General features: G+C 36.5%; 1 pseudogene; it reads right to left on the bottom strand.

Moving 5' to 3' along the window:
• Positions 1-12,790: 12,790 nt before the first annotated feature.
• On the bottom strand, positions 12,791-70,698 carry LOC148206261 (uncharacterized; annotated as a pseudogene).
• Between the last annotated feature and the right edge of the window lie 1,391 nt (positions 70,699-72,089).

The raw sequence follows: 72,089 nt of genomic DNA, 5'->3' as shown, positions 1-72,089 counted from the left end.
ACCCTAAAACGCAGCTTGGGGTATACAAATACCCTAATGGGCTCGGGTCCCGCTAAGGGGAACTTAAGCCCCTCTGCGATAGTACCGCTCAGCGGTAATTGCCGCTCAGCGGCACTTTCGTGAAGTGCTCCCCTCCTTCTTTTCTTGACCTACGTGCCTTCCTAGCATACCCCTCATAGGTTCCCTACAATTCAATGTTAAAAATGCTTATGCAAATCCTAACTAAAAATAAACAAACAAAAACAATAAATCAACTGGGTTGCCTCCCAGGTAGCGCTTGTTTAACGTCCCGAGCCTGACCCAAAATCCACCAACACCCATCAGTAGGCGTTTCAAACTTACCAGCACCCATCAGTAGGTGCAAAATCTTCTCACCAACACCCATCAGTAGGTGTTACAAACTTAGTATCCTTCAGTAGATACTTAATCACCTAGCATCCTTCAGTAGATGCTAGATCAAACAAAATAATATCCAGAATAATATTCACAAATTATAAATTACAAAACCAAATCAAAAGTTTGTAAATCCACTGGGTTGCCTCCCAGCAAGCGCTTCTTTAACGTCACTAGCTTGACCCTGTTAAAGCTCACGTTCCATCTTCTTTATAGTTGACGTAGTCCTTCCACCAACCTTTCAACTGCTTCCTTTGGACTGTTTTGGACTCTCTAGAATACGGAGATTCTATCTCTATCATCTCCTTCTCTTTAAAGCCTTTAATAACCCACAACTTGTTCTTGAGTCTTACAGGTGTGCCAAGTTGGAGTCTTAATTTTTTCCAGTCTCTAGGAACTTCTTCTCCTTTCCCAATCTCTTCTACCTTGGGTGCCTGAAAATACAAACAATGGTTATCAGAAACCTTAAGATTTTTATTTTTACCTCTAGTTATGGGTGCATCTCGAAATGCAGCTTTATAACTGGCTTCTTCCTCCTTTGCTTGTATCTCATCTTTGAACACATCCACCACCACTTTCTCCTCTCTGTCTTGGAGAACCACTATACCTTCATTCACATCAATGATAGCCCTAGCCGTTTTCATAAACGGCCTTCCAAGTATGAAAGGTATTCTCTCAGTTTCCATCTTCATCACCACAAAGTCTGCCAAGAACTGAAGTTTGCCAACACAAACTACAATGTCTTCTGCAATCCCACATGGCTCCTTTGAAGATCCATCAGCCATTACAAGATTAACCTTTACAGGTTTTATTTCAACATGGCCAATTTGCTCCAATAGAGAATAAGGCATCAAGTTAACACTTGAGCCTAAATCAAGGAGAGCTTTCTTTACCTTTTTCTTCCCTATAATGCAAGGAATAGAAAAACTGCCTGGATCTGCTGCTTTTGGTGGGAATGATTCTTTCTTAACAGTTATACACTTTTCTTCCTCATCCTCTTTACGTCTTCTTTTTGTAGAGGTTCCTTCATCTGATTTGGTGTAAACTGCTATTTTCTGTAGAATTTGTTCCCAAGGAGCTTCATTATCAACCATTTTGAATAAATCTGTGAAATTCATTGGTTTCTCCTGATTTGTTAGAAAAGGAAAAGTGTCCTTTCTTTCTTCTTCTCTTCTCTCTTCTGTTTCATCTTCTTCCAACTCAATGATCTCTTCATTTACACTCTTGACCACTTTGCACTCTTCTCTGGGGTTAACCTCAGTATTAGCCCCAAAGTTTCTGTTGGGTCTTTCTTCCAATTGCTTGGTGATCTGACCCATCTGAATCTCCAGATTCTTTATAGCAGCTTCAGTGCTCTTTTGAGAAGATTCAGTTTTCTGGATGAATTGCTGAAGAGTTTCTTCCAACTTTGTTGATCTGTCATTAAGCATAGATAATTGTTGCCACAAAGTTGGTTGCTGCTGCTGCTTATTAAACTGATTAGCCTGCCCAGCTTGTCCTTGGCCAATGCTTGGATGTGGTTTCCAACCCTGATTATAATTCCCTTGACGGTATGGAAACTGATTAGCCATGAAGTTAACATCCTCCAAGGCCTCTACTGGAAAAGCACACTGGCCATTGATGTGATCACCTCCACATAGTTCGCACAACTGGGTTTGTACCTGTGCAGCAGATTTTAACTCTTTAGGTAGTGAAGCAAGAGTTTTGGTCAGAGTTTCCAGCTGTTGAGTTAGAATCTTATTCTGTGCTAGCAGAGCATCATGGGTTTGTAATTGAAGAACCCCTTTCTGTTGCATAGGGGCGCCTCTTTCATTGTGAAGCTCATTATCACTTGTAGCCATATTTTCAATAATTTCAGTTGCTTCCTCTGGAGTTTTCCATTTGATATTGCCTCCAGCTGAGGCATCCAGCATCATCTTGGTTTGTGAACCAAGCCCTCCAAGGAAAGTTAGGACTACTTCTTGATCTTCAAAACCATGCGTGGGAGTTTTACGTAACAAGCTTTTATACCTATCCCATGCATGTCCAAGTGATTCTTCCATGCCCTGCTTGAATGAAGATATCTCTTGCTTTCCCTTAGTCACTTTAGATTGTGGGAAGTATTTATTCAAAAACTTTGCAACCACTGCTTCCCATTCTGTGAAACTTTCTTCTGGAAAAGAGTTCAACCAAAGCTTAGCATTGCCTCCCAATGAGAAAGGAAACAAGCTAAGTTTGATAGCTTCGTCTGGCACCCCATTGATCTTGACCGTATTGCAGATCTCATTAAATGTTGTAAGGTGCTCATATGGGCTTTCATGTGATAACCCAGTAAATTGATTACTCTTTACCAGTTGAATTAATGCTGGTTTGACCTCCATGTTGGCTGCATTGACTCTAGGTCGAGCTATGCTATTGAAGTGCTGAGGTCCAGCAAAATTAGTGTAATCTGCAAGAGTTCTTCTAGCATTATTATTGTTCTCCATACTCCCTGTGCTGTGAACAGAACCTTGTGGTGATGATTGTAGGAGAGTTTCAGGAGAAGGGAAAAGTTCTCTGGATGTTCTGATTCTTCTCCTCCTTCTACTCTCGTCTAGTCCTTCAAGTAGTGGTTCTGTTGTTTTCTTACTTCTAGTTCGAATTGCCTTCTGCATGCACAAGAAAACAAAACCCTAGAAAAGATTTGTTAGCACAAAAAGATATAGAAGAAAATAAAGATTGAAAAGATATAAGAAGATAAAAGATTTAGAAGATAGAATCAAATAAAATATAATAAAACCTAATCTAAAAAAAAAAAATAAAATCTAATCTAAAAGATAAAATAAAATAAAATCTAACCTAACCTAAAAGATAGAATAAAAATAAAATAAAATCTAATCTAAAAAGATAAAAATAAAATCTAACCTAAAAGATAAAAATAAAATCTAATAAAATCTAACCTAAAAATAAAAAACAGAAAACAGAAAAACAGAAAACAGAAAAATAAAATAAAAAATAAAAATTCGAAAACAAAATAAAATCTAATCTAAAAAGATAAAAATAAAATCTAACCTAAAAGATAAAAATAAAATCTAATAAAATCTAACCTAAAAATAAAAAAACAGAAAACAGAAAAACAGAAAACAGAAAAATAAAATAAAATCAAATAAAATACAAACTGAAAAATATAAACAGAAAAATAAAATAAAATAAAAATTCGAAATTTAAAATAAAATAAAAAAAAAAAAAAAATAAGTCAAAGATAATCAATAATCACACAAATTAACCAGTTAAACCACGAATCCCCGGCAACGGCGCCAAAAACTTGATGGACAAATTTGTAAGCACCAAAATATGATGTCACAAACTTGTTTCACAATCGGCAAGTATGACCGAATCGTTCAAGTAATAAAACTTGGTAAGACCAAGTATCGTTCTTCCCAAAGGACTCACGGCCTAGTTTAGTTATGTGATTTCTTGATTAGCTAAGACTTAAGAAAACAATGATTGAAATTTTAATATGCAAGACGAAAATAAACATGTATGCATGAATTGATCAATGGCAAAGACATAAGATAAACACTTTCAATGGATTAAATGAATGAATATGTTGTTGGGGGTCAATTTCATCTCATCCACTCTCATATATTTTAGGAATTCAACATTCAAATCATCATTGTTAATGCCACTCATCTAATGTACCATTCTAGATGGCTTCTCCCTAATCAAATAGTTCATACAATTCCTAGCATTCCTAATGATTAGTTCATTACCGCAGGAGCTTAAGGCAACCAATATAATATTGTCAGTAAAATATTGGGAGAAATTCCCCGGATCTAGATTTCCCCGTACGTGTCCGTATCAACAAAACCAATAATCATGCATTAGAATGAGTTAAACAATGCAAGCATTGAGCAAAGAGGAAAAACCCTAACTAATGATGAAAAGAAAGCATATGTCTTAATTCAAAGATGTATTCAACAAATCCATATATGAGAGCTTCAAGAGATTACATTGATTCCCCAACAAACATACAAGGTTTAGTTCACCATATTCATGGTGAACCTAGATGAATAACAATGAAAGTATGAAAGAATAAACCCAATAAAGGTGAAGAGGTAGCCTAAGCATCCAAGATCCTCCTTCAAAGGGGTGAAAGAGAGAGTGTTTGCCTCGTTTCTGCCAAAGATACCTAACTAAAGGACGTGCAAGCCCTTATATACTAATCTAGAGTTACAAAAGATTACAAAAGCCCAAGCCCAAAAAGTGCCGCTCAGCGCCATTTACCGCTCAGCGGTGGTTACGCGTCTTCTTTCTTCCCCTCAGCGGCCATTTGCCCCTCAGCGGTTCCAACGCCACCTCTTGAGTGCCGCTCAGCGGTAGTTTGCCGCTGAGCGGTGCCTTCGACTTCTCCTTTTTGCACTCTTTCTTGTCTTTTCTAATGTCCTCTCTCTCATTCTTCACTTCTTTCACCAAATTCACCTCAAAACCTGCACAAAAACACTCAAATCAAGCATAAACCTGTCCAGCTCTCTTATTTCTGAAAATATAAACAAAATGCATGATTTCAAGCTAATTTCTAAGTCTAAAGGTTGCTTTTAGTATCACTTTTAAGCATGAAAATAACAGTTTTTCAACTGTTATCACCTTTGCTTTTGCATTTGCATTGAGCTTTGCTTCTTTTTCTTTTCTTTTCTTTGCATATTCTTACTTTTTAGCTCTTAGCTCAATGTTTTTTTTCTTTTTCATGTTTCCCCAATAACCCCAAACTTGAACATTTAACAATACCACACAAGATCTTCTACTTAACTCAAGGTAAAGATTTTCAATCAAGGGTGTTCAGTGTATATTTAAGGCTAAGGGTTCAAAGGATAGAACACAACGTGTTCTCTTTTAGAAGGCTAACTTTATGAATTTGGCCAATAAAAAGGGTTTCAACAACACGGCCTTTGATCATATGATGCAAAACAAGCAATTGATTCAATCATAGAAAACCTGGGCAAAGTCATTCATGCTTTCAAAGTAATAGCATTCAACAATAACAACTCTGGAGCTCAAAACCTCACATATAAGCTCATTCACATTTGACATGCACATCCTGCTTAATTTCACAATCACAATCATGATATTATGCATTTGTTCACAAAACTTGTGAATCACCTGTATAAGCATTTTAATGTGCACATCATCTCAACATCAATCAATCAATAAGCATCATCAAGCATTACTTATCACACAATCACAGTTAATAGCAAACCATCATAACAAACCAGGTGTTCAATAGAGTACATCAAACCCTAATCTAAAAACAAAAACAAATAACTTACAAACTACTGGGTTGCCTCCCAGTAAGCGCTTGTTTAACGTCCCGAGCCTGACCCAAACTTTCAAGGATCCACCAACAACATCATGGTGGACAATTGTTGCACCTCTCCCCCTAGATAGGGCTTGAGACGTTGACCATTTACCACCCAACTTCTCTGCGGATCATCAGATGGATTAAAGATTTCAATTGCTCCATGCGGATGCACTTCTTTTATCACAAATGGTCCTGTCCATTTTGACTTCAGCTTCCCAGGAAATATCTTCAATCTTGAATTGAACAATAATACCTGTTGTCCTGGATTGAAAACTCTATTCACCAACTTCCTGTCATGATAAAATTTCATTTTGTCTTTGTAAGCCTTGGATGAATCATATGCATTTAAGCGCATTTCTTCAAGCTCCAAAATCTGCCGTCTGCGGGTGCATTGAGTGTCATAAGGATCAAAATTCAAGAATTTCAAAGCCCATAATGCTCTATGCTCCAGTTCAACTGGCAAATGGCATGCTTTCCCATAGACTAGTTGAAATGGTGATAATCCCATAGACGTCTTCATTGCTGTCCTATAAGCCCAAAGAGCATCATCCAATTTGAGAGACCAATCCTTTCTGGATGAAGTCACAGTCTTTTCCAGGATTCTTTTTATCTCCCTGTTAGACACCTCAGCTTGGCCATTGGTTTGTGGATGATAAGGTGCAGCTACCTTATGCTTTACTCCATAGTGTTTGAGTACTTTCTCTAGCTGATAGTTGCAAAAATGAGATCCTCCATCACTGATCAACACTCTTGGAGTGCCAAAACGTGAGAATATCTGCCTCTTCAGGAATTTAATTACCGTGCTAGCATCATTTTTAGGACAAGCCAATGCTTCCACCCATTTACTCACATAATCCACTGCTACCAGAATATATTCATTGTTGAAAGATGGAGGGAAGGGTCCAACAAAGTCAATACCCCAACAATCAAAGACCTCAACCTCTAAAATACCTTGTAAAGGCATCTCATGACGTTTAGTGATTGTCCCTGCTCTTTGACATTTGTCACAATTCCTAGCATGATTATGAGCATCCTTAAATAAAGTTGGCCAATAGAATCCTGATTGAAGGACTTTTGCTGCTGTTCTTTCTCCATTAAAATGTCCTCCATAAGGTGAATCATGACAATGCCAGAGAATTCCTTCTGCTTCTTCATTTGTAACACATCTCCTTAGAAGATTATCCGCTCCAATTTTGAACAAATACGGATCATCCCATACAAACTGCTTGGCATCATGTAGAAATTTCTTTCTCTGTTGCCAAGTTAAATCTTCTGGCATGACTCTTGCAGCTTTGAAATTGGCCATATCAGCAAACCAGGGCCTCTGCTGAATATACATGAGTGATTCATCAGAAAAAGATTCCCAGATTGCAGACTCCTTGCTAGTGACCTCATTGTTGATTAACCGTGACAAATGATCAGCAATTAAGTTCTCACTTCCTTTCTTATCACGGATTTCTACATCAAATTCTTGTAATAGTAGTACCCATCTAATCAGACGTGGCTTAGAATCTGGTTTTGTCAACAAATATTTGATAGCTGCATGATCTGTATAGACAATCACCTTAGACCCAATAAGATAGGGTCTAAATTTCTCTAGAGCGTATACAATGGCAAGAAACTCTTTCTCTGTAGTAGCATAATTCAATTGAGCATCATTCAGCACCTTGCTAGCATAATAGATTGGATGAAACTTTTGTTCCTTCCTTTGGCCGAGAACAACTCCCAATGCATAATCACTTGCATCACACATTAATTCAAAATTTTGATTCCAATCTGGTGCTACAATTACTGGAGCTGACACTAGCTTCTTCTTCAATATATCAAAAGCTTTCAGACAATCTTCGTTCATCACAAAAGGCGCATCCTTCATCAAAAGATTACTCAATGGTTTAGCAATTTTTGAGAAATCTTTGATGAATCTTCTATAGAACCCAGCATGACCAAGAAAACTCCTAATCCCCCTTACATCTGTTGGGGGAGGCAGTTTCTCAATGACTTCTACTTTGGCTTTATCCACCTCAATTCCTTTAGCAGAGATTTTATGCCCCAGTACAATCCCTTCAGTTACCATGAAATGACATTTCTCCCAATTCAGAACCAGATTTGTCTGAACACATCTTTTGAGGACAGTGTTCAAATTAGCTAAACATCTTTGGAAAGAATTTCCAAAAACTGAGAAGTCATCCATGAATACTTCAATGCATTTTTCTAAAAGATCAGAAAAGATTGCCTGCATACACCTCTGAAACGTAGCTGGAGCATTACATAATCCAAAAGGCATCTTTCTATATGCAAAGATACCAAAAGGACAAGTAAAAGCCGTCTTCTCCTGGTCTTTTGGATCTACCACAATTTGATTATATCCAGAATATCCATCCAGAAAACAATAGAAAGCCTGCCCTGATAACCTTTCTAGCATCTGATCCATGAAGGGAAGAGGAAAATGATCCTTCCTGGTAGCTTTATTCAGTTTCCTGTAATCAATGCACATGCGCCAGCCAGTAACTGTCCGAGTAGGAATAAGTTCATTCTTATCATTATAAATTACTGTCATCCCTCCTTTCTTTGGAACCACCTGTACTGGACTCACCCATTCACTGTCAGAGATTGGATAGATGATACCAGCTTCTAGCAGTTTCAACACTTCTTTTCTGACCACCTCCTTCATGACAGGATTTAACCTTCTCTGCGGTTGAGCACTTGGTTTATAGTCCTCTTCCATAAAAATCCTGTGCATACAATAAGTTGGGCTAATACCTTTGAGATCTGATATTGACCACCCAATTGCTTCTTTGTTGGCTTTCAGAATTTCTATCAACTGCTCTTCTTCTTGTAAAGATAAAGAGTTGTTGATGATGACTGGCTTTGCTCCATCCTCTTCTAGAAACACATATTTCAAATGTGATGGCAATCTTTTCAATTCTGGCGACTGTGCTTTGATTGTTTCTTCCTTATCAATTGTTTCAAATATTGAATCTTCCTCTGGACCCTTTTTCAATGTTTCCAAGTCCATCAGACATTCATCAATCAATTTCTCTTCTTCTTCATCCAAATCTTCACATGCATCAATGAGCGTTTTTTCCAATGGTGAAATATTACGCACCATTCTTTCTTGAACCATACAAACTTCATCAAGTTCATCAAATTGAAAGCATGCTTTGTCATCATTTGGATACGTCATGGCCTTGGATACATCAAAAGTAACTTCCTCATCATCAACTCTCAGTTTAAGCTTACCATTCTCCACATCAATCAAAACTCTAGCAGTCTTCATAAAAGGTCTCCCCAGAATAAGAGGAACATCACTAGCTCCTTCCATCTCCATCACAATGAAATCTACTGGGAATACAAATTTGTCAACCTTCACTAGAACATCTTCAACCACTCCATATGGATATTTAAGAGACCTGTCTGCCAATTGAAGAGCCATTCTGGTTGGTTTAATTTCCAACCCCTGAATTGTTCTGCACATGGATAGCGGCATTAGATTAATGCTAGCTCCCAAATCAATCAATGCTCTTCCAACTTTCACATCTCCTATGGTACATGGAATGGTGAAGCTTCCTGGGTCTTTAAGTTTAGGAGGTAGTTTCTGTATGATTGCACTGCAATTGCCCTGTATATTGATAGTTTCCTTCTCAATGTACTTGTGTTTCTTTGTGAGAAGTTCCTTCAAAAATTTTGCATATGCTGGCATCTGTTGCAATGCTTCAGAGAATGGTATAGTGATCTCCAACTTCTTAAAGAGTTCCATGAATCTTTCCAACTGCTTTTCTTTCTCCTTCCTTGAATAACTCTTTGGATAAGGAAGTGGCTTTTCATACTCTTTTTCTTTCTGTCTCTCTTCTCTCTCATTTTTTTCTCTCCTCTCCTCTTCTTGTCTCTCCTTTAACACTCTACCGCTTCTAGTCACAACAGTTTTGCACTCCTTTCCAAGATTATCCTGTTTAATTTCGTCAACTATTCTCTCAACATGAACCTCCATTTTTTTAAATGCAACATCCACATTATGACAATAGGACGCATTTGTCTTCAAGAATCTCTGGAAAGTCTCTTCAAGCTTTGTTGTTTTCTCAACTGGAGTAACTTGCATCTGCCATTTTTGTCGTTCTTGAACCATTGAGACCTGTTGTATTCCCTGTGGTATTCGAGAAAGTTTCATGGTTACTTCCTCAAGCTGTTGAAAAAGAGTTTTATTTTGTTCTAGCAGAGCATCATGTAATGGTAACAACTCCCTCTGATGAAAGTCTCCTTTTTCAATATTGAGTTCGTTGTCACTAGTAGCCATATTTTCAATAATTTCAGTTGCTTCCTCTGGAGTCTTCCATTTGATATTGCCTCCAGCTGAAGCATTCAGTATCATCTTGGTTTGTGAACCAAGCCCTCCAAGGAAAGTTAGGACTACTTCTTCTTCTCTGAAACCATGCATAGGAGTTTTACGTAACAATCCTTTGTATCTGTCCCATGCATGTCCAAGTGATTCTTCCATGCCCTGCTTGAATGAAGATATCTCTTGCTTGCCCTTAGTCACCTTAGATTGTGGGAAGTATTTGTTTAAAAACTTTGTAACCACTGCTTCCCACTCCGTGAAACTTTCTTCTGGAAAAGAGTTCAACCAAAGCTTAGCATTGCCTCCCAATGAGAAAGGAAACAAGCTAAGTTTGATAGCTTCGTCTGGCACCCCATTGATCTTGACCGTGTTGCAGATCTCATTAAATGTTGTAAGGTGCTCATATGGGCTTTCATGTGATAACCCAGTAAATTGATTACTCTTTACCAGTTGAATTAATGCTGGTTTGACCTCCATGTTGGCTGCATTGACTCTAGGTCGAGCTATGCTATTGAAGTGTTGAGGTCCAGCAAGATTAGTATAATCTGCAAGAGTTCTTCTAGCATTATTGTTCTCCATACTCCTTGTGCTATTGAACTAGTACTGGTTTGACCTTCCTGCATACACAAGAAAACAAAACCCTAGAAAAGATTTGTTAGCACAAAAAGATATAGGAGAAGATAGAGATTCAAAAGATAAAAAGATTTAGAAGATAGAAGATTTAGAAGATAGAATCAAATAAAATATAATAAAACCTAATCAAAAATAAAAAATAAAACCTAACCTAAAAGATAAAAATAAAATCTAATAAAATCTAACCTAAAAATAAAAAACAGAAAACAGAAAAAACAGAAAACAGAAAAATAAAATAAAAATTCGAAAATAAAATAAAATCTAATCTAAAAAGATAAAATCAAATCTAACCTAAAAGATAAAAATCAAATCTAAAAAAATAAAATCTAAAAAAAAACAGAAAAAATAAAAACAGAAATTCAAAATCAAAGTCAAAGGTAATCAATAATCACACAAATTAACCAGTTAAACCACGAGTCCCCGGCAACGGCGCCAAAAACTTGATGGACAAATTTGTAAGCACCAAAATATGATGTCACAAACTTGTTTCACAATCGGCAAGTATGACCGAATCGTTCAAGTAATAAAACTTGGTAAGACCAAGTATCGTTCTTCCCAAAGGACTCACGGCCTAGTTTAGTTATGTGATTTCTTGATTAGCTAAGACTTAAGAAAACAATGATTGAAATTTTAATATGCAAGACGAAAATAAACATGTATGCATGAATTGATCAATGGCAAAGACATAAGATAAACACTTTCAATGGATTAAATGAATGAATATGTTGTTGGGGGTCAATTTCATCTCATCCACTCTCATATATTTTAGGAATTCCTCTTTCAAATCATCATTGTTAATGCCACTCTCTAATGTACCATTCTAGATGGCTTCTCCCTAATCAAATAGTTCATACAATTCCTAGCATTCCTAATGATTAGTTCATGAGTGCAGGAGCTTAAGGCAACCAATATAATGTTGTCAGTAAAATATTGGGAGAAATTCCCCGGATCTAGATTTCCCCGTACGTGTCCGTATCAACAAAACCAATAATCATGCATTAGAATGAGTTAAACAATGCAAGCATTGAGCAAAGAGGAAAAACCCTAACTAATGATGAAAAGAAAGCATATGTCTTAATTCAAAGATGTATTCAACAAATCCATATATGAGAGCTTCAAGAGATTACATTGATTCCCCAACAAACATACAAGGTTTAGTTCACCATATTCATGGTGAACCTAGATGAATAACAATGAAAGTATGAAAGAATAAACCCAATAAAGGTGAAGAGGTAGCCTGAGCATCCAAGATCCTCCTTCAAAGGGGTGAAAGAGAGAGTGTTTGCCTCGTTTCTGCCAAAGATACTAACTAAAGGACGTGCAAGCCCTTAAATACTAATCTAGAGTTACAAAAGATTATAAAAGTCCAAGCCCAAAAAGTGCCGCTCAGCGCCATTTACCGCTCAGCGGTGGTTACGCGTCTTCTTTCTTCCCCTCAGCGGCCATTTTGCCCCTCAGCGGTTCCAACGTCACCTCTTGAGTGCCGCTCAGCGGTAGTTTGCCGCTGAGCGGTGCCTTCGACTTCTCCTTTTTGCACTCTTTCTTGTCTTTTCTAATGTCTTCTCTCTTATTCTTCACTTCTTTCACCAAATTCACCTCAAAACCTGCACAAAAACACTCAAATCAAGCATAAACCTGTCCAGCTCTCTTATTTCTGAAAATATAAACAAAATGCATGATTTCAAGCTAGTTTCTAAGTCTAAAGGTTGCTTTTAGTATCACTTTTAAGCATGAAAATAACAGTTTTTCAACTGTTATCAGCCATCAAGATCACTGCTTTAGATTCTGCATCTTCCTCCTTGCCAGATTAGCCCTCTCCTTGGGTTTATTTTTTGCACCCTCTCCCTTCCAGCACTCCTTAGCATAGTGACCATATTTCTGACAGTTGTAACATTTGACTTTCTTCTTGTCAAACTTCCATTCTCCTCCATATTTCTAATTTTTTCCTTTCTCAGATTCACTGGAATCTTCCCCTTGATGTTCCTGTGAAACTTTACCTTTCTTGCTACCTTTACTCCATTTCTTGAACACCTTTCTCCCTTTAAACTGAGATATGTCCTGTAGGGCATGTTCTTGGCACTTCTTGCGCTCATTGATGCGATACTCATGAGCTTCTAATGAGTGCAACAGCTCCTCAATCTCCATGACCTCCATTTTCGAGTCTCCTCAATAGCCACCACAACATTGTCAAAACTGGATGTTAGAGTTCTCATAATTTTGTCAACAATATACTCATCAGATATCTCATCTTTACACGCCCTCATTTTATTCACCAATTCTTGTACCTTGTCAAAGTACTCTACCACGGTTTCACTCTCATCCATGACTAGAATCTCAAACTGTCTTCTCAGTGCCTGCAATTTCACCTTCTTGTTCTTGTCTCCATGACCATAGGTCTTCACTAGGATGCCCCATACCTCCTTAGCACTAGCAGCCTTGGAGATCTTGTTAAAGATCTTTGGGCTGACACACTGATACAACATGAATCTTGCCTTGCTGTCTAGTTTCACTTGTATTTTGTAATTCTTCTGACGGCCAGAGCCACCACATACCAGAGCACACAAAGAATGCGACAAAGAGCAAAAGAAGGCACTCAAGGTACTGAATAACTTCTCAAAATTTTTTATTAGCTATTACAGTATGTGATTACAAGATTATATACATGAAAAGAACTGAATGAAACTGAAACTGAAATGTTTGTTGTTTATTCTAACAGATGTCAGAAAAATTTTACTTTGTCTTGAGTGGAGGACTTACTTTCTAAGATGTGAGACCGAGTAGAGTTAGGACTTAAGCCATGATCTACTGATAGTTCTTGTGATAGTTGAAAAATCTTTGAATCCAATTCAATGCACAAGTCTTCCAGAAGTTGAATATGTTATTAATGGAGATTATGTTTTATTGAATGAATATTGTGTGAATGTTATAACGTGAGAAGATATGAGTTTTATAATGTATTATTTTTAAAATGATGATTTATCAAAATATGTTAGTTTTTCTTGTTCTTATGGTTGTTTTCTACGAGTTATGATAATGTGTTATATGAGAGAAAAAAATGTTGCAAATGAGAGTAATTAATAGTGAAGGATTGAGGAAAGTTTAATGATATAGGTATTTTGTATATTTATATGTTTATAGTGTGTTTATATTTTTCTAGATAATATGTAAATTTTATTTTGAAAAACTTTATTGATAGGAGGATTATACTTATATGAATTATCTACTAAACATGCGATGATTAGAAAAGCAATTAGTGGTAATATAACTTAAGAGTAAGAGTTACATAATCCATTTTTTAGATGACTTTTTTGTATAAATTTTCTTTTTGACTTTTCAATTTTTTTATTTATTTTATCATGCAATCATTGAATGAAAATTTAATTTCTCATGAAGTATTAAAAATTAATTATTGTATATAAATGGAAAAAGGTATATATTTTCTTGTTGCAACGAAACTCGTTTTCGACGAGCCTCTCTTTCTTTGCAGTGCGATCAATTTGGAGCTATGCCCACATCTTTCAGAGCCGCATGCAAAGTAGAAGTCACTTCCACAAGTAATGGGATGCATTGCTTAGCAGTTTTGAAGATCAAAGAGAACATTGTAGATTTTTTTTTCTTTGGCCAATGGGGGTGTTGTTACCATGCGAAACAAGCCATTCCTTTCTCTATCAATAGGTACTCATGCTCACTTCCTAGAGACACTTCTCATGCCTTTCTCTCTACTCCCCTTCTTTTTTTAGCATTTTCTATTCTTTCTATCCTTTCTTAAAATCCCATATTAGTTATTATTAGAGTTCCTTACTAGTTTTGAGATCCTTGAAAAATTCAAGAAGTTTTTGTTGTATCATGAGAAACTTGCACAACACACTACAAATAAGTCTTTAAGGATAGTGAATCTACATTTCTTTGGAAGTCTTTTTGTTTGTGATTTTGTCAGCTTTTACAACATTCATATCATGTTAACACTTTAATAATGGAAGAAGTTAGCCAAATAAGAGTCTATACTTTTTATAGAACACAATGGAAATAAACTTGAAGAGAAAATGCATTATATATATATATATATATATATTATCAAAAGAAAATGTTTCAAAATTACAACAAATTTACTTTATTCAAAATAAATTCCAAGAATTAATTTTATAGACTTACATAAAGTGTTATTTACCCATTTGTTGCTTTTATTTTAATTTCGATTCCTTCTTCCACAAGTCTAACTCAAAGAAGGAAGACATAAGAGGGCTCTACGGAAAATATGGTCATAAATCTATAATAGGGTCTAACCACAACTATCGAATTAATTATCTTGATGCATAAGAATACTAGATTCTCTAGTATAACAGATTGAAATATCATCTCAAACCTCTATTTTTCTTTTCTATTACAATTTTTGGATTATTATACATCTCTTATCTCAATAACACCAAAGAAAAGGGTATTAAATGAATGGACTTAGTTTATGGATGTAATATAATGAAATAGAGCCTGTTTAAGGTTTCCTATGAAATAACGAATGAAACGGAGCTGCTGTGAAGCAATTTAGTGAGTTACGAAGGAAATTTCGAGTTCTTATTGGTCATGGGTTGAGAATGGAAATTGAATTCTATGACATTAAATTTCTCACTGTTTCTCAGTAGCTTAGTGGTACCGGTCAATTATTAACTGAATAGTGTAGGTTCGAATTCTACTTGGATAGATTTAATTGATTCTGAAATTTGTAATTAGAAATGAAATGATTTCCTTTGACCATTAAGAAGAGTAGATAATTTCTTTCCCTTGTCTTTATTTCTATTGTTTCTATTGATAACTGATGGAGGAACAAATTGGCTGATTCGGGCGGAGGAACAAATCAACTAAGCTCACCTCTGACTTGGACCATAGAAACACCCAACAATGGAAGAGGTGCTTCAGCAATGCAACGGAATGGGTTGAAGATGACTGGAGGAAACAAAAAAGTGTGGAAGCCACTCTGAAGAGGTGTTCGGTGGCTGGATTGGAGAAGATGTAATGAGTCGGTGATGAAGATAAGGTTGAAGTAAAAGGAAAGTGGAATGAAACAGTGGTTCGGTGATGGAGAAACTGAAGCACAATTTCAAACGGTGGTGTTATGTGAATTGGGAAGTGAAATGGAGGCAGAGATTTGGGTGCTGAAATGTGATGCGGATGGGTGGAGATATGCTAGCAATGGAGCCTAGCTAGGGAAAGAGGCTAGAGGAAACTCTCAAGTTCTCTCTCGGTGACCTTCAATAAGAAGAAAGTTCTGGACATCATCAACAGAAAACAATTCTTCATTCAAATCAAAGGTGAAGTTTACAAGCAATGGAGCAAGCTATTTAAAGGAGAAACAAAGCTCCTGGTTCACGCCTATTTAGCTAACGTTAACTATGATGCAATGAAGCAAGTGCTAGCTGTGCAAGGGTGAATAAACGTGAAGCTCCACGTGGACAATAAGCAATCAACTTGGTGAAGAAACGTGAATGGCTACATGGGCAACAAGCTAGCAGAACGTGGACAACAAGTTTGGTGCAGTTTTAGCCACTAAGCACAAACTCCATTCCACTGGCGCTAGGCTTCTTTCTTCTTCAACAAAGCTGTTAGAATATGGCTTACATTGGGCTTCCTAGAGTAGCTTGCTAGACAATAGTATAATACATCCAAGTGAAGATTAATCTTGATTCTCCGTTGTTGATGTTTCCTTACTTCTTGGCTAGTTGATCCATGATCTCCTAGCTTTATTAGACCCTACAAAACACATATAAACATATTAAAGAGAATCATACTTAGACTTAGAGAAAGAAAATTAAGAAAGAGTTTTTAACAGTCCTTCTTCACTTTCCTTTCCTTACCTTAGCTTAAGTTGATACTCCTTTGAATGGAATGCCCTAAACGGGTTTCCATCATACCCTCCCTCTTGAAAAACGATTTGCCCTCAAATCGGAAAGATATAAAGAAGCACAACTTTGGTTTGTTACTTTCCTCCTGGATCAAAAATATATCTACAATAAGCATCAAATATATCTCCAATTAATATCAATCCAAGAAAGAATTTTTTTTATGGAAGTAACTTTAGAATAAGGACTTTGTTTTATAGTTTTAAAGAAATCTGAAAGTCCTAATTCACAAGTCACTTTTCTTTTATCTTGAGTTTCTTGTATCCCTAAGGGTAACAATAACTCAAGATTTAAATTGCCATATTTTGAAGAGGGTAATATAATGAAAATTGGTGTGGCGATTGGTTTAAAAGAGAAGTTATCATGCAAAGACTTAAAGATAATTGAAGAAGAATTAAAGGATTGGAAACCTTCCCTTTTTGGTTCCCTTTGAATTGTAGGAGTAGAATTTGCCATCAGTAGCAATTGCTCCTTTTCTCTCTTTCCTTTTTCTCTTCTCTCGTCTTCTGCTCTCTTATCTTCTTCTCTCTTTCTCTTTTCTTGTTTTATCTTTTCTTTCAATTCCTCTTCTCTCCTTCTAGTCTCTCTCTTTCTTCTCTTATCCAAGAGTTTCTCAAGTTTTTCTTTAAATTCAATTTTCCTACTAGAGAAACCATCTAGACCTTTCATAAATGTTTTTCCCTCTTGAATGAGGTGTCCCATGAATTCTAGGTCTCTCTTGGCTGAAGGAGGAACAAAGTTTCTTCTCATGCAAGCTCTTAGTTCATACCAATCATGAATGGAGGATTTTCTACCTTTCTCGACACTATATTGCCTATGATTCCACCACTCACTTGCATGTTATTATAATCTAGAAAGATACATGTAAAGAGCAAAGGATTCACTATCTCTAGCAAGAAAAGGATGTATTTTATCAAATTTTCTTTCCCAAGCTAAGTATATTAAAGCACTAATGTCTTTACCAAAAAATGGAATATCTTTCCTAGCTTTGTTGTACCTTTCATCCTTCCTTCTTTCTTTTTGTTCACACTCATTTTGATTTTTCATGTATTGGGCAAACAAGTTCCTAAGCTCACTCATTTCTATTCCTCTCTTGGTGATCATGATTTCCTCATACATCTTTTTAATTTCAAAAGTGGATTCTTAGTTTGAAAAGGTTTAAGATTTTACCAAGAGACAACTTCCAGGTAAGAGAGGTGGGCCAAAGGCCGCTTAAATACCAAGTCTTACCTAGCCAGAATGTCTAAGGTTACTTACTTGACCATTTCCAAAGTAAAATTCACTATTGAATTTAAAAATGGACTCAAATAATCAAAATGAAAGATAAAACACCTAGACTTCTAATGGAACAAAAGCCTAGAGCATGAAAATAAAACAAAAGAAATCTTAGGTGAGGCTTGTAGCTTTGGCTAACAAGACACACTCACCGTCTACTATCAAAGCAAGCAAAGAAAATTGCCAAGAGGAGAGAGCACCAAGGACTCTTCTAAACACACTTGGTCTTAATGGCCTTTTACAAGAAAACAAATGAAAACTAAAAATGGAAGCAGATTACAAGTTCAAAACTCAAATACGATCAAGTTAAACTACTCTGCTGCTCTATGTATTCACTAATTTGAATTTGTTTTTGTTTCTCTCTTGCTGCTTTAGCCCTTCAAACGATGCTCAAAGATGTTTGAAGCTTTTGGAACAACATTGGCTACTGCAGAGTATTGGTTATGTTGTTTAGTTTCTGATGAAACCGTGAAACTCCAATTAAAGCATGTTCATCTCACTTTTAATGGACTTAACAAAGCTCTCCAGAATAGTTCTACACAGGTTGAACTTAAATCATGAACAATTACACTCTGCTGTAAGGTTTTCCTCTATGAATTTTGCTTATTGAAACTCCAAAATCACGTGGAAATCTGGTTCTTAATCTGTGATTGAATTCAATTCTTTACTTTGAAAATCTGCTGCACAAGCTATAAGACACCCTTCAAGTGAAAACCTGCACTGTTATATCAAACCAACAAGAATATCTAATGCTTCAGCTAAGCAAATCAATATATTCAATTGGTCCAAAATTGATGATCGAGTCAGCTTGAATTTAAGGACCAAACTGGTCAAAACAGAACTGGATGAAAACTGGGTTATTGTCTAGAAGACAACACCAAACTGCACCAAAAAATCAAAAAGTTGAATGGGTTTAAACAAGGTGTGATGAAAACTGTTTTGAACAATTTTTAAAATCTGAAATTTGCACCTTCAATTGTAAAAACCAGTTCAATCAACAAGTTTCAAAATCCTTTTGATCATTTAAAATTTTTCTCAAATCAGAAACTATATAAACCAATTTGATAACACAATTCAATTTGAGAAAATGGACTTTTCAGTGCAGAATTATCCTCTCGACCAAGGCTATTCAAATCTCACTTTTGACTGTCTTAGGGTACTCTAGTAAGTTTCTTTTAGAGGATAAACACTCAATCTTACAATCCCTCAGCTATTTGGCTTGTGTTTCAAAATTTGGCTAGTGGAGTTGCCAAACTTTCACTCTTTTTCTCAATGCAGAATGGTGTTTCAGGAAGCTATTTTTCCTTGTTGTGAAGGCACTTGGATCAAGAGCTATATGAGTTTCCACCCCTCAAGATGCTGCCACTAGCATGAGCAATCACCCTAACACAAAATCTGCACCAATAAGCATTTAAACAACACCACAAATCAGATTAAAAGTGACCAAATGACCAGGATTTTAAACTGAAATAGATTTACTTTGATGAACAAAATCAGAATTCCAAGAATGACAAATCAATGAATTAAAGCTACCAAAACAGGTTGGCACATCAAAAGGAACTTATGAATTGTTCTAAAACATATTAATAAAGCAAGAAAAACCAAAATGCAGGTTGAAATCAAGGTGAAACCAAACTGTTTGATATTTTCCCAAAACTGTTTGATGAAATGCGCCAAAGAGAATTAGATTTTGTGTTTTAAGGTTTTTAATTGCTTGAAACTGGATTGCACGGTTCTGCAGGCTTTTTAACACTTGATATGGCTTATTTTGATAATTTATTTTCAATCTTAAACACTGAACCAACTCTTGTTACAATCCAAATTGAAATTTGAAGATCAAATCATCAAAGCAGATTTTGTTTCCAACATTGCACCAGAAAATTTTGGCTTGATTTTGGTGGTTTGAAACTCAACTTTCCACAGAAGTGGCTTAAACTCGAAATGAATCACTTCAGAAACTTTAATTAGTGATTTGAAACATGTTCAAACTCAGAAATGAGTTAAAAACAGATTGCTACTAAAATTGACCTTGCCACTTCCTAAGTTAACTAAAAATATGATGGTTTAAGAAACAACTCTACACTTAGGCCAAGATATTGCTACACTAGTGCAGAAAGGACTTTAGACGTCCGTTCTTTTGGCCTTTTGACGTCCGACGTTCCCCCGACGTCTTTGTGGGTGACGTTACTCAGACGTCCGTTGTGTCAGGACGAACGTCTATATAGACGTCCGTTGTGCAAGGCCGGACGTCTACATAGACGTCCGCTGTGTTAGGACGGACGTCTATATAGACGTCCGCTGTGTTAGGACGGACGTCTATATACACGTCCGCTGCCTCCTCCCCGGACGTCTACCTGGCTGAATTGTTTGTGGTAGGGGCTGGGGGGTTGGACGTCCGTTTGTGCACTGCCAGACGTCTATAGACGTCCGACTGTGCACTAATCGACGTCTACTGGGCGTTTTGTTTTTAAAAATTAATTTATTTTTCAATAAAACCACACCTGAAAAGCAGAAAAATGTCCCAGAACAATTTTGCAATAATATAAATATGCGTTTCATATAAACAAAGTTCTACTTAATGTGGAGTTCAATCCACTACCAAAACTATCAACATAAAACTTAAACTAAAACTAAACAATGTTCAACAAGAAATAAAACTATTCCTAACTCCATCTTTGCAGAAGATAAGCAGTCCACTCTTGCCTTATCTGTTTAATTGTGTCCTCTGGAATATGCGATGTACTCTTAAAGCGCTGCAAAATTGAAGAAAGATTCATTATGGTTTCATATATGTTGAACATGAATTTGATTTATAATGTATTGAAGGTATACATCATTACCTCATTCCAATCATCTATAATGACAGCTCGAATGATGGTCTTAATCCAACACATCACATAGAAGCCACATTCCCATGAATCTAGCTGCTGGTTACACTAAAATCACAAACTAAATAGTTAAGAATTTAGATCATTCAATAACATAGAAAATGAATTAGAAACTATAAATGACTTACAACCTTTAGATACAAAATTTGAACCGGTTAACCACGAGATTTACCAATAACTCTGTACAGATTGAAAACACAAAGTATAATTAATATGACTATTTTATCATAAAAGTTGAAGGTGAACATCAAATTGAAAGTCATTTTTGGAGAAACACTTACCCTTGAAGCATGGTTCTCAACTCATTTTTCATCCTCCTGTGCAACGAACAAAACCATATAATTTTACATTGTTTGGGAATGATGAGCATCAGCTGCCAGTGCGACCTATCACAAAGGACAAATAGTTATTCAACTAATTAAGGAAACTATAGTAATGAACTGAGCACATATAACAACACCTACCCCTCAATGTATGGCACAAGGTATACGTCTCTTTTTGACTCATCCATCCATGTTTGCAAATAATGTTGTCTGTTTTGAAGTGTGTTACCAGACGGTTGAATGGTCTGAGGTTCAACAAATCCGTACATGGAAGACCGACCTTGGTCTACAACGATTGTGTCCATGTACCTAAAACAACAAAGTTAAGTTGTTAGAAACTATAACAATGTAAATAAAAGTAATATGAAAGACCAAATTGACTATCTTACATGCACCACAACTGAATGATGGAAATATTCAACATCATGTCTCCCCCAATCACCTCCAATGCATCAGAGAATGTGATATAAACTAGCACATGTGGGGGAAGACCAAATACTCTCAAATCCCAATATAGTTCTAATGATGCTTTCTTCAATCTGGGTAATTTTGTCATTAACTTTGATAGAGGATCATCCTCTGCTTCAGCCATCTCATCATCTTCATGTGTGACTATATCATGAATTGGCTGCTTTTGAGGACGTGTGAACTGAAGATAAGAATTTACGTCAAAGCAGCGTTATCAACAATTATTTGAAGAATAAACATAGAAATACTAAGGAAAAAGACATTATACCTGTGGAGTAGCGATGTGGGACATGATCAATGCTCTAGGCTAGGCAATAAATGATCCTGTGGCCTCCCCCACAAAGTTAATTTATGGAGTGGGTACAGGCACCTGAGCCTGGGGATCCCCATCAACCAACAGCTCATATTGACCGCTATACTGAGTGGGGTTGATGGACGAACACCGAGGAGAGATCGATTGAAGATGCGCGAACACGAACCAGACCTCCTCGAAGCTCTCTCCGACGAGTGAAGACGCAGCGGAATGGAAACGAAGCTCTAAATTGAGAGCTGACTCGAAGGAAAACTGCTAAACTATGAACAGACTCAAGAAAACCATAAGATCTAAGGTTTAATCGGGAGATAACCTTAGAGACACGAAGGAAACCCTAGAAAAGGGGAAAATCTCAAAATGATCCGATGAATCGGTTCAAACTCAAGATTAAACGGTAGGAAAGCTATATTACTCAGAGGAGAGTGGATTAAACGGTAGAAAAGGGGAAAACAATCGATGGAAAGTCTAGATCTAGGATTGCAAAATAGAAATTGAATGTGGAATGTGACAGAGGAAATCTCGAGTGGACGGACTCGAGAAATATGCAAAGTGGATTCTGAGGTTGAAGAAAAATGAGCTTACGAGAGAGGAAATTGCTCTCAAAGAAGAAGTTGCGAGCGTGAAATGTAAAAATGAGGATGTGTACCTCTGATCCGTAAGGGGAGAAGAGGCACGGGACGCTGACGCGATAAGTGGAAGATGTGGCCTCTGACGAGTGGTGCAGCGTGGAGGAGTGAGAAGCACAGTGAATAACGTGGAAAAATGAGAGAATGAAGAAGGTGCTTGGAAGGTGGCTAGAGGTAGTCTTAGGACTCTCTAGCCTGACTTTCAAGAGAGAATAATTTCTATTTCAGAAATCCTAATTCTCATTAATCTCAAAAGTCCTAATACAAGAGAGGAGTTGGGTATTTATAGTAACCCATGCTCCTTAAGAACTAAGCTAGGAAAGATAAAAATACAAAAGGAAGACTAAGTCAAATAGGATTCCATCATGCCCTCCCTCTTAAGAAAAGATTTGTCCTCAAATCTGGCAATCGCCTTATGAAGAAGTTCCACACAATCTTTGGGAGCATGGCCATCTTGGAGTGGCCTTATTCTTTTAGATCTAGTTTTCTTCCTCCTGGATCAAACACGAATCTGCAATACACATCAAATATATCTTCGGTTAATATTAATCCAAGAAAGAATTTTTCTTTAAAAACAAGAGAATAAGAACTTCTAATACTTTGATTTGTAATCTTTGAAAATTTTAGAAGTCCAAATTCAATTTTATCTTGAGTTAATTGTTTTCTTAAAGATAACAATAACTCAAGATTTGAATTGTCATATTTTGAAAATGTTTTCATGACAATTGGTTTGAAAGAGAAGTCAAAAATTGAAAAGTAATCAATTATTGGAAAAGAAGTAAAGATTTGGAAACCTTCCCTTTTAGGTCCCACAGTCTTTGAAAGAATAGGATTTGTCATCAGTAACAATTTCTCCTTTTCTTTCTTCTCTCTTTCTTGCCTTTCTCTCTTTTCTTCTTTTCTCTCTTCTTCTCTTCTTAATTCCTCTCTTCTTCTCTCTTTTCTTTTCTCTATTTGTTCTCTCTCTCTCTTCTCTTCTTCTTTCCTTTCTTCTTTTTCTTTTCTCTCAATCTCTCTTTCTCTTTTCTTATCCTTGATCTCCTTAAGTCTTGCCCCAAATTCTAATTCTCGACGAAGAAACCCATGATCATTTAAACTCTCAAGAAATAATTTTCCATCATTAATGCAATCCCTAATTATTTCTAGGTTTCTTTTAATGCTTGAAGGCACAAACTTTCTTCTCATGCAAGCTTTTAAATCATGCCAATCACGTATGGAGGACTTTCTACCTTTCTTAACATGATATTGTCTTTCATTCCACCACTCACTTGCATGCTCTTCTAACTTAGAGAGATATATGCTAAGGACATAATATTCACTCTCTTCATAAAACCAAGGATTTATTTTATCAATTTCTTTCTCCCAAGCTAGGTATGTTAATGCTCTTATGTCTTTACCAAATGATGGAAGATTCCTAGCTTGTTTAAACATTTCATCAACTTTATCTAACCTAGAAGACCTATATGAACTATAAGAAGACATCTTTGTTTTTAAAAGTTTTCTTAATCTAAAGGGTTCAAAACTTTCACTTAGACAAGTCCCAGGTAAGAGAGATGAGCTAAAGAGCTGCTTAAGTACCAAGTCTTGCCTTGCCAAAAATGTCTTAGGCTACTAACTAATTACCCCTTAAACTAAAATCACCTTTAGAAACAAAGTACACAACTCAAACAATCACAAACAATTAAACACAAAAAAAACTAGACTCTTCGGACTCTAATGTGATAAGGCTTAGAGTTTAATCCCTTTTAGCCTAATCATCCTAACCGTGAACACAAAATCAGATAAACACAACACTTAAGAATCCAGCGGACTCTAATGACCCCTACGAGAAACACAAATCAAATCACACATTCATCTATCTACCTATGCTAAAAAATAAAAGCAAATAAAGTTGCCAAGAGTTTGAAAGAGCACCAAGGACTCTTCCAAAGAACTTGGACTTTATAAAAGGCCCTTTTACACAACAAAAATGAAACTAACAGTAGGCTAACACAAGCCTATTACAAACAAATTAAAGGAAAACAATTACAAAAGAAAATAACTATGCTAGGCTGCTACGGTCTTGGTACTGGTCCACTTCATGCTCAACTTTGTTGTTCCACTTTGTGCTTCGGCTATCAATTCTCTTGGTCTTTCCTGATCAGTTTCCTACAAAGTAAATGCACAGAGCTGCAATCAAAATTTTCTTAGCTAGAATGAATTGCACAATGAAAACACATAACAGTAAGAACTTCCCTTTTATTCTCTGGCCTTCACGTGTGCACTTGTTGATCCTGGCAGCTAATAAAATTGTTTTTGCTCTCAAATGACAAACTGCAATCAAATATTCACACTCAATTCAGCAGAGCAACCATCAATGCTATCAATTTCCAACTAAGACAGAAACAATTAAGTAATCCAGAGGCAACAAAATTAAACAACTCCCCTAATTAAATGGTTGGTCTATCTTGCTGTAAACTCTACTGATATTCTGCTACTGCTTAAAATTCTTGACTCCAAATGTTTATCAGCTCTGCACACAACAACACACATATTCTACACTTTCTCCCTACACTGATTCAGTTCAATTCTGCACACAGAAATTATACCAATTCCAGCAAAATACACATAAACATGGATATTAAACCAGCTGCAAATGGGTGTAATTCAAGACTGAAACCAAACTGATTAAACAATAATTCCAAATTAATCAAACCTGATCAAACCAATGGACAAAAAGTGATATAATGTAATGCAGAACATTCAGCTAAGATTAAACAATGAATTTAAATAGAATAGAAATCTGCACAAATAAATCTCAGCTGTTTAAGCTCTCAAATCATTTTATTGAAATTCTGATATGCACTCATAGGCCAATGTACTCAATTTTCATCAGATTCAAATATATGAAGTTCAAACCTTAATCCAACTGATTAGACAACCACCACAAGCTAATCAAATCAATGGAGAAAGATTAACATGATGCAATGCAGAAATTGGTAGTTAAAACAATGTTGATGCACTTCCAGAAATGCTCATAAAACAATCAGCACATTATTTGAAAATCCTATGCATCTACCAAGTTCCCATAGGTCTTATCAAATCAGAATCAACATTTAACTTGCCCAATTAAACCATGAAATCACAATTCATTTTCAAAACAGTGAATACATCATGAATTTAGCAGGCAATGTTTTAACTAAAATGAATGCAATGACGGTTTAAAGATTCACAAGCACAAATAACAGTTCCAGGAAATCAATAATCAATCAAAAAAAAAAAAAACAGTGATTGTAGTTCCAGTTGCAACAAATCACAGTTGCTCCAATCTAATTGATCCAATTTCTTTTCCTGCACAATGAACAATCACAAAACAGTTAGATTAACAATGAATTCTCTATTTCAAAGTGCCAAGGAATTTAGGCCAAATTAGCCTTACTAAGCTCACAGCACTGAGGTTTCTTTTTAAAAATTTAAAGCACATAAATGAAAAGGTTTGGAAGGGAGATTCTCCCTTGGCAGTACACAGCTGGAGAGTATTCCAGACCACCACCACCTAAAATGCTACCAAGCACACAAACCTCCTTTCAATTTCCAGAAATCCAGAGTGAAAAAAAAAACTTCTCACGTAATAAAGAAATGGCTAGGCAAAGATCAAAGTCAGAAACCAGAACAGGACAGCCACAAATAAGGACAACACAACATATCTATTGCTTAAGACAACTCTAGATCAGATTATGAAAGCAAACAAAAGCTCAATTACAGAACAGCAGATCAGAGTTTACACGTGCACTGAGACAAAACCAGAGTTATCAACCAAGACAAGCAAGAAACAAAGCTATTTAAGAAGAAGGCACAAAAACTGAACCTACCAAAGGATCTAGAACAGATTCATAAAACAAGAAACAGAAACAAGTTGCAATATCATCAAAATTTTAAGCTCAAAGCAATTGAGTGAAACTGTTTGATGAAATGGTAATAGAGAACAACAGTTTTCTGGTGCATCAGATTTCAGAAAAGTTAATTGCACTGGTCTTTCAGCTTTTTATAACTATGTAAATGTTTCTTTTGTCAATTGTTTTTTTTTTATATGAAAACAGAACGACCAAGCTTTTGCTGCAATGACAACTCATTTTCACTTGCACCAATCACAGATTTCAGAAAAGGCAACCAACTAGCAACTTGTCAATGAAAAATGCCAAAAATTTGGTGGTTTAAAGAGTGAAAATGCTTAGGGAAGTTATAACTCGTGGTTTCTTTGCATCATCAGTTTCAAACAACTAAAACAAACTTGTTTGTAAAGCAAATAGGTGCAGAAACACACTATCTCAAAATTTGACTTAGTCAGCCCCCAAATTACTCAATGTAAGCAACTTAACCACTCAAATTTTGACTCAATGAAATCAAATAGCTTTTGATCAGCTAACTAAACTCAAACAACAATTAAAATTCAAACAAGACACTAGGAAGTTAATGCAAGATGTCCAGCAAAGATCTAATGCTAAACCAGATTAAGAAACGCAAAAAAAACATAGACACAAGCAAAGTAATGCAGATCGGCCAACTACTGCAACAAGGTTAAACTGTGTTCACAAGTGCTACTAATCTAGGCTATGCCTTTCATTGATCTTTGCAGTATGCACTTGCTTTTTAACAGCAGCTCAAAATCCAGAAATGAATTTATCAAAAGAATCTTGACTAAAACATTTTTCAACTTTAAAGAATCAATTGGACTGGCCAATGGATATCTATCAACCAGCTCATTCATTTAAATGTTTCATTGCTTTTGTGGTGTGATAGAGTTTATACCAAGGCTCAAACACAATTTGACGATCAAATGCACAACTGAAATCAGTTTTAGGACATTCAAAAACTACATCAGTTTCAACCAATGCACATGACTTTTAGACAAAACTGAACTTGGATTTCAAAAGAAAATTTACTCAAAATAGAATGCACCGATTTGAAATGATGAAACACTGACTCAAACACAGAAAAATGCACAGATCAACCAACCTTATCAGAATTTGGAAACCTAAACATATGAAGAGATTCAAAACACGAAACACAACACAAGACAAAGAAGGAAAATGATGACACACGTAAATGAAGAAACGCAACAGAGAAGCGAAACAGAAACGCGAGACAGAACAAGATGAATGAACAAAGACACGAATACCACTGAAACAAGAATCTAAACAGAGATACTTACCTTCGAAGCGTGTTCGACCTTGCTCTGAATACCACTTGATGGACGAACACCGAGGAGAGATCGATTGAAGATGCGCGAACACGAACCAGACCTCCTCGAAGCTCTCTCCGACGAGTGAAGACGCAGCGGAATGGAAACGAAGCTCTAAATTGAGAGCTGACTCGAAGGAAAACTTCTAAACTATGAACAGACTCAAGAAAACCATAAGATCTAAGGTTTAATCGGGAGATAACCTTAGGGACACGAAGGAAACCCTAGAAAAGGGGAAAATCTCAAAATGATCCGATGAATCGGTTCAAACTCAAGATTAAACGGTAGGAAAGCTATATTACTCAGAGGAGAGTGGATTAAACGGTAGAAAAGGGGAAAACAATCGATGGAAAGTCTAGATCTAGGATTGCAAAATAGAAATTGAATGTGGAATGTGACAGAGGAACTCTCGAGTGGACGGACTCGAGAAATATACAAAGTGGATTCTGAGGTTGAAGAAAAATGAGCTTACGAGAGAGGAAATTGCTCTCAAAGAAGAAGTTGCGAGCGTGAAATGTAAAAATGAGGATGTGTACCTCTGATCCGTAAGGGGAGAAGAGGCACGGGACGCTGACGCGATAAGTGGAAGATGTGGCCTCTGACGAGTGGTGCAGCGTGGAGGAGTGAGAAGCACAGTGAATAACGTGGAAAAATGAGAATGAAGAAGGTGCTTGGAAGGTGGCTAGAGGTAGTCTTAGGACTCTCTAGCCTGACTTTCAAGAGAGAATAATTTCTATTTCAGAAATCCTAATTCTCATTAATCTCAAAAGTCCTAATACAAGAGAGGAGTTGGGTATTTATAGTAACCCATGCTCCTTAAGAACTAAGCTAGGAAAGATAAAAATACAAAAGGAAGACTAAGTCAAATAGGATTCCATCAGGGGTCTACAGCAGAGCATGATCCTCTAGTGCTGACACGAGGTGGTGTGGGAGTTTCATCGGCCCCCATGTTGCCTTGCGTCATGGAATGCAGCTTTTCTTCAAGCGCTCTTTGTATTTGTTTTTGTTCTTGTAGCTGCTCCATGAATCGTTGCTCCATTGATCTCATGCTTTGGTTGAGTCTTTCCTCCCACTGAAGATCCATCTGCCTCAGTGTCTCCTGACTCATTGATTGGGGGTTTTCTGTGTAGGGCCAAAGTAGTCATGAAGCCCAATCGCCCCAGGAACTCCACGAACACGTCCTGGGTGCTCGGGCCTTCCAATGGCTATTGTTAGAATGTTGTCCCTACCTTGGCCAGCAAATGTGCCCTGAGTCTGCTGCTCAACCAACTCATCCTGCACATAAAAAAACGTCCTGGGTGCTTGATAACAGTTGAAAAACTGTTATTTTCATGCTTAAAATTGACACAAAAAGCAACCTTTACACTTAGAAACTAGCTTGAAATCATGCTTTTCTTCATATTTTCAGAAATAAGAGAGCTGGAAAGGTTTATGCTTGATTTCAGTGTTTTTGTGTAGGTTTTAAGGTGAATTTGGTGAAAGAAGTGAAGAAGGAGAGAGATGGAATCAGAAAAGACATCAAAAAGTGCAAAAGGAGAAGCCGAAGTCACCGCTCAGCGGCAGTTTACCGCTGAGCGGCAATCAGGAGCTTACGGGAGGTCCGCTGAGGGGCAAAATGGCCGCTGAGGGGAAGAAACGACTCACGCACTTACCGCTGAGCGGTACTTTACCGCTGAGCGGCACTTTTATGGGCTTGGACCTAATTTTCTGTAATTTACGAATAATATATAAGCTTTAGGGTTTCCTAGGGTTTGGTATTTTTGGCTGGAACGAAGAAAACACTCTCTCTTCCACCCCTTTGAAGGAGGATCTTGGATGCTGAGGCTTCCTCTTCACCTTTTTAGGGTTTTATCTTTCATTCTTTCATTGTTATTCATCTAGGTTCACCATGAATATGGTGAACTAAACTCTGTATGTTTGTTGGGGAATCAATGTAATCTTTTGAAGCTCTCATATATGGAATTTGTTTTTACATCTTTTATTTAAGATCTATGCTTTCTTTCATCATTAGTTAGGGTTTTTCCTCTTTTCTTTATGCTTGTATTGTTTAACTCATTCGATGCATGATTATTGGTTTTGTCGATACGGGCACGTACGGGGAAGTCTAGATCCGGAGAATTTCTCCCAATATTATATTGGTTGTCGTTAAGCTCCTGCACTTATGAACTAATCATTAGGAATGCTAGGAATTGTATGAACTCGTGATTAGGGAGAAGCCTTCTTGAAAGGTACTTTAGAGAGTGGCATTAACAATAATGATTTGAATGTTGAATTCCTAAAATATGAGAGTGGATAAGATGAAATTGACCCCCAACAACATATTCATACATATATTTCATTGAAAGTGTTTATCTTTTGCTTTTGCCATTGATCAAAACTTCATGCATACATATTTAATTTTCGTCTTTTGCATATAAAATCCAAATATTTCGTCTTTAAGTCTTAGCTAATCAATAAACCACACAACTAAACTAGGCCGTGAGTCCTTTGGGAAGAACGATACTTGGTCTTACCAAGTTTATTACTTGAACGATTCGGTCATACTTGCCGATTGAAAAACAAGTTTGTGACATCATATTTTCGTTTCATAAATTTGTCCATCAGTGCTCGGGCCTTCCAATGGCTGTTGTTAGAATGTCGTCCCTACCTTGGCCAGCAAATGTGCCTTGAGTCTGCTGCTCAACCAACTCATCCTGCACATAAAAAAACCAAGTTACTTAGAAGACATGCTGTGATAGATACACAATCAAATAATTGCTTACAATTTGAACTTACAATTCTCTATGAGATCAAGGCAGTTGAGGAAGATGTCATGTTCCCATCAGATTTAGTCCGAGCAGCCTTCCACAGCTCGTACCTAGCAGGTGCAGGTGCTAGGTATTATAGGCCTACCACATCACCTTAGCAGGTGCACCATTATTACCTTCATTACCAGTGACTCTGTCAGATTTCTTTTTAAAACGGGGTAAACCACATGTTGGACAATACTTTAACGAAGCAAACTCCTTTGTGTACAAAACACAATCATTAGGACAAGCATGTATCTTTTGATATTCAAGACCCATTGGACATAAAATATTTTTGGCCTCGTAATTACGAATAGGTAGAGTATTATTTTCTGGAAGCATCTCCTTCAACAACTCCAACAATTCGGTGAAACTTTTATCGGTCCATCCATTCCTTGCTTTTAAACCAAACAACTTTAAAGTTGCAGACAGACGTGTAAAGTTCGAGCATCCTGGGAACAACGGTTGCTCTGAATCATTAATAAGAGAATACAAATTAGCCCTTCCAAAATTATCTTCACCGACATCACGTATCATGTCCTCTAAATGGTCACTCATCCATTCTTCCACATAATCCGTTCCTCATGACGTGGTAGGCTGCTCCAGTACTTCTCCATGCCAAGTCCAAACGGTATAAGTCCTCATTATGTCGTACATGAATAGATGGTCACGCACATTGCCTAAGTCTTGCCGTATTTGATTAAGACAACGGACACAAGGACACAAATATGTCCCGTTGACAGACTTAGCATTTTGTTCAACGTATTGCAAGAACTTCGAAACACCCTTATCATATTCTTCACTGATGCGATGTTCGTTCATCCAGCTTCGATCCATACTATGTTCGTAAAATCATCAGTTCAAGATTTTTAACTCTCACAAGGTTAGGCCCTACCCATTCAAAAAAATTAATTTTCATAATTTGCTCAGACACGTGCATTGAAGTCTACATCATAAAATTGATAAGATTTCGACAGCATTTCGCATTGGTCTCCGAAATACACGAAATGAGAGTAGTCAACGATGACCACAATCAAATATGCATCCGGAGAACAACACAAGTACTGAACCAAAATTTTATCAATCTTATCCATAAACTCCAATTGACATGTTATTGCAAATTATGAAAATTAATTTTCTCAAACTGTCCAATCGGACAATTCAAAATTTAACACAAACGATTAAAAGATTAATCATTTGTGTTAAATTTCAAACGGGAACTAAGTGTCACTCAATGATTTGATACTTATAATAACACAACTAATACATGCATATTCAAAAGCCAATAACACATGCACACTTTAGAGTAAAAAACATGCATATACAAAAAACCCAATTACATGCATACAAAAATTTATCAATAACAACAAGCTAACCTGAAATGTAGATTCGAAATGAAAGGGAGGGAAATCGAGGAGGGAACGACCTAAAACGTAGCCCAAAAATAGTCAAAAAAGCCGCCCAAGAACACGCAAGAGACTGCACAAAAATGGACCGAAAACGATTTTTAATCGGTTCAAATCAAAGATATTTCATCACAGAGCAATGTAATCAGATTGAAAGTCAATTTAAACGGTCCAAAAGAGAGAAAACGCACCTGGAAAATCAATGGCGCAGACAGCGTTCGCGGGGAAGACGATGAACAGTGAGCGTACTGCTCGCGAGTTCGCGTTTCCCATATTAATACTCTGAGACGTCCGACACTCTGGGGCCCGGACGTCTATAATAGTATAGACGTCCGACCCGTCACTAATATGACGTCTTTGGGGATTTAAAATTGATATTCGCGGGGGGTTTTAGACGTCCGTGGTGGGGGGCACGAACGTCTATAATATTATAGACGTCCGTGAGAGGGGGACGGACGTTTACTAGGCTGAACAAACTGAACGTTTCAACTCCCCATGTCAGCCCTTAAACGTCCGCCCTGGCAGGGGCCGACGTCTATAATATTATAGATGTCCGTGGGAGGGGGACGGACGTTTACTAGGCTGAACAACTGAATGTTTCAACTCCCCATGGCAGCCCCTTAAACGTCCGCCCTGGCAGGGCCCGGACGTCTATAATATTATGGACGTCCGGGCCCTCCCAGGGCGGACGTTTAAGGGGCTGAAGACAATTAATCTCCAACCACCCTGTCAGCACCCTAAACGTCCGTTTGGGAGGGGGCGGACGTCTATAATATTATTGACGTCCGGGACCTCCCAGGACGGACGTTTAAGGGTTGACATGGGGAGTTGAAGCGTTGATTTGTTCAGCCTCGTAGACGTCCGTCCCCCTCCCAAGGACGTCTATAATATTATAGACATTCGTCCCCCCCACAACGGACGTCTAGAGTTTCACTTATTTACGAATATGCCACCGGTCAATTATTTACGTTGGTGCTTTTGTGGACGGACGTCTATGGGGGGACGTTAAAGGCCAATTCTACACTAGTGCTAGCAACTTTTAAACACCATTTTAAACTTGTTCAAGCTATCAAATAGCTCAGAATTAGCAGAAATCAAAATAAGACCTTGTTATGGCCAATTTATGCAGAAAAATACCCCATCAATCCGCCAAAATCAAGTTATGATTGATTCAAAAGCTATAGCAATAATGAAAATGACTCAATGAAGTCTTAATACACTAGATCAAGCTGGAAATTATCAGCTAGAATGAATTAAATTCAGATTAGACATCCAAGGATTTTTAAGCACGGTGAAAAGCTTGAAATAAGACCAAAACAGTAGGTGCTTCTGGTTTATGAGGCAACCAAGCTATGCTAGATGCATTTCATTGCTTGTTATGGTTTGCCATACCATTTGCAACCTTAGACAACACCAAATAGTGGTGAAAAATACACCAAAGCAGATTGTTCCGAGAATAAACCAGCATAATTTACTTTGAACTAGTGTAACAGTAAACACTATTAAAAACAACACATAAAAGCTTTGAACAATGAGTTAGGCTTGGCTTAATTCATCACCAGGCTAGACTTAATGTCTCACTGCCTTGATTTGGTGATAATTTGCACTTAAACATTGCACTAACTTCATCATAAACTGATTTAAAGCAGATTAGAGTGAAACTAGACAGATTTGGAAAACTGCATCAACTTTAAGAATGCACATGACTTTGACAGACTGAAATTAAAATCTAAAAGCAGAATTGACTCTACAACCAAATTTCACCGATTAAAATGTGTAGAATAAACAAGAACACACATCAGATTCAATGAAACAGTGATGCACAAAAGAAATGACCAAGTGGAATTGACGAAACAATAACAAGAATGATAAAATAGAACAAGAGCATAGATGTAATTGTAAGACAACACGAAAATCATATAAAGACACTTAGCTCAAGCGTGGAATTCGACCACAGGTCCTGATACCACATGATGGAGGAAAAAATTGGCTGATTCGGGCGAGGAACAAATCAACTAAGCTCACCTCTGACTTGGACCATAGAAACACCTAGCAATGGAAGAGGTGCTTCGGCAATGCAGCGGAATGGGTTGAAGATGACTGGAGGAAACAAAAAAGTGTGGAAGCCACTTTGAAGAGGTGTTCGGTGGCTGGATTGGAGAAGATGTAATGATTCGGTGATGAAGATAAGGTTGAAGTAAAAGGAAAGTGGAATGAAACAGTGGTTCGATGATGGAGAAACTGAAGCACAATTTCAAACGGTGGTGTTATGTGAATTGGGAAGTGAAAGGGAGGCAGAGATTTGGGTGCTGAAATATGATGCGGATGGGTGGAGATATGCTAGTAATGGAGCCTAGCTAGGGAGAGAGGCTAGAGGAAACTCTCAAGTTCTCTCTTGGTGAATGGGAGTTCTGTTGGGCCTTCAACGGATGTCCATATCCGTCAACGGATATCGATATCCGTCGTAGGCCCAACGGATCCCCATTTCCGTTGACACCTTCAACCAATTTTTTTTTTACTTTTTTAATAAATAATGTTTTTAAAAAAAATATTAAATCAATTAAGTAAAAATATATTCTAAACATTATATAAGATAAATAAATCTAAGAAAAAAACTTAATAAAAGAAAAAAAAATCAATACAGAAGGCCAACGGATATGGGGGATCTGTTTCCCCTTTGATAGATACCCATATTCGTCGACAGATATTCAATATCCATTCAAGGCCTTCAATAATCTCTTCTCCTATTTTCTTTACAAATAATTTTTTTTTATAAATATATTCTAAATATAATATAAGATAAATAAATCTGTGAAAAAAATTAATAAAAGAAAAAAAAATTAAAAAAATTAATACATAAGGCCAACGAATATGGAGATTTATTTCCCTTTCAACGAATACCCATATCCGTCGACGGATATCCAATATCTGTTCAAGGCCTTCAACAATCTCTTCTCCTATTTTCTTCACAGAACACGTCTAGATACAACAAACCAAAGAAACAAAAATTTAATAACATGTTCACACAACACCTCAACAACACTTAAGTGCATGTAAAGTATTAAAGGAGAAGAAGAAACCAACCTGATCTCCAGCCATGAAACAGAGCATGAAAGCTTTAAATGACTACACCCCTTCGCAAATGAATAAGCCATATTCATAGTGAACACGTGTCTCACTTCTCAATGGATAGAAGCACCAAAAAGCAGAAAATAAATTACAAGAGAAGAGGAAAGGAACAAGGAAGGTAAAGAGAGAATGTGGTGTGGGGGTGGAGGAGTGAAAGAGAGAATATTGATCTGTGGTAGTGTGTGGGCGCAGTTGAAGAGTAAAAGGGCGAAATTAAAAGAGAATTAAAAAATTAAAAGTTTAATGGTAAAAGTAAAAATTATTTACCTAAGGGTATTTTTGGAAAATAAAAAAATTGGGGTGGTGCAAGGAGAAAAGTGTGGTGGTGCAAGGGGAAGCACTCTCAGTAGAAGCAATTCAAGTTGCACTGGATTTTAGGCTACTGCATGGGCCGAGCTTTATTGGAACGACATCGTTTTGGCAAGTGGTAGTTGCTGCCCAAGGAGTTGGCTCGAGCAAAAGAAAGAAGTTCTCCAAATGCAAATCCCCCTCGACCGAGGGTTTGAAAGGGTTTCCAGAGAACGTGAGAGAAAGAGGCTCCACGACCCAAAGAATGTTGACTCAGAAGATTGAATATGTTGCTTTTATATTTCTTGTATTAATCTTGCTCATTTTCTTGCATTGTTACGAGTTGATGAAATGTTTAAGTGTTCATTTTGATTGAAAGTAGTTTAGGTTATGCTTTAAAATTTGGTTGCAATGGTTAGAATTGGGTACTACTGCATATTTTGGTTTCTTTTAAGATGTATTAGATTGTAGGAAAGTTGAAAATGATGACTTGATTCTGTTTAATATGGTTTACCTTTTAAATTTAGAATTGCATTAGAGTTTCATAATATGTTTAGTTTTATTGAGAATAGGTTCTATTTTTGATCTTGGTCAGAAACACTAATTTGAGTTGGATTCACTTTGGTTTGGAGAATTGAGTGGAGATCATTGATTTCAAGTTCTGAAAATGAACCTAAAAACCTAAAAATGGGCCTATTTTCTTAGGATGTCTTCCTCAAGTGTGATCAAACACTCTTTGCACTAATCCTTTATGAATTTGGTTCTAATTTCTATTTTAACCAATGATTCGTATGTTGTTCCTATATTTTGATATTTCTATTGAATAGGTTAGGTTGTTTAGCTTAGATGATGATTTTTTCCTATTATTTAAAATGTGTTTTAAATCAACTCTTATTTTTGTTTTACATTTTTTTAAATGTTCTTTAGCTATTTGATTAATCTAATTAACATTTATGTTTTTAGATTCTATCATGCATGTTTAGTGCCTTTATACATCATTAGATCTACTAGTTATAGTATTAGTTTCTTTTTCTATTTAAGTAGTTTAGATTTCTAATTTCTTTTCTTTTATTTCATTTTATTTTATTTCTTCTTTTAAAAAAAATTTAGCTTATTTTCTTTTCCTTTTAAAGTTTCATTTCTTTCATTCAATGTCTCCACCTTGTTTAGATAATAAGTAATAAATAAAATAAAGATCTACGCTTAATTCTTTAAATTTAATTTACCCGAGTCCGAAGATTAATACCTTGGTTGCCCCTATGCTACATTAATGGGGACCAAGTTTGTTTTGTTTTAAGCGATTAAAAACAGTTTAACATCTATCTTATCATATCACATTCTATTATGCAATATTTGACAATGACCGTCAATACCTCAGTGTAGGTTCGAGATACTCATTTGTTCGATAGTTCGAAACTATTTAAACCAACCAATTAAAAATTCTTATATATATTGGTACTAACAGTAGAAAGGGAATCTTTGATGCATTCATCAATTTTTCTGAGAAGCAATTACCAGTAGCAAACATATTAATGATGAGGAACGTTTTTTATACTATGCTAATAATATTTTACTTGCTCTACTATTCCAAACCTGGTTGAGGCTGTTAAGATAAGATTGTGTAAAGAGACTAGATTACCTAACAACTCAAAGTTTTGAAGTTTAATAAATATATTTAATAAAATATTCTTTAGAAAGAAAGAGCGTTTAAACATGTGATAACAGACAATATTGAATTGTCTAAGTACTTATGCTCAAAAGCGTCTAAAGCACAAACCTAAAAGTCTTATCACAAGAAATCTTGCAAACAACGTCTATCAAGCTACAATTTCAAAGATGATATCTAAGAAGAAAAAGATGAACTAAAAAACATAACGTGTTCTAGATAGAAGTGTCTGATTAGTAGGAGAAGCCTACACAAACTTAGTAAAACACCATGCTTAAATTACCTACACACAAAGTGTCTGAATTACTCTTGTAAAATAGTAAGCATGAAAATCCCTTCTAAGGTAGAAACATGTTTTACAAAGATGATTCATGATAAACATCGTTTGAACATGTGCAATACTTAAAGATAAGTTCTCAAGCATTAAAATTAACATGTCTATCATTGAGAAAGAAAAAACGCTAAAGCTTAACTCCTTATGTTCAATCAGTGTTAATAGAAGAAGATCTAAAGAAAATATATTGTCTAAATTAACATAAGCTCTATCTAAACAATAAGAAGTGGTCTCAAACATGTCATCAATGAAAATGTATTATGGAAGAAATAGTCTGATGAAAAACATGCCTAATATTATACCTCAAGATTACTTCTCATTAACAAACATCTAACACTCTATATTTGCCAATATTTGAACGTTGCACTAAACCAAATGCCTTTATTATTCACATGACATATGATAAAATGTTTTGAACAAGAAATAATACTTAACGTATATAAACATTAAATGTTCATTAATGATTGCAAAGTGTTATTTTGCTTGTATACTTTGTCCTCGTTTAATTTATCAAAATTACACAATGGGTTAATCAGAATCAAAGCACACGTTGGATAAAGGCCTTGAGAGAATTACATAACATTCTAGGAATGTTTCTATTGAAGATTTCTGCTTTGACAAGTCGTACAAGCTACGCATTAATGAAAATACTCCTTATTCACTTTTTTATTTTATAAATCTTTTCTTGAAATGTTTCTCATAAAACCTAGTGTTTGCACAAATTTTCTAAAAGATCTTCATAAATCATGTTCTAGATGCTGAATCATGAAACATATTCATGTGTGCTTACTACACTATTTTATTGAATATATATTATTCACAAGCTTTGCGAAACAAGAACGTATAAGTAAACCCATTGATCAAATTATTCATAATACTCATCAGACGCTACATTGTGATAACAATTTTAAAACACTATTCAACTCCCTTCTAATGTTTTCTTATGGTTTTAGAAGCCACATAAAAAAATAGTGATTAAAAGATCAAGGCATACTAAATTGATTTAATAAAACAGTTAGGTCATTCTATTTCTACAAACTAATTACAAGTTCCTTATTAGCTTTGGGTCTACTAGCCTGATCATGATTTTCCTACCCCTAGGAGGAAAAATCCTTCCTCTTTTTGGCTGGTTATGGGCGAGGAAGGATATGAATCCCCGACATTGAGGTGTCAAGCCTTTCTGTCGATGTTAGCTCTTTAGAAATATCAGCCTATTATTTTTAGAGTAACTTTTATCTGTTGAACGATGACTCTCCCATTCGAAATGGATGGTTTTACAGTTAAGCTCCTTACTGCCTATACACTTAAGGGCCGATCTTCGTCTGGCATGAGGAAACTTTTGCGCATCTCCACTACATTTGGGAAGACCTATGACCCATAGAAATTGTCTACTTGAGACTATATCCTGACCATAAATTCTGACACAAGGTTAGAATTCTAACTCTTTGAGAATAATATTTCATTGATGACTTTGGCTCTCCTAGAAAAAAAAAAAAAAACCTTCTTTATCCTGCATCTAAGCCGTACATAAAAAATTCAAAACCAATACAAGAAAATAGTAAAATTTTATGGAGTCTTTCTGTCCAGGTGTTAATTACAGTTATATTGATATTCGTATATATTTTTATAAACAATTTGTTTTAATTTATAAAAGTAGTAAATGACAATTAAAAAACAATAAAAAATAAATTAGAAAAAAAAAACACCTTCAGTTCTAATATTTATCAATCAATATACATAAAATATCAAATACAATATATAAACACTAATATAGTATACAAAATTATTAAAATATCCAGCTGTCTACTGTCTATAAACTAAAGAGACTATATACAGTTTAAAATAGTAATAAACAAGTATAATACAACTAAACGAATTTAATTGATAAGTGAAATAAACTACCAAACTATATTATTAGACAAATTTAACACTAACAAACAAATTTAATAAACAATCTTTCAACCTACTTTTAAGATCACAGATCTAATAAACAATCTTTCAAAACTCCTTTTAAGACAATATGATTTAGAATCATTGGATCTTTAGTCTTGTGTTTATCCTTACTGTTACTGAAATCTTATCTTCTCTGAAATAATTTTCATCACATTAAAATAACAAAGTTTCCTATTACTAAGAAATTTCACAGTCTTTGGATCCACTCTCGGGAAGAGAGAATCACGGATCTGCAGATAACCTTTATGATACTGGGATTCGTGTCTGATCTGGATGCACCGAGATTCTGAGAAACAATGTTAATAAAAAAATAATAATAAGAAACAATGTTAATAAAATTAATAATTGATAATATCTATTTGTGGTAAATAATTTAACCTTTTCCATTTCGTTCACTTTAATTTCGTTACTAAAGATTTTTATTTTTATTTATTTTTCACCTTTTGTCATTTTTAGTAATATTAGGTAAATAATTGATATGGATGCAATTGGTTACACAATTTAGAAATGTGATATGTTGCACTGTTATTAAGTTAATCTTATAACTTTAAATAATTTTATTTATATAATGTGCAAATTCATGAAAAACAAAATATAATTATTCTTGACACGATTTTGATAAACTATCTATATATTTATTATAATAAAATAACTAAATTAATATACTTAAAAATAATAAATAAAATAAAATAATCTAAATTTTAATATATTTCAAGTATATCTTCTAATAATAATTTTTATTTTTATTTAAAATTCATTTAAATTTAATAGTTTTATTTTTATTTATTATAATAAAATAAATATTTAAAATAATATAATAAAATCAAAATAAAAATTAAGAAATATTTTTCTTTCAATAACATCAATCATATTTATTACAGGCTTTTAAATCTATTCAATTTTTGTTGTCACAAAAGACTCTATCATTTTGACTAGATTAGAACCTCGGATTTATGGATGAGGAAAAAGGAGGCATAAGTGTCATCTTTTGCTTACAAAGAAATGTCATCAGTTAATTCAAAGAAACTAAAATACTAACTAAACATGACTAAGAATACACAACCAAAGCAAGATACACTCATAACCTACAAGATTCGTAAAGAAAGATCTACTCTGATACAAAAAATGTAACATCCCACAATATAATATAAATACTATATAATAATTATCACAATTTTTAGTAAAATAGATCAGTCGAAAAGATAGGAAAGATAAAGTTATTATAGTCATCTAAACAACCATAACGAAACTTATATACAAACTAGTTATACAAAACTATATACAAGATAGCTAACTTAAGATACTAAACAACCGCAACACCTCCATCTAATGCCTACTACAAAGAAACCTCTTCACCATTTGCTCACACCCACCAGATGATCATAACTAACAAAGAAGCCAAGAAACCTACAAACACAATCATAAACAAAATGGTAACCTAGATACACAACAATTCATATTCAACTTAAAACATCTTATACATTGATCAAATATAATGTAAATCAACCCAAACATCTTAACATGCAATGACCTAGACTAGATTATCTCGATTTAGAATGAATGTTGAGCTATGGCGGGTTGTGCACTTGTGGTGGCCTTTACTGCTTTTCAAAGCCATTGCCAATGTGTTTTACCCTACACTCATAAGGTTAGTTTGTACCGCGTTGTAGGTCATAATAGAAGCACCTAGACTAAGACCTCTTACTACTCTCACCACATGTGTCAATCTTCTCTACTTGAGAATGAAAGACCATTAGAGTGTCAGTATAACCCCCAAGATTGAGCTTCCTACATTTATATTAATGATACTTGAAACCAACACTAGGAAGTTCCACCTTGGAACTCATTTCCCTATCGTTTCCACTTAATAAACAAGTAGACTTAACAATGCATACATCACCATAAAACTCATAATAAACTATCACACATACATCATAGAACTTAAAATAGCACATCCCCAAAACACAGAACAAACTAAAAATGAAGACCCAAAACCTGAATCAAGGGCACTTGGAGGGCATCCAACACTGCATCAACTTTTGAAACTCTCTTATTCTGACTTTGGTGACCTTATACTCGGTTAGACCAAATATCGTTCTCCAAAAGGACTCACGGCCTAGTTAGTTATATGATTTGTTGATTATTTAAGACTTGTGAATAAATTCTTGAGGTTTCAAATGCAAAAGACAATAAGTAAACATGTATGCATGAGTTTTGATCAATGGAAATGATGAACACAAACACTTGAACGAATTAGATTGATGAGTATATTGTTGGGGTAATCAATTTCATCTTATCCACTCTCATATACTTTTAGGAATTCATCATTCTTTTCATCAATGTTAATGTCACTCTCTAAATCACCTTCCAAGAAGGCCTATCCTTAATTACGAGTTCATACAATTCCTAGCATCCCTAATAATTAATTCTGAAGCACAGAAGCTTAAAGGCAACCAACCCTCATATTCCTATGTCTAGGCAACATGCTATTGGGAGAATTTCCTCAGAACTAGATTTCCCCGTACGTTCCCATATCGACAAAATCAATAATCATGACATCGAATGAGTTAAACAATGCATGCTTTGAGCAAAGAGGAAAAACCCTAACTAATGATGAAAGAAAGCATGTATCTCAAATAAGATGTTTAAACACAAATTCCATATATGAGAGCTTCAAAAGATTACATTGATTCCCCAACAACAATACAAAGTTTAGTTCACCATATTCATGGTGAAACTAGATGAACAATAATGAAAGAATGGAAGAGATAGAAAAACCCTAGAAAGAGAAGAGGAAAGTCGTCACCATCTCCCAATCTACCCGCAAGGGGTGAAAAGTGTGTTTCTGCTTCCTCCCAACCAAAGATACAAACCCTAGGAAGTCCTAAAGCTTATATACTATTCGAAATATTACAGAAAAGTGGGCCTAAGCCCAAAAGACCACCGCTCAACGGTAAACTGCCGCTCAGCGGTACCAGCACGTAGTCAATCCTCAACTGCACTTTCACCCATCAACGGAGCCAACGGGTGTTCCTGAGTGCCGCTCAGCGGTAAATTGACGTTGACCGGTACTTGCGGCTTCTCTTCTTTTGCACTTTTTGAGTTCTTTTCTGATTCCATCTCTATCCTTCTTCACTTCTTTCACCAAATTCACCTTAAAACCTGCATAAAACACTGAAATCAAACATAAACTTGTCCAGCTCTCTTATTTCCAAAAATATGAACAAAAGCATGATTCCAAGCTAGTTTCTGAGTGTTAAAGGTTGCTTTTGGTATCAATTTTAAGCATGAAAATAACAGTTTTTCAACTGTTATCACAACCCCAAACTTAGAACTTTGCTTGTCCTCAAGCAAACAAGATGTATCTCAATCTTCTACCAATCAATACAATGGTTCACTCCATTCAAAAATCCTCTTTTCAAGATAAGTAAGTACTTCAATTAAGCTCATAACAAAGATTTCAATCAAGACATGCACTTGCTTTAGTGTTCACAAAATCACTTAGTATCCAACAAATGCTTCTTTTCATGAATGATCAGTCAACTAAGTATGGATGTTCATGTGCTCATGGAATCTTTCCTCACTAGATAAAGTGTTTCGCTCAAACACACAAGTGTATAAGAGGTAATCACTCATGCATTTCATTAAACCACAATCAAATACATTCACAAGCATGCATCATCACAAGGACTTTTCAATGGCTTATAATGTGGCTGGGCTAACAAGAAAATTGGTTTTTCTAGATCATAAAACCCTTGAGTTAAGAGAATTATATAAACACAATCATTCTTACTTATTCCCAACTTTCCTTTGCATTGAGTTTTGCTTTTTTTTCTTCTCTTTTCTTTCTCTTTTTCTTTTTCTTTTCACATTCTTAAATCTTAGCTTTTAGCTCAATGCTTTCAATTTTCCTTTCATAACTTCCCAACAACCCCAAACTTGAACATTTGTCAATACCACAAAATATTTTCTACTTAACTCAAGGTAAAGCTTTTCACAAGGGGTTTTTAAATCATGTTCAAGGCTAAGGGTTCAAAGGATAGAACACATAGTGCTCTCTTTTGTGGGCTAAACATGAATTTGGCTAATAAAAGGGTTACCAACAAATGGCCTTGATCATACGATGCAAACAAGCAATTGATTCAATCATAGAAAACCTGGGTAAAATCATTCATGCTTTCAAAGTAATAGCATTCAATCACAAAAACTCTGGAGCTCAAAACCTCACATATAAGCTCATTCACTGATACAAGAAGGTCTAACACCATAGGACCCATCACAAGAGGAATGGCCAAAAAGCTCCAAGATGAATATTCTCCTCAAGGTCAAGTACTATTTGCTATCTTTGGATGGAAAATTGGAGAACCAGAAGATATGCCAAATCTGCCAAAACATGGAGAAGGGTAAAAAGGACATTTCTATACAAAAGGGGTGTACTTATCCTTCTATGGGGCTGCATGAGTAATTGTTTTTCTTCACATAAAACTTGATTTTCACGTGTTTTAGAAGCTATACATGTAGCACATGGGTTCAGATCTGCCACGTGAAAGTTGAGTGCTTAAAGCCTTGAGATTAATCTATAAAATCTCATAGGAAAAGCTTGTAAAGCACTTTTGGATTGTAGTAAAGAATTTCTGCTGAAATGCATAGCAAATTCCTTCTCCAAGAGTCACTTCTTAGCTTGATTTCCATTGCAACTTCCTTCCACTCTAGGAAGCCTTCTGAGTTGTGAATCACCTCTCCAAGCTAGCCTCCATATCCATTCACCTTAAACTCCAAACATCCGCTGCTTCACATCCAAAACTCTTCATCAATCTGCTCACAAAACTCCAAGTCTGCAGCTGCCCATGCTACTGTTCCATTGGTTTCAGCAAGCTGTTCAAGCCTCCCTGCACCTCCAATCTCACGGATCTGCTTCTCCACATCTCCTAGGATGTATCAAGTGGTATTCAGAGCAAGGTTCTAACTAGAACCGTGAGATAAGTCCAGATTTTCTTTCATTTATCTGCTGTCAAAAAATTTCCTGGTTGTCTTGATGTTTTCTGAAAAATTCTGCAATGTTTCATCAATCATTGCTTTGTTTAGGATCTACTCTTAATTTCATTGGCTACTAGCTATCGTTGTTTGATTTTTCCTTCATTTTATTCGGCTGTTATTAATTTTTTGAGTCTATTTTACCATTTAAACATCATTTCTGTTTTTGTCTTAAGTCTTGTTAGTTACTTTGCTGTTTTGTTATCAAATCTGGTTTTTCAACCAAGTTTTACCAAAAATCTTAGTTGTTTGAATGTGGCTGCACCAAGTAAGACCAATGAATACTTCAGAAATGAGCTCAGGTGTTTAGATTTACCATTCAAACTCAAAATCTGTGCAGGTTTGTATTTAAAAATCTGACAGCATTTCAGTTCTGTTTTTGTGCTGTATTGCCATGGTTTTAGGGTCATTTACTGTTCTATTGAACAGCAGCTGGTTGATCCATTGTCTGAACCATTTGGAAGATGAAATGAGTTGATTCCAAATAGTTTGTCATGTGGCAAGAGTGTCCAAGCATTTGGCCGAGATGCATGTGTTTCATTGAAGTCAATTCTGCTTAATTGTGTGTGGTTAGTATTAGACCATTGCTAACCATCATCAACACTAAATTTCTGCATTTGTGCAACCTTCAAATACCATTTCTAACTCCTCTTTGCTGTTTTCAAATCAGAATTACTTTTGAATCAAAATTTGACCATGCTAGTTGTTGAATTTAGGAGAAATTTGGTACTACAGTAGTGATTTTCTATTTTATATAGTTTTGATGCATCCAATTAGTTCCAACAAGTCATCATTCATCATCAAAACATGTTTGAATCATTGGAAAACAACTAGGTGCAGTACTGTTCATTTGGTCTATTTTTCTGCATTGAAAAATTGACTCTGCTGCCAAAACTGTGCTGGTTTTTTTTTGTCAAATTCTGCACTACATTACTTTGCTTGATTTATCATTTTTAGATGCAGTAAAAGCCATGGTCCATTAAAAATATTAAGATAACAATTCAAAAGAGATATTACATATGTTAAAAGGCACTTAGGACCATTGCATCATCAGTTTCGAAAGTTTGAAGTGTATAAAAATCTGGTGCAGAAATCTGGTTCAGGCATTTCATCAAACAGTTTTGTCAATTTTCAATGCATAACCAATTTGTGTGTGATTCTAATTTCAAGTCTTTTCTTGTGTTTTAAATCTGATTTAGAACCATTCTTAGGATCTATTTGAGGTACCACCGTGTTTGAAAACCCTGTCATTGATTGATTTTCGATTTTTTCTACATTTTGCACACCATCTGTTTGACAAAAGTCCTGGTGTTGCTGTCACTTGGATGTGATTTTGCTGGCAATTGTGGTGGTAGTTTCTGTGATTAATTAGTTTGTTGGATAGGTGAACTATAACTCAAATGGCTCACTGCAAGTGGAAGCATCAAAGGAAGTTCAATTGGTGAAGAAAAGAGAATGAAGTTGAGCCTTGAAGAAGAAAAAAAAAACGAGACTTGCAGCAGCATTCTATACTGCAGAAAATTAATTCTTGGTTTCGGCACTTTGCAGCTGAGAGAATTGTTTAGAATCCAGTAGATTCAAGTTCTTTGAGAGCAACCAAAGCTGCACACATTGATTCCTTAGCCTATTTTAACTTTTCCTTTCCAACTTACTAAATTTCTTTGTAATTTCCATTGGTTTTTTTTTCTTTGGTTGTAAGTTCCAAACCCAAGCAAGTGAGGTGCTAGAGTTCACAAGTGCTCTTCCCTCATTTGTAACTAGACTCAAAAGAAGTCTCACAATCTAAAATTGAGTAGTCGGTGAGTGTGTCTTAGATCCAAAGTCTAAGCCTCACCTAAGAGACCTCACTTTAATGGTTTTTCCAATTTTCGACTAGATAACATATATCTTGTGCGAATAGGAAGCTCTCTTAGGGGTCCGAATTTAGAGTTAGGTTGTGTTATTTCTTTGCTTTGTGTTTTCTTTGTTGTCTTTAAGACTTAAGTGGATTTAAGAGTGATTTTGATCTAAGGACTCTAGTAAGTAGCAAGAAGCATATTTGGCAAGGAAAAGGCTTGGTACTTAAGCATTCCTAGTGAATCACCTCCCTTACCTGGAATATTGCTTCAAGTGAAAATCTCTAGTCTTTACTTCAAGAATAACATTTAAGTCCATCATAATGTCTAGAAGGCATTCTCCTAGGATTAGTGATAGTGAAAAAGAACATTTTTCTCTTCAAACTTTAGTTAATGAATTCAAGGAAATAAGAAGAGAAATGAATGAAGAGAAAGCCAATAGAGAGCTTCAAAATGCTGTTATTCAAGATGAGTTGAGAATGATAAGGAAAAGTAAGTCTAGGGGAAGTCAGAGTGAAAACTCTCAAGAGGGAGGGATGTCTATGAGTCTGGGTGATTATTACCCTCATCAGCCTTCTACTTCTAGAAGGCATAGGAGAAATTCTCATGCACCCCCACCCCCTAAAGAAGTCAATGTGGTATTGCCTCACTTCCATGGGAAGGACAATGTAGAGGCTTATCTTGATTGGGAAATGAAGGTAGAACAATTGTTTGAATGCCATCAAGTGAGTGAAGAGAGGAAGGTCTCTCTAGCTACCCTAAGTTTTCAAGGGTATGCAATGTATTGGTGGACTGCCTTGGTCCAAGAGAGGCTTAGACATCAAGCCCCTCCCATCCACTATTGGAATGATCTCAAGTCTGCCCTTAGGAGGAGACACATTCCCTCCTACTACAATAGAGAACTCATGGATAAACTCCAAAGGTTACAACAAAGGTCTATGACAGTTGAGGAATATAGACAAAAGATGGAGTTGTATATGATGAGGGCAGGCATAGTAGAAGGTCCAGAAACTACTTTAGCTAGATTTTTAAGTGGGCTCAATTTTGACATAAGAGATAGGGTTGAACTTCTACCTTATAGAGATTTGAATGATCTTGTTCAAATGTGTATAAAGGTAGAACAACAAAACTTGAGAAAATCTTCTTCTAAAAGAATTCAAGTTCAACCTACTTTTGAAAAGAAAATTTTTAAAGAAAAAGAGCCATTTAAACCTCTAGCCAAAATAGAAGAGAGACCCAAGAAAGAGACACCCTCACACACAAGAACAAGTGAAATCAAATGCTTCAAATGTCTAGGAAGGGGTCATGTAGCTACTCAATGTCCTACAAAAAGAAACATTATTTTGAAAGGCAAGGACATTTATAGTAGTGAAAGTGACACCCCAACTAGTACAAGTGAGAGTGAGGAAGAAGAGAGGGAAGAGGAAATATATGCTGATGATGGACAACTTCTCATGGTGAGAAGGATACTTAGCAACCAACCAAGTCTTGAACATATATCACAAAGAGAGAACATCTTTCACACAAGATGTAAAATTCAAGAAAATCATTGTTCTCTCATTGTTGATAGTGGGTCTTGTTGCAATTGTTGTAGCACAAGGTTGGTTGAGAAGTTGAAACTTGATATTATACCCCATCCAAAACCTTATAAACTTCATTGGCTAAATGAAGATGGGGATATAATAGTCAAGAATCAAGTGAAGTTGGCATTTTCCATTGGGAACTTCAAAGATGAAGTTTTATGTGATATAGTTCCCATGGAAGCATGTCATGTGTTATTGGGGATGATGGACAAATTTGTAAGCACCAAAATATGATGTCACAAACTTGTTTCACAATCGGCAAGTATGACCGAATCGTTCAAGTAATAAAACTTGGTAAGACCAAGTATCGTTCTTCCCAAAGGACTCACGGCCTAGTTTAGTTATGTGATTTCTTGATTAGCTAAGACTTAAGAAAACAATGATTGAAATTTTAATATGCAAGACGAAAATAAACATGTATGCATGAGTTGATCAATGGCAAAGACATAAGATAAACACTTTCAATGGATTAAATGAATGAATATGTTGTTCGGGGTCAATTTCATCTCATCCACTCTCATATATTTTAGGAATTCCTCTTTCAAATCATCATTGTTAATGCCACTCTCTAATGTACCATTCTAGATGGCTTCTCCCTAATCAAATAGTTCATACAATTCCTAGCATTCCTAATGATTAGTTCATGAGTGCAGGAGCTTAAGGCAACCAATATAATGTTGTCAGTAAAATATTGGGAGAAATTCCCCGGATCTAGATTTCCCCGTACGTGTCCGTATCAACAAAACCAATAATCATGCATTAGAATGAGTTAAACAATGCAAGCATTGAGCAAAGAGGAAAAACCCTAACTAATGATGAAAAGAAAGCATATGTCTTAATTCAAAGATGTATTCAACAAATCCATATATGAGAGCTTCAAGAGATTACATTGATTCCCCAACAAACATACAAGGTTTAGTTCACCATATTCATGGTGAACCTAGATGAATAACAATGAAAGTATGAAAGAATAAACCCAATAAAGGTGAAGAGGTAGCCTGAGCATCCAAGATCCTCCTTCAAGGGGTGAAAGAGAGAGTGTTTGCCTCGTTTCTGCCAAAGATCCCTAACTAAAGGACGTGCAAGCCCTTAAATACTAATCTAGAGTTACAAAAGATTATAAAAGTCCAAGCCCAAAAAGTGCCGCTCAGCGCCATTTACCGCTCAGCGGTAGTTACGCGTCTTCTTTCTTCCCCTCAGCGGCCATTTGCCCCTCAGCGGTTCCAACGCCACCTCTTGAGTGCCGCTCAGCGGTAGTTTGCCGCTGAGCGGTGCCTTCGACTTCTCCTTTTTGCACTCTTTCTTGTCTTTTCTAATGTCCTCTCTCTTATTCTTCACTTCTTTCACCAAATTCACCTCAAAACCTGCACAAAAACACTTAAATCAAGCATAAACCTGTCCAGCTCTCTTATTTCTGAAAATATAAACAAAATGCATGATTTCAAGCTAGTTTCTAAGTCTAAAGGTTGCTTTTAGTATCACTTTTAAGCATGAAAATAACAGTTTTTCAACTGTTATCACAACCCCAAACTTAGAACTTTGCTTGTCCTCAAGCAAACAAAATGTAACTCCATCTCCAACCAATTCATATGATGGTTCACTCATTCAAAATCCTCTTTTCAAGATAAGTAATAACTTCACTCAAACTTATGACCAAGAGTTAATTCAAGATGTGCACATGCTTTAGTGTTCACAAAGTCATTTAAATTCCAACAAATGCTATTTTTCATGAATGATCAATCAATTAAGCATGGATGTTCATGTGCTTATGGAATATTTCCTCACTAGGTAAAGTGTTTCACTCAACACACAAGTGTATAAGAGGTAAAGTGTTTCACTCATTCACTCCACTATCACAATGTCACATGAATCAACTTTGCCTTTCATTTAACCACAATCAAATACATTCACAAGCATGCATCATCACAAGGACTTTTCAATGGCTTATAATGTGGCTGGGCTAACAAGAAAATTGGTTTTTCTGGATCACAAAATCCTTGAGTTAAGAGAGTCATAACAACACAATCTTCTTATTCATTCCCAACTTTCTTTTGCCTTTGCTTTTGCATTTGCATTGAGCTTTGCTTCTTTTTCTTTTCTTTTCTTTGCATATTCTTACTTTTTAGCTCTTAGCTCAATGCTTTTTCCTTTTTCATGTTTCCCCAATAACCCCAAACTTGAACATTTAACAGTACCACACAAGATCTTCTACTTAACTCAAGGTAAAGATTTTCAATCAAGGGTGTTCAGTGTATATCTAAGGCTAAGGGTTCAAAGGATAGAACACAACGTGTTCTCTTTTAGAAGGCTAACTTTATGAATTTGGCCAATAAAAAGGGTTTCAACAACACGGCCTTTGATCATATGATGCAAAACAAGCAATTGATTCAATCATAGAAAACCTGGGCAAAGTCATTCATGCTTTCAAAGTAACAGCATTCAACAATAACAACTCTGGAGCTCAAAACCTCACATATAAGCTCATTCACATCTGACATGCACATCCTGCTTAATTTCACAATCACAATCATGATATTATGCATTTGTTCACAAAGCTTGTGAATCACCTGTATAAGCATTTTAATGTGCACATCATCTCAACATCAATCAATCAATAAGCATCATTCAATCATTACTTATCACACAATCACAGTTAATAGCAAACCATCATAAGGAACCTGGTGTTCAATAGAGTACATCACACCCTAATCTAAAAACAAAAACAAATAAGTTCAGAAAACTTAAACCACACAAAGCATAAGTCCTGCTCTAATTATGATAGCATTCATCAGTAAATGCTATCTCAACTCCTCCTCAATCTGAGCTGTCCTCTGTATCCTCCTTCTTCTTGGATCTTCTAGTCTTGATTCTTTTTGCCCGATGAGGAGGCCATCCCTGCATCAAACATAATTCACAAAACCAAAAGATACATTGTTAAGCATTAGTAAACCATAATGAAGAAATCAGCCCCTTCAATGATGCTCTCTCCCAACCCCAAACTTAGATGGAAAACTAGTGAGCAAGTGAGTGGAAGAGAAATTTTCTTAAGAGGTAAGAGTAAAAAGATGTGGAAAACCTAAGAGAAGGTATGTGGGAGTGTTTGTGCAGAGAAGAGCTTGAAAGAGTGTAAAAACGTGCAGCTTAGGGTTTAAAAATACCCCAATGGGCTCGGGTTCCGCTAAGGGGAACTTAAGCCCATCTGCGTTAGTACCGCTCAGCGGTAAATGCCGCTCAGCGGCACTTTCGTGATGTGCCCTTCTCCTTCTTTTCTTGACCTACGTGCCTTCCTAGACATACCCCTCACTGGTTCCCTGCAATTCAATGTTAAAAATGCTTATGCAAACCCTAACTAAAATAAACAAACAGAAAACAATCTATCAACTGGGTTGCCTCCCAGGTAGCGCTTGTTTAACGTCACGAGCCTGACCCAAAATCCACCAACACCCATCAGTAGGTGTTTCAAACTTACCAGCACCCATCAGTAGGTGCAAAATCTTCTCACCAACACCCATCAGTAGGTGTTACAAACTTAGTATCCTTCAGTAGATACTTAACCACCTAGCATCCTTCAGTAGATGCTAAATCCAACAAAATAATGTCCAGAATAATGTTCACAAATTACAAATTATAAAACCAAATCAAAAGTTTGTAAATCTACTGGGTTGCCTCCCAGCAAGCGCTTCTTTAACGTCACTAGCTTGACCCTGTTAAAGCTCACGTTCCATCTTCTTTATAGTTGACGTAGTCCTTCCACCAACCTTTCAACTGCTTCCTTTGGACTGTCTTAGATTCTCTAGAATATGGAGACTCTATCTCTATCATCTCCTTCTCTTTAAAGCCTTTAATAACCCACAACTTGTTCTTGAGTCTTACAGGTGTGCCAAGTTGGAGTCTTAATTTTTTCCAGTCTCTAGGAACTTCTTCTCCTTTTCCAATCTCTTCTACCTTGGGTGCCTGAAAATACAAACAATGGTTATCAGAAACCTTAAGATTTTTATTTTTACCTCTAGTTATGGGTGCATCTCGAAATGCAGCTTTATAACTGGCTTCTTCCTCCTTTGCTTGTATCTCATCTTTGAACACATCCACCACCACTTTCTCCTCTCTGTCTTGGAGAACCACTATACCTTCATTCACATCAATGATAGCCCTAGCCGTTTTCATAAACGGCCTTCCAAGTATGAAAGGTATTCTCTCGGTCTCCATCTTCATCACCACAAAGTCTGCCAAGAACTGAAGTTTGCCAACACAAACTATAATGTCCTCTACAATTCCACTTGACTCCTTTGAAGATCCATCGGCCATTACTATTCTAACCTTTGCAGGTTTCATTTTAACCTTGCCAATTTGCTCCAGTAAAGAATAAGGCATCAAGTTAACACTTGAACCTAAATCAAGGAGAGCTTTCTTTACCTTTTTCTTCCCTATAGAACAAGGGATAGAAAAACTGCCTGGATCAGATGCTTTAGGAGGGAATGGCTCTTTTTTAACAGCTATACACTTCTTTGCTTCCTCATCTCTACGTCTTTTCTTTGTAGAGATGTTCTCATCAGATTTTGTGTAAACTGTGATTTTCTGTAGAATCTGCTCCCAAGGTGCTTCATTATCCAACATATTAAATAATTCTGTGAAATCCATTTGTTTCTCCTGATTTATTGGAAAAGGAAAATTGTCCTTTCTTTCTTCTTCTCTTCTCTCTTCTGTTTCATCTTCTTCCAACTCAATGATCTCTTCATTTACACTCTTGACCACTTTGCACTCTTCTCTGGGGTTAACCTCAGTATTAGCCCCAAAGTTTCTGTTGGGTCTTTCTTCCAATTGCTTGGTGATCTGACCCATCTGAATCTCCAGATTCTTTATAGCAGCTTCAGTGCTCTTTTGAGAAGATTCAGTTTTCTGGATGAATTGCTGAAGAGTTTCTTCCAACTTTGTTGATATGTCATTAAGCATAGATAATTGTTGCCACAAAGTTGGTTGCTGCTGCTGCTTATTAAACTGATTAGCCTGCCCAGCTTGTCCTTGGCCAATGCTTGGATGTGGTTTCCAACCCTGATTATAATTCCCTTGACGGTATGGAAACTGATTAGCCATGAAGTTAACATCCTCCAAGGCCTCTACTGGAAAAGCACACTGGCCATTGATGTGATCACCTCCACATAGTTCGCACAACTGGGTTTGTACCTGTGCAGCAGATTTTAACTCTTTAGGTAGTGAAGCAAGAGTTTTGGTCAGAGTTTCCAGCTGTTAAGTTAGAATCTTATTCTGTGCTAGCAGAGCATCATGGGTTTGTAATTGAAGAACCCCTTTCTGTTGCATAGGGGCGCCTCTTTCATTGTGAAGCTCATTATCACTTGTAGCCATATTTTCAATAATTTCAGTTGCTTCCTCTGGAGTTTTCCATTTGATATTGCCTCCAGCTGAGGCATCCAGCATCATCTTGGTTTGTGAACCAAGCCCTCCAAGGAAAGTTAGGACTACTTCTTGATCTTCAAAACCATGCGTGGGAGTTTTACGTAACAAGCTTTTATACCTATCCCATGCATGTCCAAGTGATTCTTCCATGCCCTGCTTGAATGAAGATATCTCTTGCTTTCCCTTAGTCACTTTAGATTGTGGGAAGTATTTATTCAAAAACTTTGCAACCACTGCTTCCCATTCTGTGAAACTTTCTTCTGGAAAAGAGTTCAACCAAAGCTTAGCATTGCCTCCCAATGAGAAAGGAAACAAGCTAAGTTTGATAGCTTCGTCTGGCACCCCATTGATCTTGACCGTATTGCAGATCTCATTAAATGTTGTAAGGTGCTCATATGGGCTTTCATGTGATAACCCAGTAAATTGATTACTCTTTACCAGTTGAATTAATGCTGGTTTGACCTCCATGTTGGCTGCATTGACTCTAGGTCGAGCTATGCTATTGAAGTGCTGAGGTCCAGCAAGATTAGTGTAATCTGCAAGAGTTCTTCTAGCATTATTATTGTTCTCCATACTCCCTGTGCTGTGAACAGAACCTTGTGGTGATGATTGTAGGAGAGTTTCAGGAGAAGGGAAAAGTTCTCTGGATGTTCTGATTCTTCTCCTCCTTCTACTCTCGTCTAGTCCTTCAAGTAGTGGTTCTGTTGTTTTCTTACTTCTAGTTCGAATTGCCTTCTGCATGCACAAGAAAACAAAACCCTAGAAAAGATTTGTTAGCACAAAAAGATATAGAAGAAAATAAAGATTGAAAAGATATAAGAAGATAAAAGATTTAGAAGATAGAATCAAATAAAATATAATAAAACCTAATCTAAAAAAAAAAATAAAATCTAATCTAAAAGATAAAATAAAATAAAATCTAACCTAACCTAAAAGATAGAATAAAAATAAAATAAAATCTAATCTAAAAAGATAAAAATAAAATCTAACCTAAAAGATAAAAATAAAATCTAATAAAATCTAACCTAAAAATAAAAAACAGAAAACAGAAAAACAGAAAACAGAAAAATAAAATAAAAAATAAAAATTCGAAAACAAAATAAAATCTAATCTAAAAAGATAAAAATAAAATCTAACCTAAAAGATAAAAATAAAATCTAATAAAATCTAACCTAAAAATAAAAAAACAGAAAACAGAAAAACAGAAAACAGAAAAATAAAATAAAATCAAATAAAATACAAACTGAAAAATATAAACAGAAAAATAAAATAAAATAAAAATTCGAAATTTAAAATAAAATAATAAAAAAAATAAGTCAAAGATAATCAATAATCACACAAATTAACCAGTTAAACCACGAATCCCCGGCAACGGCGCCAAAAACTTGATGGACAAATTTGTAAGCACCAAAATATGATGTCACAAACTTGTTTCACAATCGGCAAGTATGACCGAATCGTTCAAGTAATAAAACTTGGTAAGACCAAGTATCGTTCTTCCCAAAGGACTCACGGCCTAGTTTAGTTATGTGATTTCTTGATTAGCTAAGACTTAAGAAAACAATGATTGAAATTTTAATATGCAAGACGAAAATAAACATGTATGCATGAGTTGATCAATGGCAAAGACATAAGATAAACACTTTCAATGGATTAAATGAATGAATATGTTGTTGGGGGTCAATTTCATCTCATCCACTCTCATATATTTTAGGAATTCCTCTTTCAAATCATCATTGTTAATGCCACTCTCTAATGTACCATTCTAGATGGCTTCTCCCTAATCAAATAGTTCATACAATTCCTAGCATTCCTAATGATTAGTTCATGAGTGCAGGAGCTTAAGGCAACCAATATAATGTTGTCAGTAAAATATTGGGAGAAATTCCCCGGATCTAGATTTCCCCGTACGTGTCCGTATCAACAAAACCAATAATCATGCATTAGAATGAGTTAAACAATGCAAGCATTGAGCAAAGAGGAAAAACCCTAACTAATGATGAAAAGAAAGCATATGTCTTAATTCAAAGATGTATTCAACAAATCCATATATGAGAGCTTCAAGAGATTACATTGATTCCCCAACAAACATACAAGGTTTAGTTCACCATATTCATGGTGAACCTAGATGAATAACAATGAAAGTATGAAAGAATAAACCCAATAAAGGTGAAGAGGTAGCCTGAGCATCCAAGATCCTCCTTCAAGGGGTGAAAGAGAGAGTGTTTGCCTCGTTTCTGCCAAAGATCCCTAACTAAAGGACGTGCAAGCCCTTAAATACTAATCTAGAGTTACAAAAGATTATAAAAGTCCAAGCCCAAAAAGTGCCGCTCAGCGCCATTTACCGCTCAGCGGTAGTTACGCGTCTTCTTTCTTCCCCTCAGCGGCCATTTGCCCCTCAGCGGTTCCAACGCCACCTCTTGAGTGCCGCTCAGCGGTAGTTTGCCGCTGAGCGGTGCCTTCGACTTCTCCTTTTTGCACTCTTTCTTGTCTTTTCTAATGTCCTCTCTCTTATTCTTCACTTCTTTCACCAAATTCACCTCAAAACCTGCACAAAAACACTTAAATCAAGCATAAACCTGTCCAGCTCTCTTATTTCTGAAAATATAAACAAAATGCATGATTTCAAGCTAGTTTCTAAGTCTAAAGGTTGCTTTTAGTATCACTTTTAAGCATGAAAATAACAGTTTTTCAACTGTTATCAGGAGACCATGGCAATTTGATCATCAAACTATCCATCATGGTCTAACCAATACCATCACTATCCATCAAAAGGACAAGAAGTTTGTGCTTCATCCTTTGACTCCTACCCAAGTGGCTAAGGATCAAGCACAAATGAAGTCCTTAAGAAAGCAAGAACATGATCAAAAGAAAAAGTCAAAAAGAAAGGAAGGTCTAGCAACAAGTGTGCCACCTAAGGTCACTCAACATGAAGTCCTTTTAAACAAAAAGACTTTAATCAATATACTTCAAGTTGAGCAACCTTCATATCTTCTTCTTTGTCAAGGGACACTTACATGCACATCTAGTGATTCAAAGACTTCAACTCTCTCTCCATCCATTCAAAAACTTTTGAAAGAATTTGATGATCTATTCCCACAAGAAATTCCAAAAGGGCTTCCACCCATAAGAGGAATTGAACATCAAATTGATTTCATTCCAGGGGCAGTTCTTCCTAATAGGCCAGCCTATAGGACAAATCCCCAAGAAACTAAGGAGATTGAGACACAAGTCCAAGAGTTGCTAGATAAAGGCTTAGTTCAAAAGAGTCTAAGTCCCTGTGCTGTACCAGTGTTACTTGTACCAAAAAAAGATGGGAAGTGGCGCATGTGTTGTGATTGTAGAGCTATCAATAACATCACAATCAAGTATAGACATCCCATTCCTAGGCTTGATGATATGTTGGATGAATTACATGGAGCACAAATATTTTCAAAGGTAGATTTAAAAAGTGGCTATCACCAAATAAGAATTAAAGAAGGTGATGAATGGAAAACTGCCTTTAAAACCAAGTTTGGATTATATGAATGGCTAGTTATGCCTTTTGGTCTTACAAATGCTCCAAGCACATTCATGAGACTTATGAATCATGTCCTTAGGGATTGCATTGGGAAGTTTGTAGTTGTTTATTTTGATGACATCTTGGTATATAGTCAAAATTTGCAAAATCATGAAAATCATTTGAGAGTTGTTTTAACAATTCTTAGAACACACAAATTGTTTGCAAACTTTGACAAGTGTACCTTTTGTGTTGATAGTGTCATATTTCTTGGATTTCTGGTCACCAAAAATGGGGTTCATGTGGACCCAGAAAAAATAAAGGCCATCCAAGATTGGCCTCCTCCAAAGAATGTAGGAGAAGTAAGGAGCTTCCATGGGTTGGCAAGCTTTTATAGAAGATTTGTTCCTAACTTCTCTAGTCTTGCTTCACCCCTCAATGAGTTGGTGAAAAAAGATGTTACATTCCATTGGGGGATAAACAACAAAAAGCTTTTGAGCTACTCAAAGAGAAGCTCACACAAGCACCCATTCTAGCTTTGCCAAATTTTTCCAAAACTTTTGAGCTAGAATGTGATGCTTCAGGATTTGGCATAGGTGCAGTATTATTACAAGAAGGACACCCAATTGCATACTTTAGTGAAAAACTTCATGGTGCCTCTTGTAATTACCCCACCTATGACAAGGAACTTTATGCACTTGTGAGGGCTCTTCAAACTTGGGAACATTACCTTGTTGCCAAGGAGTTTATCATTCATAGTGATCATGAATCACTTAAGTATTTGAAGAGTCAACACAAGTTACAAAAGAGGCATGCTAAGTGGTTGGAATTCATTGAACAATTCACTTATGTTATTAAATACAAGAAAGGAAAATCCAATGTGGTGGCTGATGCTTTGTCAAGAAAAATTAATCTATTAGCTACATTGGGAGCTCAAATTCTTGGATTTAATAACATTCTTGAATTATATTCACAAGATCTTGATTTTGCTCATATCTATGAGGAATGTCTCAATAAGCCTCAAGGAGGATTCTATGTGAAAGAGGGGTATCTTTTTAAAGAAGGAAAAATTTGCATTCCCCAAGGTTCACATAGAAAACTCCTTGTTAAAGAGACACATGAGGGAGGATTAATGGGACATTTTGGGGTAGAAAAGACCCTTGGCATGTTGAAAGAAAAATTCTTTTGGCCTCACATGAGAAGGGATGTTCAAAGGCATTGCTTTAAGTGTATAACTTGTTTAGAAGCTAAATCTAAATCAATGCCTCATGGACTTTATACTCCTTTGAATGTTGCTTCCACCCCTTGGGAAGAGATAAGTATGGATTTTGTGTTAGGTCTTCCCAAAACTTCTAGGGGTTTTGATTCTATCTTTGTGGTGGTAGATAGGTTTAGCAAAATGGCTCATTTTATACCTTGCCACAAAGTAGATGATGCAAGCAACATTGCAAAGTTATTCTTTAGAGATGTGGTTAAACTTCATGGTCTACCTAAGGTAATCGTTTCGGATAGAGATACAAAATTTCTTAGTCACTTTTGGAGGACCTTATGGTCTAGATTAGGGACTAAGTTATCTTTTTCTACTACTTGCCATCCTCAAACAGATGGTCAAACTGAGGTAGTAAATAGATCTCTTTCCACTTTACTAAGGGTAGTTCTAAAAGGTAATCACAAATCTTGGGATGAGTATCTTCCTCATGTTGAGTTTGCCTACAATAGAGTAGTTCATGGAATTACTAAATTATCTCCTTTTGAAGTTGTTTATGGTTTTAATCCTTTGACACCCATGGATTTAATACCCCTTCCAAATTCTATTGATTTTGTTCATCAAGATGGGGTATCTAAATCTAAATTTATTAAAGATTTACATCAAAGGGTTAAAATTCAAATTCAACAACAAAATGAGAAATATGCCAAGAAACATAATAAGGGCAAGAAAGAGTTAATCTTCAATGAAGGAGATTTAGTTTGGATCCATCTTAGAAAGGAAAGATTTCCTCAACTAAGAAAGTCCAAACTCAATCCTAGAGGAGATGGACCCTTTAGAGTGATCAGGAGGATTAATAACAATGCATATCAACTTGATCTTCCTCCTGAATATGGTGTTCATGCTACCTTCAATGTATCTGATCTTAAACCTTTTGCAGGATTTGCTAGTGAAGATGAAGATCTTTTGGATTTGAGGGCAAATCCTTCTCAAGAGGGAGGGGATGATACAAGAAGGTCTAACACCATAGGACCCATCACAAGAGGAATGGCCAAAAAGCTCCAAGATGAATATTCTCCTCAAGGTCAAGTACTATTTGCTATCTTTGGATGGAAAATTGGAGAACAAGAAGATATGCCAAATCTGCCAAAACATGGAGAAGGGTAAAAAGGACATTTCTATACAAAAGGGGTGTACTTATCCTTCTATGGGGCTGCATGAGTAATTGTTTTTCTTCACATAAAACTTGATTTTCACGTGTTTTAGAAGCTATACATGTAGCACATGGGTTCAGATCTGCCACGTGAAAGTTGAGTGCTTAAAGCCTTGAGATTAATCTATAAAATCTCATAGGAAAAGCTTGTAAAGCACTTTTGGATTGTAGTAAAGAATTTCTGCTGAAATGCATAGCAAATTCCTTCTCCAATAGTCACTTCTTAGCTTGATTTCCATTGCAACTTCCTTCCACTCTAGGAAGCCTTCTGAGTTGTGAATCACCTCTCCAAGCTAGCCTCCATATCCATTCACCTTAAACTCCAAACATCCGCTGCTTCACATCCAAAACTCTTCATCAATCTGCTCACAAAACTCCAAGTCTGCAGCTGCCCATGCTACTGTTCCATTGGTTTCAGCAAGCTGTTCAAGCCTCCCTGCACCTCCAATCTCACGGATCTGCTTCTCCACATCTCCTAGGATGTATCATTCACATTCGACATACACATCCTGCTTAGTATCATAATCACAATCACAACATCATGCATTTGTTTACAAAGCTTGTGAATCACCTGTATCAGCATCTAATGTGCACATCTCAACATCAATCAATATCAAAGCATCATCAGGCATTACTTATCAAACAACAATCATAAGCAAACCATCATAACAGACAAAGTTTCCAATTGAGTACATCAAACCTTATTCTAAAACCAAAAACTAGGTCCAGAAGTATAAAACCACACAGAAACATAACTCCTACTCTAGTGCTGATAGCATTCATCAGTAAATGTTATCTCAGTTCCTCATCAGTCTGAGCTGTCATTTGTATCCTCCTCTTCTTCCTCATCTTTAGCATCCTCAAATGCACTATCTTCATCATCATCAGCATCATCTTCATCCATCTCCATAGTTGAAGCTTCAGTTGCTCCAGCTCTGCCGCCTTGGAGTTGCTCCTCTGGCCAAGCTATCACATTATGGAACTCCTCCATAGTCCACCTGTGTGCTGGAGGTGTATCATACATTCCAACAATCATCTCAGCAGTGGCCACCTGCCCTCAGTGGATAGACTGCAACTGTGCACCTATAAGAGACATATACATGTCCCTCATTTGGAAAGGTTTTGCTTCATGTGTCTCAGCAGATGCCTGACTCTATGCTTGTCCTCTTTCTCTATGAATACGACATGGTGGAACTGGCTGAGCTGCCTCCTCACCTCCACAGTATTGTCTATAATAAGCCTCGTCAATTGCTTTCCTTAGCCTCTCAAATGGTGGAGCAGAAGTATCCACCCCAGCTAGCTTGCAAAGGTGTGTGATCAAAGAAGGATGTCCTAAGGGTGCTTTACACACCCTTATGTCATCAGCTATTACTTGTCCAATATTGACATTCAAGTTCCTGATCGCACAGTAAAGGAGGAGTGCCCTGCTAAGAGTGATGTCTGATACATGAGAACATGGCTGAATGTTGGCATGAGAAAATGCCATCCAATACTTTGCAAGAGGATTCAAGTCAGTCCTCCTAATGTTCACCATAGAACCAGTTCTATTCCTCTGAAAATGTCCTCCAGGTATACACAAAACTCTCTCCACATCATCAAAATCAGTGCCTTCTTCCATACAGAGAGCAAATTGGCACTGCTCACCAGCCCATACAGTACCCAAGAAGCTGTTGATAGAGTCAGGATCATACCTAATAGTGTGGCCTCTGACATAGCCTAGGTAATCCTCAGCCGGATAACCATCAATCTTCCTTGCATTGGTGTAGAATTCTTTCACCACAGCTATATTGGCTGGTGTAGGGTATGTGGCTAGCTTCCCCCAATCATTTCCCAACAATTGCTCTCCAAATGGAGGAGCAAAGTTAGGTATCATTCCAACTTTTCTCACCATAAGGAGTCTCCTATCTTGGACCACCTTAAAATGTTTCTCATGCTTGCGAGATAGGAACCTACTAGAGTGGGGTTCTTCTGGTTCCTTTTCTTTCCTTTTGGCTGCAATGGTCTTCACTCTTTTGGCTGAAGAAGATGTCATTCCTACATCAAACACAGATTAAAAAACCACAAGACATGTTGTTAAGCATTAGTACACCAAAAACAACACCCTAATTCCATGTTAAACCACCGCTGAGGGTCAAAATCACCCCTCAGCGCCACCAATGCAACAATCCAGTACACAATTTAGCAAAATATAATGTCTGTCAAAGTGCCGCTTAGCGACAATTTACCCCTGAGCGGTGATTCTGCAGATTTTTGAAAAACTGCACTTTTAACCTTTCCTAACTCCACCCACATGCAATTTTCAATCTTCCAGATCAAAATCAATCAGTTCAATCGGTTCAAACATCAATTAATTCATTAAATCATGCATAGGAATCAAAACCCCTAAAAATTCATGTTTCAATAATCAAATTCATACTCAAGAACCCTAGAATGAAAAATGTTTGACTTACTTGGGTGGAGATGCTAGATGAGTGGAGAATGCTTTCAAACTATGAAGAATAATGATGCTCTCTCCCAACCCCAAACTTAGATGGAAAGCTAGTTAGAAAGTGAGTGGAAAGGAGATTTTCTCAAGAAGAATGAAGGGAAAATTGTAAAGAACCTTTGTAAAAGTATGTAGGAGTGTGTGTGTAGAGAAAAATCTGAAAATAGAAGCCAAGGCGCGACTTAGGGTATAAAAATACCCCATTGGGCTCGGGTTCCGCTAAGGGGCAACCTAAGCCCATTTTGCGACACTACCGCTCAGTGGCACTTTCGTGAAGTGCTCTTCTTCTTCCTAGCTTAACCTAGGTGCCTCCTACACATGCCCCTCACTTGCTCCCTGTAATTAAATTCTCAGATTACTCATGCAAATCCTTATCATGCAACTAAAGCAAAACAAACAAAAATATAATCAATCAATTGGGTTTCCTCCCAGGTAGCACTTGTCTAACGTCACGAGCCTGACCCAAAATCCACCAACACCCATCAGTAGGTGCAACAAACCTAGTATCTTTCAGTAGATACTTAACCACCTAGCATCCTTTAGTAGATGCTATACCCAAAAATTTACAAAAGTAATGTCCAAGTTTATAAAAATTTACAAAACCAAAATAAAATCAAAAGAAAATTTGTCCTCAAATCACTGGAATGCCTTCCAGCAAGCGCTCTTTTAACGTCATTAGCTTGACCCAATAAAGCTCAAGTTCCTTCTTCATGGTTGATGTTCATATCACACCAACTCATCCACTGCTTTCGATCCACTTTTCTGACTCTTCTGGAATGTGGAGACTCTATCTCTATCATCTCATTTTCTTTGTAGTCTTTCACAACCCACAACTTGTTTTTGAATTTCACAGGTTTACCAAGTTGGAGTCGTTCTTTCATCCAGTCATCATGGACCTTTCTTCCTTTCCCAATCTTTTCTTCTTCCTGTACCTGAAACAAACAACAATCTTTACCTTTGACCTTTGGCTTTTCATCTTCAGGGCTAGTCATGAGTACATCTTGATATGCAACTTTATGACTAGCTTCTTCCTCCTGCATCTGCCTCTCTTCTTTGAATACATCTACAACAACTCTTTCTTCTCGGTCTTGGAGCACCACTACACCTTCATCCACATCAATGATGGCTTTGGCAGTTTTCATAAACGGTCTTCCGAGAATAATGGGTATCTTTTCACTCTCCATCTCCATCACCACAAAGTCCACCAAGAACTGTAGTTTGCCTACTCAAACTATAACATCCTCTGCTATACCATAGGGATTCTTTGAGGATCCATCTGCCATTACTAAATTAATCTTTATAGGCTTCACATCAACATCACCAATCTGCTCAAGTAAAGAATAAGGCATCAAATTAACACTTGATCCTAAATCAAGTAAAGCCTTCTTTATCATTTTCTTCCCTATTGTGCATGGAATGGAGAAACCTCTTGGATCTTTTGCTTTTGGAGAGAATGGCTTCTTTTTAACAGCTTTATACTCATTTGTCTCAATATCTCTACGTCTTTTCTTTGTAGAGACTTCTTCATCAGGCTTTGTATAAACTACAATATGCTGTAATATCTCCTTCCAAGGTACATCATTATCCACCATCTTGAATATTTCTGTAAAATCAAATTGTTTCTCATGATTTGTTGGAAAAAGAAGAATATCTTCACTCTTTATCTCTCTTATCTCTTCTTTCTCTTTTCTCTCTTCTTTTTCTTTTTCTCTCTTTTCTCTTTCTTCTTTTTCTTTCTCCCTTTCTAACTCAACTGTTTCAACATTTGTACTCTCCAACACTTTACATTCTTCCCTGGGGTTAACCTCAGTATTAGCCCCAAAATTTTTGTCAGGCCTTTCTTCCAACTGCTTAGTAATCTAACCCATTTGCATCTCCAAGTTCTTAATAGCAACTTCAGTGCTCTTTTGAGTAGATGCAGTTGCCTGTATGAATTGCTGAAGAGTTTCTTCGGTCCTTATTGATCTTTCATTAAGTGTAGTTATTTGTTGCCATAAGGTTGGTTGTTGTTGTTGCTTGTTAAACTGCCCTGATTGTCCAGCTTTCCCACTTTGTCCTTGACCAATACTTGGGTGTGGTTTCTACCCTTGATTGAAATTCCCCTAACGGTATGGAAATTGATTGGCCATGAAGTTAACATCCTCTAAAGCTTCTGCTGGAAAGGCGCATTGACCATTGATATGGTCACCCCCACATAATTCACACAGCTGTGGTTGAACCTGTGCAGCAGTCTTTAACTCTTTTGGCAGTTGTGCAAGTATCTTTGTGAGATTCTCCAATTATTGAGTTAGTATCTTGTTCTTAGCTAGCAAGGCATCATTGGATTGCAACTGTAGAACTCCTTTTTGTTGAATAGGAGCTCCTCTTTCACTGTTCAGCTCATTATCATTAGTAGCCATGTTTTCAATTATTTATGTGGCTTCCTCTAGAGTCTTCCATTTGATATTGCCTCCCGTTGAGGCGTCAAGCATCATCTTGGTTTGTGAACCAAGACCTCCAAGGAAGGCTAGGACTACTTCTACTTCATCAAATCCATGCGTGGGAGTCTTTCTTAATAGGCTTTTGTATCTATCCCATGCATGACCTAATGATTCCTCCATGCCTTGCCTAAAAGATGAAATATCTTGCTTTCCTTTGTTTACTTTAGATTGTGGGAAATATTTGTTCAAGAACTTTGTCACCACAGCTTCCCACTCTGTAAAGCTCCCTTCTGAAAAAGAGTTCAACCAAAGCTTAGCGTTGCCTCCTAATGAGAAGGGAAACAAGCTAAGTTTGATTGCTTCGTCAAGCACCCCATTTATCTTCACTGTATTGCAAATCTCATTAAAAGTATGAGGTGCTCATATGGGCTTTCGTGAGACAACCCATTAAATTGGTTACTCTTAACCAGTTGGATTAATGTCGGCTTCACCTCCATATTAGCTGCATTGACCCTCGGTGTTGCTATGCTATTGAAATGCTGAGGGCCAACTACATTAGTGTAATCTGCAAGAGTCCGTCTAACATTATTATTCTCCATCTCCTCAGTGCTATGGTAAGAACCTTGTGGTGAAGGTTGCAAGAGATCTTCCGGAGGAGGGAAAAGTTCTCTAGATGTACGGATTCTTCTCCTCCGTCTACTCTCGTCTAAGCCTTCAAGAAGAGGTTCCGAGGTTTTCTTGCTTCTAGTTCGAATTGCTTCCTGCATACACAAGAAAACAAGTCCCTAGAAAAATTTGTTAGCACAAAAAGATAGAGAAGAAGACATAAAACCAGAGATAAAAAGATAAAATAAAAACAAAAAAAATAAAAACAAAAAATAAAAACAGAAAACAGAAAAAATAAAAACAGAAAAATAAAATAAAATAAAAACTGATAAAAATAAAAAAAAAATAAAATAAAATAAAATAAAATAAAATAAAATAAAATAAAATAAAATAAAATAAAATAAAAACCGAAAATAAAAACAGAAAATAAAAACAGAAATTCAAATTTCAAAATTCAAAATTAGAGTCAAAGATAATCAATAATCACACAAATAAACTAGTTAAACCACGAGATAGCTAAAGTTATTATAGTCATCTAAACAACCATAACGAAACTTTATATGCAAACTAGTTATACAAAACTATATACAAGATAGCTAACTTAAGATACTAAACAACCGCAACACCTCCATCTAATGCCTACTACAAAGAAACCTCTTCACCATTTGCTCACACCCACCAGATGATCATAACTAACAAAGAAGCAAAGAAACCTACAAACACAATCATAAACAAAAGGGTAACCTAGATACACAACAATTCATATTCAACTTAAAACATCTTATACATTGATCAAATATAATGTAAATCAACCCAAACATCTTAACATGCAACGACCTAGACTAGATTATCTCGATTTAGAATGAATGTTGAGCTATGGCAGGTTGTGCACTTGTGGTGACCTTTACTGCTTTTCAAAGCCATTGCCCATGTGTTTTACCCTACACTCACAAGGTTAGTTTGTACCGTGTTGTAGGTCATACTAGAAGCACCTAGACTAAGACCTCTTACTACTCTCACCACATGTGTCAATCTTCTCTACTTGAGAATGAAAGACCATTAGAGTGTCAGTATAACCCCCAAGATTGAGCTTCCTACATTCATATTAACGATACTTGAAACCAACACTAGGAAGTTCCACCTTAGAACTCATTTCCCTATCGTTTCCACTTAATAAACAAGTAGACTTAACAATGCATACATCACCATAAAAATCATAATAAACTATCACACATACATCATAGAACTTAAAACAGCACATCCCTAAAACATAGAACAAACTAAAAATGAAGACCCAAAACCTGAATCAAGGGCACTTGGAGGGCATCCAACACTGCATCAACTTTTGAAACTCTCTTATTCTGACTTTGGTGACCTTATACACAAGTTTAAATAATTCCTACAACCCCTTAGACACTAAGAAGAATTTAAAAATAGATCTCTAACTTGAATTAACCACTCCAAAACTCATTTAACCATTTTGGACTACCTAAACTCACTTTTACAACTTCCTATACCAATTTCAGCAAACTAAAGAACTAGACAAGTCCTAATTGACTTAACTAAAGACCCCAAATTGTTCACTTTAGTCGTGATTCTCCAACTGACAATCTCACTACTCCAAACATCCAATTTTTACTAAAAACCACACCAAGACCAACTATGGATTACTCCTTTCTGGTTCTAGTTCAGTTTCCATACAATACATACTTCTCACAGATCTTAACAGACCCTAAAATAGACCTGAAAAACCAGATTCCACAAACCAACCTTTTCCTTACATATTTGACTATTAAAACCCTTATTTTAGCTACTAAAACCATAACCTTGACCACTTCTCACTGATGGGTGTCTGATGACAAATTTATGAACACCGAAAAACGGCGCCAAAAACTTGTTTACCCTCGGCAAGTGTGACCGAATCGTATCAAGTAATAAACTCGGTTAGACCAAATATCGTTCTCCCAAAGGACTCACGGCCTAGTTAGTTATATGATTTGTTGATTATTTAAGACTTGTGAATAAATTCTTGAGGTTTCAAATGCAAAAGACAATAAGTAAACATGTATGCATGAGTTTTGATCAATGGAAATGATGAACACAAACACTTGAACGAATTAGATTGATGAGTATGTTGTTGGGGTAATCAATTTCATCTTATCCACTCTCATATACTTTTAGGAATTCATCATTCTTTTCATCAATGTTAATGCCACTCTCTAAATCACCTTGCAAGAAGGCCTATCCTTAATTACGAGTTCATACAATTCCTAGCATCCCTAATAATTAATTCTGAAGCACAGAAGCTTAAAAGCAAGCAACCCTCATATTCCTATGTCTAGGCAACATGCTATTGGGAGAATTTCCCCGAATCTCGATTTCCCCGTACGTTCCCACATCGACAAAATCAATAATCATGACATCGAATGAGTTAAACAATGCATGCTTTGAGCAAAGAGGAAAAACCCTAACTAATGATGAAAGAAAGCATGTATCTCAAATAAGATGTTTAAACACAAATTCCATATATGAGAGCTTCAAAAGATTACATTGATTCCCCAACAACAATACAAAGTTTAGTTCACCATATTCATGGTGAAACTAGATGAACAATAATGAAAGAATGGAAGAGATAGAAAAACCCTAGAAAGAGAAGAGGAGAGCCGTCACCATCTCCCAATCTACCCCCAAGGGGTGAAAAGTATGTTTCTGCTTCCTCCCAGACAAAGATACAAACCCTAGGAAGTCCTAAAGCTTATATACTATTCGAAATATTACAGAAAAGTGGGCCTAAGCCCAAAAGACCACCGCTCAGCGGTAAACTGCCGCTCAGCGGTACCAGTGCGTAGTCAATTCTCCCCTTAGCTGCACTTTCACCCCTCAGCGGAGCCAACGGGTGTTCCTGAGTGCCGCTCAGCGGTAAACTGGCGTTGAGCGGGACTTGCGGCTTCTCTTCTTTTGCACTTTATGAGTTCTTTTCTGATTCCATCTCTATGCTTCTTCACTTCTTTCACCAAATTCACCTTAAAACCTGCATAAAACACTGAAATCAAGCATAAACTTGTCCAGCTCTCTTATTTCCAAAAATATGAACAAAAGCATGATTCCAAGCTAGTTTCTGAGTGTTAAAGGTTGCTTTTGGTATCAATTTTAAGCATGAAAGTAACAGTTTTTCAAAGTTATTAGTGTCGCACCCCATACAAATTTGGTGTGCAATAAGAATGCAATATAGACTAGGAAGTGACTCCTACGTCGTCTCTCGAGGACCAAATGTGGTTCGAGTATTAGGTCAAACATGCAGTGGGGGGGGGGGTTGGAAGTGTTTTTGCAAGGAAAATTATACTAAATTAAAACTGGAAATTGAAGACAACCAAATATAATTAAAAATGATGAAAGAAAAAGCAAGACTTGATGTGAAGGAAATGAGATGTATTAAAACAAGGTAAGTTGAAGGGTTCTATAAGTAGTAAAGACGAAGGGTATTAAAACAGTAAAATGGAAACTAAAGCTGAACAACACAAGAATAAGTCGAACGATATTAAAGCAAGACTTGATGGAAATGAGATGAAAACTAAACAAATGCACAAGACAAAGCCGAACGGTCTCTAACAATGAAGCATGTTAGAGACCTAACGATATTAATTTAAAACCGAACGGTCTATAAAAATTGCAGAAATAGTAAATGTGCATAATAAAAAAGCAGCATAAACGAAGTTGGAGAAACAAAACGCTGGAACAGTAAAGGCTCAGGCAGAAATGAAATTGTAGTGAATTAAAATGCACCAAATGAACTCAAACATAAAACTCAAATCTAGAATTGCAAATGATAACGAAACAGCATATTAAAACGAATGAACAGTAAAACATAGAACAGTAAAAACGCAGCACAACAATGAAGATGATGATGAACAGTAAAAACACAACAGCAAAGAAGAAGGAACGAAAACAAAAATGAAAAGTGGATGTAGCAAACATTTCAATTCTTAAATTGCACTGTAAAAAAGATTAAATACATGAAAATGGAAATGAAATGATGGAAAACCATCAAGAAATCACATTGGACCTCTTACTATTCAAGAAGAAGAAGGATCATCTAACATTTTACTTCTATGGAAGGTTACTTATAAAAATCCTTCTTCTCTTAACTAAAGCACTTATATTTTGTTTTGTAGGAATTAATAAATCTTGGAGAATATGATTGAGCCATCCAAGAAAGAACCAAGCAAAGGAGCCAAAAAGCAAAGGAGGTGCTTACGGCATGCACCAGCATTTTCCACGTGAATGTTGGCTGATTTGGAAGGAAGCACACACCTTGCTGGATGAGCTGGAATGAGGCATGGATTTTGCTTGATCAAAATCTGAATAATTTGAATTTTAGGAGGGAATTACAAACAGAATTTAGGCTCCTCTTCACCTATAAATAAGAGGGCCTTTTCTTTGTATTGGGTTACTTTTGAGCTTAGTAAATTGCTGCTGAAATTCATTGCCAACCCTATTGCTCTTGAGTCACTAATTCTCTCTACTTTCTCTTCCCTTTCCTCTAGCTTCCTTCCATTGTAGGAAGGCCTTCTGAGCTGTGAGGTTCCCACACATACTTATTCCACTCAAATACACCAAAATCTCACCCAATTGCTACTGCATCCACTCTGCTGTATTTCATCCACTGCACCAATACTGTTTTTCATCCGCTGCATCTGTTTTGTCTGCAAGGCCAGGTCATTCAAGCATGGATAAGCTTCCATCATGAAAGCAAAACCTAGACCTCTCCAAAAGGGGAGGAGGAAGAAGAAGCTCCGAAGAACAGAAAACTAATGGGGTATATATACCCCAAATTACAAAAATTCCCTTCTAATGGGCTTCTACCAAAGATGGCCAAAAAATGAGCCCAAAGCTACACTAAAAAAGGAGATTCAAATACAATGTTGTTGTGGAAAATGGAAAATAACGTGGCCACACTCTAGAAGTCCAGAATATGCTTCCAACACTGCTGTTGTTCCTCTGGTTACTACATTTGACTGTTCGGTTCTTAAGGGCTTAGACCGATCGGTTAAGCATTGTTCTACAGGTTCATGAACTGGTTGCACAATCATTACAAGGTCATTCGGTCATGCATTCTCAGACAATAGCACTCTGTTGTTCCGTGCAGGCTCGCTCTTTGACCATTTGGTAGTTATCCACAGACCGTTCGATCAAGTCTTCAATAGACTGTTCAGTCAAGTCTTCAACAGACCGTTCGGTGTAGCAATGCAGACTAGTTCAGGGAAACTCATGCACTAAGATTCTGCCACGTGTCCAAATCCTCCAAACACAGATCTAACCATTAAGAAGCTGCCACGTCATTAATCCTCTGCACACCAAATAGACCAACCACATGCTGCCACATCACCCCCCTCTGCCACATCATCATATTCTCCCCAGAAACCCTAATTCCCAAATCCAAACCCTAGCCACCTATGGTGCCATCCGCCGTTGTCGCGCAACCTCCACGACCACCGTTCATCTCCTCCTTTCTTGTCAGCGCATCAACGAACCACCACTCCCGCCACCACAACGCCTCAACCATGCTGCCCTGTCACCGGACAATCACCATCTTCCTCGCGAGATCCGCCGCTTCGCCTAGCACCACACTGTCAACCTTCACGCCGTCGCCATCCTTTTCGTCACGCGCAAACAAGTGTCACTGCCACTGCCATGACCGCAACCACAAACTCCGCCACTACTAGCAACTCGCACCGCCACCACGATTCACGTTCATCACCATCAACACCATCGCGAGTTCTTCATCGCCCCAACAATCGCGATGCAACCTGCATCAGAAACACAACTCGCGAGAATCACCCAAACCTCAAGTCGTCGTTGCACAACAACCACCTTCATCGTCCTTCACCTTCAAACTGCCCAACCTCCACCGTAAGCAACCCTTACCTCTGAAAAACGCAAGCCGCCGCGACTGCATCAAGTCTCGCCGTCAACAGCGAAACCACCTTGTCGTCGCCTATCCGCGCCGCGACACCACCATCAAACACGAACCAGCCACCGCGAGACTTCAACCACGTCCTCCACCAGCAAAGTAGCCGCCGTAGGAGCAAAGGGGGAAGCCCTTTCCCAATCTGAAACCCTAATTGGGTGAGAAAGAGGGCTGCCACGTGGCAAACACTCATTGGTCGCGTCCTCCCTCGGTCAAAGCTGGTCAACAGGGACTTCTGGTGCAATTTTGGAGAATTCTGAAGGGGCTAAAGTGCAAATTGAGGAAATTTCAGGGCATTTGTGCAATTTTGGAAAGTCAGAAAAACTAAAAGATAAAATTCAGTTGTTGAATTAATTTAATTTGGGAATATCAACAGAAAATATCTTCTAAATAATGTTATAATTATCTAAATCTTTTAGTTATTTGGAAGATAAAAGATAAAAGATTCTATCAACTGAATATTCAGAGTCCAAGCCCAATCAAGCCCTATATAAAGAGACTCAGGGGAGGCAGAAGAGGGCACTTCATTCATTCATCCACTAATTCTCTCTCTCTTATTTCATCTTGTATTCAACTTCATTCATGGAGAGCTAAGCATCTAGGGTTATTCTGCTATAATTCCATTATGGATTCTGAGGTTAGATTGAGTTAATACAATTGTTTATTTTGATTATTGATTTAAGTTGTTCTCTCTTTGTGTCTTTCATCTCTTTATCAAATTAAAAGCAAAGATTTTTGCATCATAATGTGTTTGAATCTACATGCATATTGATTATATTAGTTTTAGGGTTTCTAGGTTTAATTGAGAATCTACTTTGATTTAATTTAGGAACTTTCATATGATTAAATGGTTTTTACTATCAATTGAGAATGTACTTTGATTGATTAGTAATAATTTCAACTATAATCAATTGAGAATTTACTTTGATTGATTAGCTTTTAATTTGGTTAGGAGATTTAAGACTAGACATGATTAAACACAATAGAATTTGATTGAGAATGTACTTTGGTTGAATTCATTGTGAATAATCTAGAAAGGTTTTGCATTTGATTGAGAATTTACTTTGGTTAAATGCATGATCGCCCTCAAATTAATTAAGAATGTACTTTAATTAATTTGAAACTTAAATAATAATCAATTGAACAATTATCTGTGAATAACCGATGATGAATCTATCTTGGAAAAGCAGTGGAATAAGCCTATTTCATCATAAATGTTTATAAGTTTCTTATTTGTTCTTTAAACCTTCTCCAAACATCATTTTTATTCTTGAACATTGCATTGCATTCATAAGATTCAAATATTAAAAGGCAATTCTGTATTCGTTGGGAGATGACTTAGGGTTACTTTAACCCTATCTACTTTCTTGAATACTACTTGGCAATACTAAAGTTGCCTTGAAAAGTAGTATTAATTTGATAGCTTCAACGACAGTCTATCAACCATTTATTATTAATTTAACTTTCATTTTTATGAGCTTTTAGATCTTTACAATATAATCTCCCTTTGTTAACCTTATTTCTTCCCTTTTGTTGGGTCATACAATAAGATCAAAACTTTCTCATGTTATCATATGCAAGAAA

This window comes from Vigna umbellata, chromosome 1, assembly GCF_029865625.1.
Source record: "Vigna umbellata cultivar VRB3 chromosome 1, Vumbellata_1.0, whole genome shotgun sequence".
Lineage (NCBI taxonomy): Eukaryota > Viridiplantae > Streptophyta > Magnoliopsida > Fabales > Fabaceae > Vigna > Vigna umbellata.
The sequence above is the reverse complement of the archived record's forward strand: the minus strand, read 5'-3'. Positions and strand labels throughout refer to the sequence as shown.